This window comes from Amblyraja radiata, chromosome 26 (assembly GCF_010909765.2).
Source record: "Amblyraja radiata isolate CabotCenter1 chromosome 26, sAmbRad1.1.pri, whole genome shotgun sequence".
In the NCBI taxonomy this organism is placed as follows: Eukaryota; Metazoa; Chordata; class Chondrichthyes; order Rajiformes; family Rajidae; genus Amblyraja; species Amblyraja radiata.
Window position 1 is genome coordinate 9,615,464 of NC_045981.1, and position 54,065 is coordinate 9,669,528.

The window sequence follows — 54,065 nt, forward strand, 5'->3', positions numbered from 1 at the left end:
TTTTCACACAGAGAGTGGTGAATCTCTGGAATTCTCTGCCACAGAAGGTAGTTGAGGCCAGTTCATTGGCTATATTTAAGAGGGAGTTAGTTGTGGCCAAAGGGATCAGGGGGTATGGAGAGAAGGCAGGTATAGGATACTGAGTTGGATGATCAGCCATGAGCATATTGAATGGCGGTGCAGGCTCGAAGGGCCGAATGGCCTACTGCTGCACCTATTTTCTATGTTTCTACTCCTGTAGTCTGGAGCGGGCCACCGTGTGCAGGCGGCTGGACTGTTGGTCGTGCAAGTCCTGGGTATCTATGGAAGAGTTGTACAGCAAGTGGAGAGATCACATTCCCACTCCTGTGCAAAGATGCCAACTGCCGTACTGCAAGTGGCATCCCTTTTGTTTTTTATAACTGGTCTGAAAACCAAATAGCAGTTACTCTGAGGATATGATCGGTAGAGTATTAAACACAGAAGCAAGGGCTGAAGATTCTTGGCGAATTCTGACTGAATTCAGGGTTTACCGAGCCTCCATTACAAAATCAGCAGCTCTGGGTGCAATTGTCAGGACTACCTGCAGGTGGTGGTGTTGGGAGAATATTGAGAGGATAACCAGTGGAGTCGGCAGAGTGGCACTGCTTCCATTGGGAGTGGGTCAATCACACGGGAAGAGCCTTGAAATGCAGCAAGCAAGATGTTCATTGTACCTGTACCTCACCACACGTACATGTGACAATCAACTTGACATGACATACACACTCAAGTGCTGGAGTAATAACTCAGTGGGTCAGGCAGTATCTCTGGAGAAAGAGGAATAGATGCGGTTTGGGTTGGAACCCTTCTTCAAACTGAGGAAGGGTTCAGAATTGACAGTCTGAAGAAGGGTTCTGACCCAGTAGTTCACATATTCCTTTTCTCCAGAGATGCTGCCTGACCCGCACTTTTTGTCTATCTTTGGTATAAACCAGTATCTGCAGTTCCTACAAATTTTGACTAGACGTTACCTGCGCGGACTGATAATCCATAAATTAGGTGGTCAAACCTGCCCGGTAATCTGTCTGAAGAAGGGTCTCGACCCGAAAAGTCACCCATTCCTTCTCTCCAGAGATGCTGCCTGTCCCGCTGCTCCAGCTTTTTGTGTCTATCTCTACAAATATCCCAACACAACATTCAGGCTGGTCATAAGAGGTGAGTTTTAAAGGGTCAGAGAGTCATCTCCTGAACACAGATGTCTGCTAGTGGATACACAAGAAGCCAGGGTGCAGAAGGAACTACAGGTGTTTCCCCCTGTGGCTATCAAACTGTACAACTCCTCCCCCTTCTGTCGTGGGGTAGACTGACTCCCCTGCCCAATCTTTGCACATCCCCAATCCTGGACTTTCCACTTGTCACTTTAATTTCATGTATGAAATGTTTCAAAGGTCTTTTATTGTCACATGTACCAATTAGGGTACAGTGTTATGCGACTTGCCATACAGCCATACGAAGAGGAAAAAAAGCAACCAGACACACAACTACATAAAAGTCAACATAAATATCCACCACAGCAGATTCCCCACATTCCTCACTGTGATGGAAGGCAAAAAAGTCCAAACTTCTTCCTCTTTATCTTGTGTTTTATGACTGTTGGCAGACCAATTTCCCTCCTGGGATAAATAAAGTTCTGTCGTATCAAAACCTTGAGTAGAAAAACACAAATTAACCAGAGTGAGTCAAGCTGCAACTGGAGGACATGGATAGGTGATGTTTTGGGTCGGGACACTTCTCTTCAGACCGATTAGTAGGGTTGAGAAAACTGAGAGTTGAAGGAGAGACAAAACCAGCCAAGTGATTGATGGACACAAAAAGCTGGAGTAACTCAGCGGGACAGGCGGCATCTCTGGAGAGAAGGAATGGGTGACGTTTTGGGCTGAGACATTGGTACAGGTGTGTGTGGATCAGCAGATGCGTCGACAAAGGCCTGAGATGAACAGGAGGACCTGGCCAAGCTGGCCATCCGCGAGTTATGGTGCCAGGCGGAAGAGGGCTCTGCCCGAGGCAGCTGCCTGCCCCTTTTCGAGGTTACGTCTGCGCCCGGGTGATAATAGAGAGGGACTACGCCCTTTCCATGGGCACCCTGGGGATTTCCAGGACCGCGGGGGGGTGGAATGCATCCATGACAAGGATTATAATATAGTTACTAGACCAAGTGCAGACCTGTTGGGTCTGTTCCCCCAACGTGCGGTTGTGGGGGGGGGGAGGCGGCATGCAGCGTCACACACTAACTATTCCCCCCCGCACTCACGCTAATTATCCCCCTTGATATTATATTAATATTGTTAATTTGCTCCTTTTACCCCATAACCACCCTATCTACTGACGCATAGCCCCCAACTTGCAGTCACATCTAGAGAGGGGGGGGGGGGGGGGGGGCGGGGGTAGAGAGTGAGGGCAGAGAGAGAAGGGGCAGAGACAGACACAGAGAGAGGGGCAAGAGGGATAGGGGGGTGGAGAGGAGAAGAGGGAGGGTGGGTGAGGGGGGGAGCAGGGAGGGTGGAGGGTAGGGTGTGTGGGGGGAGGGGAGAGAGAGGGAGGAGAGAGAGGGTGTGCTGAGAGGAGGGTGAGGTGGGGAGGGTGGAGGGAAGGGGGTAGGGGTGTGGAGGGGAGGGGGTTTAGGGGAGGGACGGTGGGGGAGGGGATGGAGGGGAGAAAAAGAGGGGGGAGGGGGGAGAGGAGAGGGGGGGAGAGGAGGAGGGGGAGGAGGGGAGAGGAGAGGGAGGGGGGGAGAGGAAAGGGAGGGGGGAGAGAGGAGAGGGGGGGGGGGGGGAGAAGGGGGGAGTGGAGAGGGGGGGGGGGAGGAGAGAGAGAAATAGAGTGCCTTTTTACTTCAACCCAAAACCCAAACAACCATTTGCAGGCAGTGCTTTTTTACCTCTAACCATATTTTCATTTTCAAACCAAATTAAGGGTACTCACAGTGCTGTAGACATTTTTTCAATGTCATTCAGAGTGACAGAGACTAATTGACAGAGCTCCATCTTGCAGAGATTAATTGAGGCACACCACTTCCTGGTTTTATAGTCCCTCTCTCCCCCATGCCGCCAGCAGAGAGAATGGGGAATGTTGTAAAAACATTAATATCTCTGTCATTTTTCATCGACGGGAAAAATCCTCGGCACACATGCGGCGGAGGGGGGCTCTGAGCGAGGTGGCCAAAAATGACGGCCGTAGGTGGCGGCGTTCTCTCGGAAATCGCAGCACAGAAGGCCAAAAGCGGTCAAGAACAGAGATTTAGTAATATAGATATTGTAGTTTATTTAGTCTATTTGTTTGTCTTGTATTATGGTGGTGGGCTCTGGTTTGCTTTATTGTGTTGGAAATATTATTTTTAACAATTGAATAAATCTTTTGATTTAAAAAAAGAGATGAACAGGAGACAATAGCCTGTGAGATAAGGAGAGGGTACTTTCCCTTGCAACCGCAGGAAATGCTACACTTGTCGCCTTGACTCCATCCAAGGACCTAAGCAGTCATTCCAGGTGTGGCAGAGGTTCACCTGCACCTCCTCCAACCTCATCTACTGCATCTGCTGCTCTAGGTGTCAGCTGCTCAGCACTTCAACTCCCCCTCCCATGCCGAATCCGACCTTTCTGTCCTCGGTCTCCTCCATGGCCAGAGTGAGTCCAACTGTAAATTGGAGGAACAGCACCTCATATTTCACTTGGGCAGTTTACACCCCAGCGGTATGAACATTGACTTCTCCAATTTCAGGTAGTCCTTGATTTCTCCCTCTTTCTCCTCTCCTTCCCAGCTCTCCCACAGCCCACTGTCTCTGCCTCTTCCTTTCTTCTTCCCGCCCCCCTCCCCCCCCCACTCCCACATCAGTCTGAAAAAGGGTCTCGACCCAAAACGTCACCTATTTCCTTCGCTCCATAGATGCTGCCTCACCCGCTGAGTTTCTCCAGCATTTTTGTCTACCTGAGATGAGGAGTGCTTTGTGATGCGAAAGGGCAAGGGGAGTGCATCCAGCTGGGGGGGGGGGGGGGGGGTACAGGGTAGAGATAAGAGGGGGGAGGGGGTTTATAGGTTAGTCACACAATTGGAAGCCAGGGTGTGTTGAATTGTAAAGGGCAGGATGTTGGTACCTGTGGTGTTCAGCAAGGTCCAAGGGAGGGGGAGACAAGTTCTTGGCTTGGGTCCATCTTGCATGCATCATTGCCTCCATCATCTGCCAAACCCGTCTGCCCCTCAAGTGTTCATCAGCTGGTCACCTCACTGCGGGATGGCCCGTTTCCTTTATCATCGTCACTTTATTGCATACCTTTCATTCAATCTTCTTTCTCTCTCCACGTCACCATCTACAGTACATCTCTCGTTTCCCTTTCCCGTGACTTTCAGTCTGAAGAAGGGTCTCGACCCGAAACGTCACCCATTCCTTCCCTCCAGAGATGCTGCCCGTCCCGCTGAGCTACTCCAGCTTTTTGTGCCTATCTTTGGTCACTGCTGGTGGCGTCTCCCAGTCCCCACACTCAGTCCCCCCGCTTGCATGTTGAGGCCACATCACCTCTCTGGCCAGAGACAGGCACGTCTCCACGCCTCACCGCAGTCTGACTGCCTGTGGTGTCCTGCAGAACGCTGCAGTCATTTGGGATACTATTTACTCTGCACAGTACTTTTCTAGTGCTTATTAGCAGCAAATGGACTTTGTATAATAGGACTGTTTCATTATTCCTTGTGCTTATCAGTGCCCACGTGTTTACACTTTGGACTGACTACTCTGCGAATGCCAGGGTGATCACGTTTTGAGTAATGATTCACAACCGTCGCAACATTTTTCCCCAGTCACTCGCTCGTCCTGCCTCCCTCATCCCCACCTCTCCCACCCCTCTCCGTTCCTCTTCAATCCCTGATTGTTCCCTCATCTTCCGCTCACCCCCCTTCTACGGTTGCTCAACACTTTAACTCCCCCCCCCCCTCCCATTCCCACACTGACCTTTCTGCCCTTGGCCTCCTCCATTGTCAGTGAGGCCCTGCTCAAATTGGAGGAACAGCACCTTGTATTTCGCTTGGGCAGCTTACACCCCAACGGAATGAACATTGACTTCTCTAACTTCAAGCAACCCTTGCTTTCCCTCTCCATCCCTCCCCCTTCCCAGTTCTCTGACCAGTCTGAATGTCTCCCAGCTTCATTCTTTCTTTGTTTTTTCTTTGTTGTTACCTTCTCCCAGCCAACTATGATCTATTCTACATTGCCCTTGATCCCTGTCCCCTTCACACCTTACGCTTCCTTATCTCTGTATCTCCCTCTCCCCTGACATCAGTCTGAGGAAGGGTCTCAACCTGAAACTTCACCCATTCCTTCTCTCCAGAGATGCTGCCTGTCCCGCTGAGTTACTCCAGCATTTTGTGTCCATCTTCCATTCTACACTCTCCACCCTCCCCGCACTATCCCAAAGACAGTGGTGAATCTGTCCCAAGTCAGTCCCAAAGGTGGTGAATCTGTGGAATTCTTTGCCACACAAGGCTGTGGAGGCCAAGTCAGTGGATATTTTTAAGACAGAGATAGATAGATTCTTGATCAGTACGGGTGTCAGAGGTTATGGAGAGAAGGCAGGAGAATGGGGTTAGGAGGGAGAGATAGATCGGCCATGATTGAATGGCAGAGCAGACTTGATGGGCCGAATGGCCTAATTCTACTCCTATCACTTATGACCTTATGACATGGGTTATTTGGTTGCTGTAAATTGCCCCTTGTGTCAGGGTGAGGGTAGAATCTGGGGGAGTTGGTGGGAAATGTTGGGTTTGACAGTTCTATGGTGCTTTATTGTAAATGCACAGTGAAAATCTTTCCTTGTTTACAGTTCAGTAAAGTATTGCGATACCTAAGCACAATCGCCGATTAGCAAAGTGTACAGTAATAGTCAATAGACAATAGGTGCAGGAGTAGGCCATTTGACCATTCGAGCCAGCACCGCCATTCAATGTGATCATGGCTGATCATCCCCAATCAGTACCTCGTTCCTGCCTTTTCCCCCTATCCCCTGACTCCGCTATCTTTAAGAGTCCAGTCTCTCTTGAAAGCATCCAGAGAACCTGCCTCCACCGCCCTCTGAGGCAGAGAATTCCACACACTCACAACTCTCTGTGAGAAAATGTGTTTCCTCGTCTCCGTTCTAAATGGCTTACCCCTTATTCTTAAACTGTGGCCCCTGGTTCTGGACTCCCCCAACATCGGGAACATGTTTTCTGCCTCCAGCGTGTCCAAACCCTAAACAATCTTATATGTTTCAATAAGATCCCCTCTCATCCTTCTAAACTCCAGAGTGTACAAGCCCATTCTCTCAGCATATGACAGTCCTGACATCCCAGGAATTAACCTTGTAAACCTATGCTGCACTCCCTCAATAGCAAGAATGTCCTTCCTCAAATTAGGGGACCAAAACTGCGTACAATACTCCAGGTGTGGTCTCACTAGGGCTCTGTACAACTGCAGAAGGCACCTCTTTGCTCCTATATTTGATTCCTCTTGTTATAAAGGCCAACATGCCATTCGCTTTCTTCACTGCCTGCAGTACCTGCATGCTTACTTTCATAGACTGAAGAACAAGGACCCCAGATCCCACTGCACTTCCCCTTTTCCCAACTTGACGCCATTTAGATAGTAATCTGCCTTCCTGTTTTTGCTACCAAAGTGGATAACCTCACATTTCTCCACATTAAACGTCATCTGCCCACTCCCCCAACCTGCCCAAGTCACCCTGCATTCTCATAGCATCTTCCTCACAGTTCACACTGCCACCCAGCTTTGTGTAATCTGCAAACTTGCTTATGTTACTTTGAATCCCTTCATCCAAATCATTGATGTATATTGTAAATAGCTGCGGTCCCAGCACCGAGCCTTGTGTTGCCCCACTAGTCACTGCCTGCCATTCTGAAAGGGACCCGTTAATCGCCACTCTGTTTCCAGTCCACGCTCTAGGTATTGTGGAGTGGTGGCCGATCCCGGTGAGCTCCAGGATGCTGCAGGGCCTCCAGCTGTCACCGCTGCCTCTGGACATGTGGGTCAATCAGTGAACTCACATCCCTCTCCTCACCCATCCATCTTTGTGTCTCCAGAAGCCAACGTTGAGGGCACGGTCGGCCAGACCCTCTCCCACCGGACTTGAATGGAAAAAAAGGCAACCGTGCAAATGGGCAGCACAGAGCCGTCGGGCCGAAGGGCTTGTTTCAGTGCTGTACGTGTCATCTGGAAGGCAGCCGTGGAGCGATGAAGGTGCTGACGTGCTCAGTGAGAGCGGTCAGGTGTGTCCGAGCGACACGGACGAGCCAACTACTGTTGAAAAATTGTGTTTACTTTAGTTGCTGGAGAGATCTCATGATAAAGCTGCCAATGGACCGAGCTCTGTCACTGCCAAGTTGTACGGCCCTTCCAATCAGTTTTCACCAGCTCAGCGTTCCACGTGGAGTCCTAGCAGATGAGACATCCTGGTTCATCCCTGCCAACCAAGATCCCCCATCCCAGCTAGTCCCTCTCACTCGTATTCAGCCCATATTCCTCTCAACGTTTCCCGTTCAATGGCTCAATGCCACTTTATTTGTCTCACATGCAGGCGCCGACAGTTTTCAAAGACCAAAATCAATAGGCAATAGGTGCAGGAGTAGGCCATTCGGCCCTTCGAGCCAGCACCGCCATTCACTGTGATCATGGCTGATCCTCCACAATCAGTACCCCGTTCTTGCCTTCTATATCCCCATATCCCCTGACTCCGCTATTTTTAAGAGCTCTATCTAGCTCTCTCTTGAAAGCATCCAGAGAACCCGCCTCCACCGCCCCCTGAGACAGAGAATTACACAGGAATCCGGTCGGCCCGCGAGCTCCATGTACTGGATCAATTCCCACGAACCGACGTCTCTCTCCTCTCCTCGCCTGACCTGCAGCCGACCTTAAAGATGCTGGAGGCATTACCCCAGTTCACCCTCTAACCGTTACATCTCCAGCTCTCCATGACATCTCCAGCTCCCACCCACTGAAGCCATCCGATGAGCCTTTGGGCGGGTTCCTGATCCCTCCGACCGATGATACCTGTCCAAGTATCTTTTAAATGCCTCAACTCCCTTGTCTGGCAGCTCGTTCTGTATTCCCACCTTCCTCGAAGTTGAAAACGTTGCCCCTTGGGTTCCTATTAAATCGTTCCTCTCTCACCTTAAACCTATGCCTGGTGGACAAAATTGCTGGAGAAACTCAGCAGCTGCGGCAGCATCTATGGAGCGAAGGAAATAGGCAATGTTTCGGCCCAAAACCTTGCCTATTTCCTTCGCTCCATAGATGTTGCCGCACCCGCTGACTTTCTCCAGCAATTTTGTCTACCTTCGATTTTCCAGCATCTGCAGTTCCTTCTTGAACATTAAACCTATGCCTTCTAGTTCTTGCTCAAAGATCAACTCTCTGTGATCTTTGTTCTTGATTCTCTTATTCTGGGTAAAAGACTCCATGCATTCACCGTATCTATCACACTCAGGAATTTATCCAGTTTAAATACCACCCCCTCAGCCTCCTGTGCTCCTGGTTCCAGTTCCACGTGGATGTGTGGAATGCAGTTACCAGATGGTCAGGAATGCTGTAAACGTGTGGCTTGTTGCAGCTTCAGCCTTTGCTCAGTTGCCAGACGAGATTGCAGAACCCACAGCGCTGCCTCGCCAGTGCCTCTGGTAGTCCATCAGCCAAACCAGGGCCTACCCACGTTCTCTCCTCGACAGGGAAGCTACGGCGTTATGCAGGCGTGTCCCCTCCTCCCCCTCCGGCGCGGATTCGGAGGGCCGAATGCTTCTGCGCTGTATCTCTGAACTAAACTAAACTAGACGGAGATGAGGAAACACTTTTTCTCACAGAGAGTGGTGAGTCTGTGGAATTCTCTGCCTCAGAGGGCGGTGGAGGCAGGTTCTCTGGATGCCTTCAGGAGAGAGCTGGATAGGGCTCTTAAAAATAGCGGAGTCAGGGGATATGGGGAGAAGGCAGGAACGGGGTACTGATTGGAGATGATCAGCCATGATCACATTGAATGGTGATGATGGCTTGAAGGGCCGAATGGCCTGCTCCTGCACCTATTGTCTATTGTCTAAACTAAATGTGTTGAGCTGAGAGTTTGACCATGGCCACCTAGATGGGCGATCAGCCTGCTCTCCTTGGGAAGAAAGAAGATTAAGAGGAGATTTGATCGAGGCGTTAATGCATAAATAATGTAGACAGAGTAAACAGAGATAATGGGTTGGTAATCAAAGGGAAGAATTTTAAGGTGAACTGGGAAAGGAATACACAGTATTCTGAAGAAGGGTTTCGGCCCGAAACGTTACCTATTTCCTTCGCTCCATAGATGCTGCTGCACCTGCTGAGTTTCTCCAGCATTTTTGTGTACCCACACGGTATTTAGAATTTGATTTCACTCCTTAAATTGATTGGACTGATCCAGGATGGGGAGGAATCTGCCTACAGACAGGAATTGACACAGTTGGCATCCTAGTGCCATCACAACAACCTGGAGCCCGATGCTCTGAGAATGACCCCCTGATGGGCTACTTTGGCATGTTCAAATACGGGACAAGGGCGGTCCCGTACGGGACAAACCAATTTAGCCCAAAATATGGGATGCCCCGGCTAATACGGGACAGTTGGCAAACCTAAGTACGTCCTCTGTTGGGCCTTTTTGACTGTGGAGTCGATGGTGCCCCCCCCCATTTAAGGTCCCTGGAGATGATGGGTTTCAAGGAACTTAAATGACTCCACAGATGTGACTGTGGTGTTGTTGATGGTGAGTGGGGGGAGGGGAGGGGGAGCTCTCCTAAAGTCTACAATCAATTTCACCGTCTTAAGCAAAGATCCTGCTCTGCTATAAGATCTTTGGTCTTAAGAGCATTGAGCTCCAGGTCGTTACCACGGCACCAGGACACCAGCTGTGTCACTTCCTTGACAAAGTGACTTGACAAAGGCCTTCTGTACTTTATGTCCGTCGGGAATTTGTTCCTTATTTGGGAGAGATAAAGTTGGACACCCTAGATGTACTTCCTGCGGCAGCTGAGAAAACACAATCCGCCACAGGCAATGATGGTCCAGCCAAACGCTCATCAAATGTCAACACCATTGTGCCAGAGCTACTACACTCCAAACTCTCCCAGTTGACTGTGCCTGAACCCCTCTGTTAGTGGGATCACCAACTTCCTGACAGATAGGAAGCAGCATGTGAGGCTGGGAAAGCACATCTCGGATCCGCAGACCCTCAGCATAGGCGCACCGCAAGGCTGCGTACTCTCCCCTCTCCTCTAATCTCTCTAAACCAATGACTGCACCTCCACTGACTCCTCTATCGAGCTTCTCAAGTTTGTGGACGACACAACCCTGGTTGGACTGATCCAGGATGGGGAGAAATCTACCTACAGACAGGAAGTGACCCAGCTGGCGTCCTGGCGCCTTCGTAACAACCTGGAGCTCAATGCCCTTCAGACAGTGGAATTGATTGTAGACTTTAGGAGAGCTCCCCCCTCCCCTCTCCCAACTCACCGTCAATAACACCACAGTCACATCTGTGGAGTCTTTTAAGTTCCTTGGAACCATCATCTCCAAGGACCTTAAATGGGGGGCCACCATCGACTCCACAGTCAAAAAGGCACAACAGAGGATGTACTTCCTGCGGCAGCTGAGGAAGCACAATCTGCCACAGGCAATGATGGTCCAATTCTATGCTGTCATCGCAGAGTTTGTCCGCACCTTCCCCATCATGGTCTGGTATGGCTCAGCCACCAAGCACGACATCCGGATGCCTCCTCCATTGTCAGAGTGAGGCCCAGCACAAATTGGAGGAACAGCACCTCATATTTCGCTTGGGTAGTTTACACCCCAGCGGTATGAACATTGACGTCTCTAACTTCAGGTAGCCCTTGCTTTCTCTCTCCAACCCGTCCCCCTTCCCAGTTTTCCCACTAGTCTTACTGTCTCTGCCTAAATTCTTTCTTTGTCCTGCCCCCTCCCCTGACATCAGCCTGAAGGGTCTTGCGCCGAAACGTCTCCAATTCCTTCTCTCCAGAGATGCTACATCACCCGCTGAGTTACTCCTTTTGTGTCTACCTTCGATTTTACCAGCATCTGCAGTTCTTTCTTAAACATGGAAACATAGTACTCTGTAAAACCCATAATAACCAATAGAACCCAGAACCGGAATGGACGGTGGTCATTTGCTTGAATTAAGGTTGGCAGCATAGTGACACGATGGTAGAGTCGCTGCCTCTCAGCGCCAGAGACCTGGGTTCAACCCTGACTACGGGTGCTGTCTGTACGGAGTTTGTACGTTCTCCCCGTGACTGCCTGGGTTTTCTCCAGGGTGCTCCGGTTTCCTCCCGCACTCCAAAGACGTGCAGGTTTGTAAGTTAATTGGCTTTGGTAAAAAATGAAAATTGTTCCTAGTCTACTTATCGAGTCCACACACAAGATTAGAATTCTTTCAGCCAGAGCTGAACACACTTCTCGGCATCTGCGTACAATGGTGCAGGTCTTGTCGCTTCTTGTGCTTTTTGTGCGTGGTGGTGGAAAGATTGGTGGAAACAGGGCCGCGACGTGAACGCTCTTTCCTGTGTTTAGATATAATCAAAGGTTCAAAGGTTCAAAGGTTGTATTTATTGTCACATACACCTAGGTGTAGTGAAATTCTTTTTGCCAATGCAGCACATAAAAAAGAATACAAACATAGCAATAATAAATAGCTTCAACATAAAAACATAAAAACATCCCCCCACAATGGTTCCCATTATGGGGGAAGGCACAAAGTCCAGTCCCATCCCCAATGTTCACCCATAGTCGGGCCCACTGAGGCCTCCACAGTTGCCTTCACGGAGGCCCGATGTTTCAGGCCGTCCTCGCCGGGTGATGGTGTTCCGGCGTCGGGAGAGCCCTCTCAGCGGCTTGGGAACCCATATATAGACTATACGAGAGCTTTATAGACAATAGGTGCATGAGTAGGCCATTTGGCCCCTTGAGCCAGCACTGCCATTCAATGTGATCATGGCTGATCATCCCCAATCAGTACCCCGTTCCTGCCTTCTCCCCATATCCCCTGACTCCGCTATCTTTAAGAGCCCTATTAAAAGTATCCAGAGAACTGGCCTCCACCACCCTCTGAGGCAGAGAATTCCAGACTCACAACTCTCTGTGTGAAAAAGTGCTTCCTCGTCTCTGTTCTAAATGGCTTACCCCTTATTCTTAAACTGTGGCCCCTGGTTCTGGACTCCCCCAACACCGGGAACATGTTTCCTGCCTCTGGCGTGTCCAAACCCTTAATAATCTTATATGTTTCAATAAGATCCCCACTCATCCTTCTAAACTCCAGAGTCTACAAGCTCAGCCACTCCATTCTCTCATCATATGACAGTCCCGCCATCCTGGGAATTAACCTTGAAAACCTACGCTGCACTCCCTCAATAGCAAGAATGTCCTTCCTCAAATTAGGGGACCAAAACTGCACACAATACTCCAGGTGTGGTCTCACTAGGGCCCTGCACAACTGCAGAAGGACCTCTTTGCTCCTCTACTTTGGGATGGGGCCTAGATAAACAGGGATGGTGTGTACGTTAGTCAGAGATACAACAAACTGCAGATGCTGGAATCTTGAGTGAAACACAAAGTGCTGGAGTAACTCAGCAGGTTAGGCAGCATCTGTGGAGGGAGTGGGGACTTTTTGTCGGGACCCTTCTTCCGACTGATTGGAGGAGGGGGTTGGGGATGGGGTGGAGAAAGCCGGAGGAGAGGTAGGGGCAGGACAAAGCCTGGCAGGTGATGGGTGGATAGAGGGGAGGGGAGGGAAGGGGAGGAGGATTTTGCTTGGCAGATGAGTGAGCAAAGGCCGGAGATGAAAATTAGACAAAAGTGTGTCAGAGATGGAGAGTGAAGTGTAAAGGCTCACTGCACAACCCTACCTCAGCACTGACCTATCTGGCCTATGTCCTACTAATGGTACACGGTGTACCCTTGCTCGCACCAGCCTGGTTTATCTAGAACAGCGGATAAATTATTTACATTTGGTTAATATGCCTGTAAAGCTGCAGCAAGTAAGAATTTCATCATTCTGTTCACCTGACACTTTCACAATATTTTCAAAGAACATATCAGGAAGAGGATGCTGCCTGTGCGGAGTTTTCACGTTCTCCCTGTGACCGCGTGGGTTTCCTCCAGGTGCTCTGGTTTCCTCCCATTTTCCAAAAAGGTACAGATCCGTAGGTTATTGGGGTTTAAGAAGGAACTGCAGATGCTGGAAAATCGAAGGTAGACAAAAGTGCTGGAGAAGCACAGCGGGTGCAGCAGCATCTATGGAGCGAAGGAACTAGGCAACGTTTCGGGCCATCGCTCCATAAATGCTGCTGCACCCGCTGAGTTTCTCCAGATCTGTAGGTTAATTGGCTTCTATAAAGGCTTCAAACACACACACAAACACACACACACACTCTCTGTCTCTCACTCTTTGGACTTTAGAGATACAGCGTGGAAATAGGGCCTTCAGACACCGAGTCTGCTCTGACCAGCGATCGCCTTGTACACTAGCACCATCCTATATATCAGGGACAATTGTACAACTCACCGTAGCCAATTAACCTACAAACCTGCACGTCTTTGGAGTGTGAGAGGAAACCAGAGCACCCGGAGAAAACCCACGCGGTCACAGGGAGAGCGTACAGATTTCCTACAGACAGCACCCAGTCATAATCGAAGTTCATACTAAAGTTTCTTTCTCCCTTTTAACTCCTGAAACTTTACTGGGTTAAAAAATCTCTTTGCCCTCCACTGGTTGATTGTGTTGCACCCCAGGCACCATACGTCATTGGAGTCTCTTTCTTAACCCTTTCACAGCACACTTGTCCCCTCTTTCCTCCAAATTCCTTCAGGATTCCCGCTCTGCATGCCCGTGTGGCGAGTGTGGGTAAACTGAGTCTCCACCTCAAGCTCAGAACATCCAGCACAGAGTGTTTCAGAGGGAAGGGGCTGAGGATGCTGGAGGACACGGCTGAGTCTCTCTCTGCAGCACCTTCAGTGACAGATTAAACAGGTGAAGCCACCTGCTTCATCATTGCCTTGAGATTGATTGAACCAAAGTTTGCCTCCCCAGTCAAACCGAGCTCCCACTTGGGACCAAAGACATCTCAGCGATGCTGGGTCACCTCAGTTTAGGGATGCACAGTGGCACAGCTGCTAGAGCCGCTGCCTCACAGCGCCTGAGATCCAGGTTCAATCCTGACCTCGTTTGCAGCCTGTGTGGAGTTTGCATGACCGGGTGGGTTTCCTCCGGGTGCTCCGGTTTCCTCCCACATCCCAAAGACGTGGGGGTTTGTAGGTTAACCGGCGTCGAGAGCGGATGAGAAAGTGAGATGACAAAGAAATAGTGTGAATGGATGATCGATGGCTGCCGTGGACTCGATGGGTCGAAGGGCCTGTTTTCATGCTGTATCTTTCAATCAAATCCAACTCAATGGATAAAAGGACACAACATGCTGGAGTAACTCACAGGGTCAGGCAGCATCGCTGGGGAACGTGGGATAGGTGACATTTTGGGTCAGGACCCTTTTTCAAATCAAAAGGTCAGAGGCTTCTTTCTGACTTGAAATGTCACCCGTCCATGTTCCCCAGAGATGCTGCCTGATCTGCTCAGTTACACTTTGTGTCCTTTTGTGTAAATCAGCAGTTCATTGTTTCTACATACCAACTAAGTGGCTCATTGCTGTGGTTGTATATTCTTCCCCCTCCACATTTTTAGTTTAGTTTAGAGATACAACGCAGAAACAGGCCCTTCGGCCCACCAGGTCCCCGCATATTAACACTATCCTACACATACTAGGGAAGATTTTTACATTGGCCAAGCCAATTTACCTACATACCTCTTTGGAGTGTGGGAGGAAACCGAAGAAAATCTCGGAAAAAACCCACGCAGATCACGGGGAGAACGTCCAAACTCCGTACAGACAGCACCCGGAGTCAGGATCGAACCGGGTCTCCAGCATTGCAAGCGCTGTAAGGCAGCAACTCTACCGCTGCGCCACCGTGACCGCCCACATACACACTTAGCTTTACTTGCCATTGTGGAGAAGCAGATCGATGAGATTGATAAGTTCATAAACAATGGAAATCTTTAGCAAGGCAGGCAACGTCTGATGAAAGAGAAGTGAAGTTAACATATGAGTGTATAGGATCAGAAGAGGAATAGATAGAGTGAATGCACAGAGTCTTTTATGCAGATATGGGGAATCAAGAACCAGAGGACTTAGGCTTAAGGTGAGGGTGGGAAAGATTTAATAGGAACCTGAGGGGCAGCTTTTTTACACTATGGTGGTTGGTATATGGAACGAGCTGCCGGAGGAGGAAGTTGAGGCAGGTACTATCACAATGTTTAAGAAACATTTGGACAGGTACATGGATAGGATAGGTTAGGAATCAGTAGTCGTGGCTGAGTGGTTAAGGCGATGGACTAAAAACCCATTGGGCTCTCCCCGCGCAGGTTCGAATCTCGCCGACTGGGCGTTGGTTCGAATCCTGCCGACTCGGCTCGGTGGCGCAGCGGTAGAGTTGCTGCCTCACAGCCCCAGAGACCTGTGTTCGATCCTGACTAAGGGTGCTTTCTACACAGAGTACATTCTCCCTGTGACCATGTGGGTTTTCTCCGGGTGCTCCGGTTTCCTCCTACAATTACGCACAGGCTTGTAGGGCAATTGACTTTGGTAAATTGGTAATTGGTAAAAATTGTAAATTGTCCCTAGTGTGTAGGATAGTGCTAGTGTGCGGGGATCGCTGGTTGGCACGGAGTCGGTACGCCGAAGGGCCTGTTTCTGCGCTGTATTTCTAAACTAAAGAGGAATATGGGCCAAGCACAGGCAGGTGGGACCAGTGTAGATGAGGCATGTTGGTCGGTATGGGCAGGTTGGGCAGGTTGAGCCTGTTTCCGTGCTGTATGACTCTATGACAGGCCAATACACTATTAACAGAATGTATTGAACTGGAGCATGAAGAATGACAGTGTTAGTTGGGGGTGTTGGTCTGCAGATGACAAATGCGATGGTTAGGGTTAGGCAAGCTCAACCTGTAGCAATGGATGAGGTGAGTTGGACATCGCAGAAGAGGTTAGCAAAGGAAATGATAGTTGATCAGAAGCGAATCTCAGTTCAAAATAGGGAAGCTGGGCTGAGAACAGTTAAGGCCACGTCAATTATCAGCAAAAAGAAATAATGCAATGTACGGACTGTGACTCAGGATATCTAATCCACGTATACTTATGCTTACAGATAAGGGGAGATAAGCAATTAATCCGTTAATTTGTGGAGAAAGAGAGCGTTGAAGGAAGTTTTGTTCAAATATCTTGGATGGGTCTCCTGACCCAAATGTAGAAACAAAGAACTGCAGGCGCTGGTTTATACCAAAGGTAGTCACAAAGTGCTGGAGTAACTCAGCGGGTCAGGCAGTGTCTCTGTAGAAAAAAGGATGGGTGACGTTTTGGGTCAGGACCCTTCTTCACACCCTTCCTGACCCGAAACAGAGATGTAATGCTGAGGCTCCATAAGGGGCTGGTCAGGCGGCATTTGGAGTACTGTGAGCACAATTGGGTCCCATATCTGAGGAAGGATGTGCTGGATCTGGAGAGGGGCCAGAGGAGGTTTACAAGAATAATCCCAGGAACGAGTGGGTTAGCATATGATGCGCGCCTCTACTCGCTGGAGTTTAGAAGGTTAAGGGGGGGGGGGGGGGGAGAGGGGAGGGAACCTCATTGAAACTTACAGAATAGTGAAAGGCATGGATAGAATGGATGTGGCAAGGATGTTTCCACTGGTGGGAGAGTCGAGGAGCAGAGGTCATAGCTTCAGAATTAAAGGGCGCTTTTTTAGAAAGGAGGTGAGGAAGAACTTCTTTAGTCAGAGGGTAGTTAATCTGTGGAACTCATTGCCACAGGGGGCTGTGGAGGCCAAGTCAGTGGATATTTTTAAGGCAGAGATAGACAAATTCTTGATTAAAACGGGGTGCAAAGGGTTATGGGGAGAAGGCAGGAAAATGGGACAAGGAGGCAGAGACCTGCCATGAGTGAATGGCGGAGTAGACTCGATGGGCCGAATGGCCTAATTCTCCTCCTATACCTTGTGAAAGGTCATCCACCCTTTTTTTCCCCCAGAGACGCTGAGCTGAGTTACTTCAGCACTATCTTTTGACCTAAATCTCAGTACACGTGACAATAATAAACTAAACAGATGGGAAATGTGACTGCACTTAGGGACAGCTGTGTAGCGAGTTATTTTTGTGAGCTGATGATTACTTTCAATACTCTTTTGATGATTTCACCACCTCTTCCTGCGACTGTCGCTTGTGTTTGTTTTGATGAAACCCTGAATGGGGCTTCCCCGATGAATCCTCACCTCAAACCAAAACCCATCTTTCTCTTTCAATTTTATGTGCATTGAGGACACGTTCAATTCCCTTTCTCTTCTGTATCGCAGTGGACAAAAGTGCTGGAGAAACTCAGCGGGTGCAGCAGCATCTATGGAGTGAAGGAAATAGGCAACGTTTCGGTTTTGTCTACCTTCGATTTTCCAGCATCTGCAGTTCCTTCTTATTCTGTGTTCGCAGTGGCAGCTGAACCCGAGATAGTGTGTGTTTGATGGTCTCAATGGGGGTAATTATTCAAAGAAAGGCTCTCTCTGAAGTGGTGACGTTCTAGGGACATATTTGTACGCTGTCGTGCGGGCGCAGGGAGAGAATCGCTCTCTCTTGCTGGGCTGGATGAATCTGCTCCCACACTCTGAATCAGGGCTGGATGAGTTCACTCTCTCTTTCTCTCTCTCAACAGGGCCTGAACGAGTCCTCTCCCACACCCCTTTTCAGAGATGGGTGAAAATTATTTTTCTCTACGAAGGAAGAACAGTGCCAAGGATTGATCTCTTTGCCAGTCTAGTGTCACTGGTCTAGTGGAAGTGGCTCTTTCTCACATCTTACAGTGCAATGGAGTTGACGCACTGGAGGCTTCTCTCTGATAAATCTCTCTCTCTCACTGCTGTGCCTTAGTGGATGGTTTCCCCTTTCTGTCTACGAGGTTGAAGGGGACACCCTCTCTCAATGGAATGGACCAGGTCTGGAGCAGGTCACTTTTTCTCTTTATGAATGTTGGGGAAGTTTCTCTCTCTCTCTATGGCATCTTACCCTCTCTGAACTGGGGCTGGGGGAAGGGAAAGAAGAGTAATGGAATAGGGAGGAGGTCAAAGTGATTTTTTAAAGAATTCGATCCTTTATTTGTCATTCAGACCTTTCGGTCTGAACGAAATGTCAAAGTGAACAGCCTTATCCTTTCTCTGTGAATAGTGGTGCGGGACTGGATCAAGGGGTAGGGAGAGAAGGGTCATGGTGAAGATAGACACCAAATGCTGGAGTAACTCGTCGGGACGGGCAGCATCTCTGGAGAGAAGGAATGGATGACGTTTTAGAGTCAAGACCTTTCTTCAGACTGATGGAGGTGGTCAAGGAGACGCCCTTATCCTTTCTCTTTAAAGAATGGGGAGAGAGTGGTAATGGAAAAGGGTGGTCAAACCAATTTTATACCCTCTCTCTCTCTCTCTATAAATGATGGAATGGGACAAGGGGAAGGGAGAGTGGGGTCATAGTGCAGGGGTGGTCAAGGTCCATTCTCTGGATGCTTTCAAGAGAAATCTAGATCGGGCTCTTAAAAATAGCGGAGTCAGGGAATATGGGGTGAAGGCAGGAACGGGGTACTGATTGGGGATGATGCGCCATGATCACATTGAATGGCGGTGCTGGCTCGACGGGCCGAATGGCCTACTCCTGCACCTATTGTCCATTATTGTCTATTCCTGTCTCCTCACGAGTGGGGGCATGAGTCAGGCCAGGGGGGGGGGGGGGGAGAGCTGCAGTCTCGCTCTAATGAGGGGGGGGGGGCAGACAGGCATACACGACCTACCCACACCTACCACGTACCGACACACACTCTGTGGCAATAGACTCCCCGGCCGCCATGTTTGATGCTGGCAGGCGGCCAGCCCGACCCTTGGCCCCCGACTTTCACTTCCGGCGGCGGTTGCTCGGCCAATCGCGTCGCTCCACGAGCCGCTCGGCGCTCATTTAAGCGCCTGCGCAGTGGAAGCCTCTCTTCTGCCCGCTCCGTTCACGCCGCCGCTGCCACGTTCCCGGCCCGGTCCTCCCGGTCCTCCAAGCCCCAGCCCGGTCCTCCAAGCCCCCGGCCCGGTCCTCCAAGCCCCCCCGGCCCGGTCCTCCAAGCCCCCAGCCCGGTCCGTTCCTCCAAGCCCCTGCCTGGCCCGGTCCTCCAGCCCGGCCCGCCCTCCGCCGCAGACCACTCACCCACCGCACCTCAGCCCGGTCCGAGCCGCCCGCTCTCTCTCTCTCTCTCCCGCCCGCCGCCGCCGCGATGTGGGCCCCTCGCCTGCTCTGCCTGACCCTGGCCACCCTGGCCCTGGCCACCGACATCCCCGAGGAGGACGACGTGCTGGTGCTGAAGAAGGACACCTTCGAGGAGGCGCTGCGGCTGCACCGGCACCTGCTGGTGGAGTTCTGTGAGTGCGGAGCAGCGGGTGGTGGGGGAGAGTGTGGGACTGGGGGTGGGGAGAGAGTGTGGGCCTGGGGGTGGGGAGAGAGTGTGGGCCTGGGGGTGGGGAGAGAGTGTGGGCCTGGGGCCTGGGGGTGGGGGAGAGTGTGGGCCTGGGGGTGAGGAGAGAGTGTGGGCCTGGGGGTGGGGAGAAAGTGTGGGCCTGGGGGTGAGGAGAGAGTGTGGGCCTAGGGGTGGGGAGTGTGGGCCTGGGCCTGGGGGTGGGGAGAGAGTGTGGGCATGGGCCTGGGGGTGGGGAGAGAGTGTGGGCATGGGGGGGGGGAGAGAGTGTGGGCCTGGGGCCTGTGGGTGGGTGAGAGCGTGGGCCTGGGGGTGTGGAGTGTGGGCCTGGGGGTGGGGAGAGAGTGTGGGGGTCTGGGGGGGGGGGGGGGGGGGGGTGAGCTGCAGTCTCGCTCTAATGGGGGAGGGGGGGGGTCTGGGGAGAGTGTGGGCCAGGTGGTGGGGAGAGAGTGTGTGGGGGGGGGGGGGGGGTAACAGTGTGGTGGGGGGAGGGGAAGAGTGTGGTGGGGGTGGGGGGAGAGTGGTGGGGGTGGTGGAGGGGAGTGTGGTGGGGGTGGGGGGGGGAGGGGAGAGTGTGGTGGGGGTGGTGGGGGGAAGAGTGATGGGGGGTGGTGGGGGGAAGAGTGATGGGGGTGGTGGGGGAAGAGTGATGGGGTGGGGGTGTGTGGGGGGGGGGGAGTGTGGGCCTGGGGATGGGGACAGTATGTGGGTCTTGGGGTGGGGGCCTGGGAGAAGAGTGTGGGCTTGGGACCTGGGGGATGGGGAGCTGAGGGGGGGGGGGGGGGGGGAGGGTAAATAGAATAGTTTCCCAGGGTCTGGGCCTGTGGGGCAGGGAGTGTGTGTGTGTGGGGGGGAGCTGGTTCCCTCGCTTTTTATCAATGTTACCATTAAAAAATCCGCCTTACTTTTAATCCGGCGACGAGGGTTAGGGATGGAGGCTGCAGTTATGGCCATGAAGTCTGGAGGAGTGGTCGTCCATGGGGTGTCCATTCAGTCTGTCTGGTTTTCACTGTTTAGGACAATCTGCTGGCGGGTCGATGGAAAGGAATTCTCAGATTATTAAAGAAGTATTTTATTCTGTTCCGATATTTGTTTACTTATTCTGTTGTGCTGCTGCAAGTAAGAATTCCGTGTTTTATCTGGGACACATGACAATAAAACACTATTGACTATTTGCATTGTGTACAGGTCTAGGGACAATGAGCTTTAGTTTTGGGAAGTGAAATAGTGTTGGCACTTTTATAACGAGGCGTACGCAATATCACTGATAAGACAATACTGAATATCGTTTGTGCAGGCATTTTATAATAAACCATAACTAATGCCACTAGGGTGTACTACCTATGGCGTTGAGAGTTAATTATATCTGGGATTTGCGTTTCTTAGTCAAGTTTTGTATTCCCTCAAACTTGGAATCTCAGCGCTTCGTGCATTTGCGCTAAATTGCACGTACTCGAGGCAGGACAAGCTGTCGGGTCGGTGCAGACTGGGGGATCGGGCTAATTGATGGCTCGAGTTGTCCACTCGCAGTCGGAGAAAGTGGAGGAGGCGGTCGTTCTGCGGTAACTTTAAGTTGACGTGTGCGAAAACCAGTGGTGCGCTTCCTTGTCCTGAGCTTCCACGGTGGGAGAGGGCGTGTCGCGATCGGCACCAACGTGTTCTTTAAGTCTAGTTATGCCAAACACTCACTCCCAGAAAACCACAAGAATGACGCATTATTTGAATGATTGCAGTGAGAGTCATTGTCGATTAGGTCGAAATTGATTGCCCTAAACTATCCCGTTGGACGAGGGGGAGGGGGAGGGATAGGGGGGGGAGGGGGAGGGATAGGGGGGGGGAGGGATTGATAGCATTACTCGGTAGAGGGGTCCTGGCATGACCCGGAATGTCGCCTGTCCATTCCCTCCACAGATGCTGCCTGATCGGCTGAATTTCTCCAACACTGTTTTGCCAAGATTCCTGCAATTGCAATTCCTTGTGCCTGTACTCAGAAACTAACAATTGAACTATTTCCTTTGTGATAGAGACGTGAGAGTGTTGTGCAGGATTACTAACTTTAACACAATATATTTGGTTTGTAATTGAACTGGCTGATTATACTTGAAGGTCATCTTCTTGCAAAAGCTGGATTCAAAGGGTGTGTTGAGCTCCTTGTCGGCTCTCTGTGTCTGTAAACATGCATAAACTAAACATTTGCTTTGTATTCATTTGGCAAGAATTCCATGGGCTGCTTTGTGAGGTTAAATGCAGATACTGGGACATATGGTTACCACCTGGTCTCAGTTGGATGTTTCAGGAGTGGCGAGGTTTAGAGAGGTAATTTGAGAGCGAGATCATGGCCGCAGAAGCAAGTTGCCATTTGTGGAGAGATTTTAAAATTCGATGGCTAAGAGGTGAGATGTGGAGTGATTCTAGATGGGCCTGATATTTGCATGAAACTTGTTTATCTGCAATTGGGTACTGGACAAGCATTGACAAACATGAGACATTGGAAGGGTCCAGAGATGGTGGAAATAGTGACACCTTTGTTGTATTGATGAGCTGTGGTTATGTTTTTATAAACTGGAATAAAACCAAGTCAGCAATGCTCTCATCTTGGCCTGCTGTGTTGCAGAGACGGGGTTGGTTAACGATTAGAAGTTAGGGATGATTCATCTGTTATTTGACCTTTCCTGGGTTAGAAAAGGCCTTGATTGCTACACATTATGGAGAAAGATGGTGCCAGGAACACAGACTTTGACTTGGAAGATTGTGGCTATATGAAAAGAGCAGCTAGTTAATGAAAAATTTGATTAAAATTCTGATGGATCTGGGGCAGGTGGGAGAGGCATGGTTTGACACTGACCTGTTGGGTTGTATACGTAGAAAATAAGTTGGTCTCTAAAGATTTTAACAGAATTCAAAGTAAATAGTTTACCCAGTGTAGTTGGAATGAGGAACTTGCAACTGCTAATTGAAGTGAAAATAGATTAATTTAAGGGAACTGGAGACAAGCATCGTAGGTTAAGGCAAGGAGGTCTTCATTGAAAGCCACGATTAGCCTGTCTACATTCCATTCTGCTTTGCAGCTTTGATTCTTTTGGAAGTCACAAAATATGGGAATGATTAGAGGGAAATGCTGCTGGGGTGGGATAGAGTTTGTACGAGAGCTGACATTGGTGAAGTAATTGTTCTCCTTCAGTGCCGATAGACCCTCCAAGGTGCCACGAGTGTGGGTCGAGTCTGGGTCCTGTCCCTGGGTCACTGTTTGGGAGACTGGTGTGGAGCTGCAGGCATCTTCTGGGTGACAATGGGGCATTTCTGCATGCCCCCTCTCCCAGTCCCACCTCAGCGGTGGGGTCATGCAGAGCTGGAAGTGTTGAGCAGACTTGCTTGCTTGGATGCCAATGGCAGCTGTTCTTCCTGTGCTTTGCTGTCTGCCTGTCTGTCTCCGCCTTTTCCGTGATCCACTGCCACATCGACGCACTTCATTTCCAACCGAGTTGGGGTGATGGACGGGCTGACGTTACTTGGAGACTTTGTGTCATTTAAATCAAAGTTTGGGTCTGATAATGGGGGGGCCATTAAATGTCAGGAAAGTGTGTTATTTTTTGAAAAATGGTAATTGACCAGTTCTCTTGCAAGACCTTTATGTGGGAGAGAAAAGTTTGTTCCTGGGCTGTGTTTGGATGGAATAGTGGCACCTAGGTTGATATTAGATTCTCCGTTTGTGTGGTAATTGAACAAGTTGAACACAACGGCCGTCTCTCACGATCATTCTGTTTATCTTGGTTCCCGTGCATCAGGTGGCAGTGTGCTGTTACTGTGGGGGGCTACAACACCTTGGTGTGAATTTGAAGGGACACCTCGAGTCAGAAAGGTCCTGAGAATTAGTTTGTCCTGAAATTTTGACCTACTGAATGCCCAAAGGATATGAAATGTTGGTAATTTGGTGCTTATTATTCCTTGGAGAGGGTCATATTTCTCAATCGGTAGGAAAGTGAATCTAGTGGATGAGGACTTGTGCAGCATGTGGTTGGAATGCAGGGCTGTTCATGGGTTGGCTGAAGACGGCAAGGACCTGCAGTACATTTGAAGATGCTGTAGATTTATGGCTGCATTCAGCAGCATTGGCACATGAAACACAGGTGTGTGTGGTTCGGAATAATCGGCATAATTCTGCCATCCTTACTGCCGTTTTATGAATGCTTTTGTGATTAATCGTGATTTCACTGCAGCTTTTTGCTCACAGGTTTTCAGTTGAGTTTTTCGATGCCTTGCCCAGGGCGTGTCCCCGCCCAAATGCTGGGACCCCTTGCTTCATTCACTCTTCCCACAAATTGAAATCTTGCCCAAGATAGTCAGTCATACAGCATCTTGTAGGCCCTTTGACCCACCAAGTCCACGCCAACCATTCATCACTCATTCATACTAGTTCTATGTTATCCCCCTTTTGCTTCGACTCTCCTCCACATTAGGGGCAATTTAGAGGCCTATTAATCTACGAACGTGCACACCTTTTGGGATGGGGAAGAAACGAGAGCACCCGGAGATATAACATGGAAACATGCCCTTTTGGCCCATCGCGTCCCAACTGACCATGGGTTACTTGTTCACATTACTTCACACTCCCTGCAACAATTTAGAGGCCGATTAGCCCACAATCCCGTGTGTCTTTGGGATGTGGGGGGGAAACCGGAGCACCTGGAGGAAACTGGCGTGGTCCCAGGGAGAATGTGCACACTCCACACGGACAGCACCAGAGGTCAGGATCAAACTGGGTCTCTGGCACTGTGGGGCAGCACCTCTACCAGCTGTGCCGCAGTGCTGCCCAAATAATTTGCCATTTGCTGCAAAGATGATTATGTTGTATGCTGCATTCATAAACAATCTGTCTTTAAAGTTGTGTGGTTATATTCCTTGTGGACATGGTATTTTATGATCATAATAAAGCTGCCAGTTGCTTGGAACCTACTGATTGTTACTTGGTTGCAACCACTTCCTAATTTATCAAGTACAGCGCACTACTTGTTTTGTATTGGCCAATGCATTTGTCTGGCCAGCTGCCTAATTACACTCTTCATTGACTGTTCTGTGCAGCGGGCTGGTGAAATGTTCTTGGCAACGGTATCTACCCAGCACAAGCCTGTTTGCGAGGAATTATTTTGTGTCAAAATGATGCTGCGGGTCCCGGTAAGAAGATGTGCAATTTAGGATGAAGGGATGCAGATGACTTGGCTTCTGGTTAGCTAACATTTTTAGACTGCACTGCAGCTGCCTGGAATGTGCAGAATTTGGCAATGGTTCGGAAAGGCATTTCATGGTGTTATTGGGACGAATCAGTGCAGATTTTTGCAGGTGTTTAGTTTAGAGATCCTGTGCATAATCACCACATCGACCAGCGGTCACTGCACATTAAACACAATCCTACACAAATTCAGGACATTTTTACATTTTATACCAAGCCAATTAACCTACGAACCTGTAGGTCTTTGGAGTGTGGGGGGAAACTGAAGATCTTTGAGAAAGCCCACACGGTCACGGGGAGAACGTACAGACAGCGCCCGTAGTCAGGATGGAACCTGGGTTTCTGGCATGTAAACGCTGCAAGGCAGTAACTCTACCGCTGTGCCCAGATGCTGCAATGTAAATCTGTAAATTTGGAATAAAAAATGGAAAATGTTCACAGAGTTGTGAGTCTGTGGAATTCTTTGCCGTATCCAGAGAACCTTGGAGGCCGGTTCTCTGGATACTTTCAAGAGAGCTATATAAGGCTCTTAAAGATAAGGGATATGGGGAGAAGGCAGGAATTGGGTACTGATTGTGGATGATCAGCCATGATCACATTGAATAGCGATGCTGGCTCGAAGGGCCGATTGGCCACCTCCTGCACCTGTTGTCTATTGGAACACTGGAAATATTTTGCTTGTCATGGTGTATCTGTGGGAAGAGGAATAAGATTTAATGATTTGGGTTGTTTGCTTCTGTTCCTGTGCACTACGGTAACTTGCTGGCACCAGAGTATTGGTTGCGGTGGCTGTTTATTCAGTCCTTTGATTGAAAGTCCTGTTCAGCCTGTTCTGCCATTTTCACTTTTGTCTTGTTGGAATGTTCCCCATTTCCAATTCACCAGCCCTGCATTTGGCAGCGATGGTAAACCGTCTAAATAATGCAATAGAGATGATTTCCCCCATAATCATTGGTGTCACGGGGCACGTTGTGTGGCCGCATCCTTTGATTATTCAAGGCGTTGACCAGTAAGCTGGAGACATAATTTTGCCAAGGAACTGGGTCGAGGAATTGGAGCTTCAGCTTCTTGTACCAGATTTCTTCAAATCCACAATACGGCAAACTTGCCTCTATGACCAAAGGACTGCTGTGCAGTAAAATCATAGTCAGACAGCACACAAACAGGCCCTTCAGCCCAACTCTACCATGCTGACCAAGATGTCCCATCTAAGCTAGTCTCATTTGCTCATGTTTGGGCCATATCCCTCTACCTTTCCTATCCATTAACCCATCGAATTGTCTAGGACTACCCTAGCAGCTCGTTCCATATACCCACACACTTGGAGTTTAAATAGTTGCCCCTCGGGTTCCTATTAAATTCTTCCCCAATCGCCTTAAACCTGTGCCCTCCGGTTCTTGATTTCCTGGCCTTGGACAAAAGACGCCGTGCATTCACCCTATTCATTCCCCCTCCCCCATGTTTTTATACACCCCTATAAGATCACTCCTACCGCCTGTGCTAGTCTGCCCAACCTTTCCCTTTATCTCAGGTCGTCTAGTCCTGGCACCATCCTTCGTGTAGCTGAGTGACCAAAACTGAGCACAATATTCTAAAAGCAGCCTCCCCGACACAGTGTATGTCAGCTGTGAAAAGTGCTTAGTCGGTCTGGGCCCAAATTTTCTGCTGTTCCATATTGCTGCACGATGCCACAGTCCGGTTTCCCCCAAAAGATAACTTTTTACCTCAAGCTGTCTATGTTTAGCAGTGTCACTGTTCCAGTGAAATCTTTCTTGAAATTTGGATTTAATTTGCGAATCAATGTTTAATTTGGTTACATATTTGCCTCTGCCTTGCTCTGGAATGAGGATTAGGCAAATTAAAAATTCTGTGGCTTTTGACATGTTTACAGAATATCTGTATGGTTCCCCAAGTTGAATATTTAGATTTTGTCGTTCCGTATGTATGTATTCTATCGTGTATTGTCTTTCCACTGGCTGGTTAGCTCGCAACAAACGCTTTCCATTGTGCCTCTGTACACATGACAATAAACTAAACTTTGATTAGTTATCTTGGACTGGGGTGTGGGGGTGTTTTTTAAGGTGGGTGTAAATCTAGCCTGGATGACCTTAAATTCTCACTGCATTTGCTGCTTCTCCCCACAGATGCCCCCTGGTGTGGACACTGCAAGGCTCTTGCTCCAGAATACAGCAAAGCCGCTGCAAAGTTGAAGGAAGAGGGCTCGGAGATCAGGCTGGCTAAAGTAGACGCCACTGAGGAGTCTGACCTGGCACAGATGTTTGCAGTCCGGGGATACCCAACCATTAAGTTTTTTAAAAATGGAGACAAGGACAACCCTAAGGACTATGCAGGTATGGGTGATTTCTATTGTAATATTTGTCTGAATGCAGAATTAAAGTGGCTTTAGTAGAAAATTGCACCATTAATGTATTTAAATACATGACAGAGGAGCTTATTTGTCACACTCAGAGCAGCCCTGCTTCCCTGTTCTTGGTCTGTCTCGCCCCCTTGGTTTGCAGCCTGTCCAATGCTCATCGGCAATTTATTTTAAATGGTAACATGTCTTCTTCCATTGCTCTTTCAGCTCCTGGTATGGAAAACTTGATTTTTCTATAGAAAGCAACGTTTCCATAACTTACCTGATTGCAGTTATTGCCATCTCTAGATTAATCTTCTGCTGGGGGAGTTGGGCCCTGGACGCCCTCTCTAGGTTTCTTGTGACTCTATGCTGCCTTGGAACCTCCTCCCAAACTCCATGTGTTTCTGTTTCCAATCTATTGTCCTTGATAAGGTCCTTATCAAGTACCTTGGATGAAATGAGCTGCCCTCATCGCTTCTTTACCACAACATTCAGCCGTCAGTTCCACTTGACTCGTGTTGAATGTTGTTCTTTGTTCTATTTTCAATAATTTGTTGTCTGATCAGCTGATTATTGATAGGTAATTGGGTTTACTTTTCAGTTATGCAAACTATTGCTGAGAGGAAAGATATGGCCTTCATTCTACCTGTGTGGTTTAATGTCTTATTGATAAATTGTGTACCAAAATGATCACATTTCCCCTGAAATGCATTTACTTTGGGATGTCGGAGACATCCCCTGGAACTTGCCGCCATGGGTGGCCCTACCAGGAGCATTGCTCTCAGGATCTCGGGTCCACACAAGCTTCTCCACCACGACAAGGTGACAATCTACGGAGAAGCGTTTTGCTATCTTTGGATGGAATATCTAGTGTCCATGTATATTTCTGCAGATAGCTATGATACAGCAGGAATGATGAGGTTAATTCAAAAAGCTGATTATTGATAGAGTTAATTCAACTCACCAGGTCGGACAGCATCTCTGGAGAAAAGGAATAGGTAACGTTTTGGGTTGGGACCTATCTTCAGATAGTCGGGGGGGGAAAGGGAAACGATAGAGATTGACGGTGATGTAGAGAGATATAGAGCAAATAACTCAAAGATATGCAAAAAAGTAACTGGTGAAGGAAACTGGCCAATGTTAGCTCTGGCCTAGTTGAAAACGAGTATATAGAATGAGACAACAAGATGACTTTGAAGCTGGTACGACTAGGGTGGGGGGGTGGGGGAGGAGTGCAATGATTGCTTGAAGTTAGAGAAGTTTTATTCATACCACTGGGTTGTAAGCTGTCCAAGGGAAATATGAAATGCGCTGTTCCTCCAATTTGCATTTGGTGCCTCTATGACAATGGAGGAGGCCTAGGACCGGAAGGTCTGTGTGGGAAGTGTTTGTCAACTGGGAGATCAGGTGGACTAAGTACAGGTGTTCAGGGAAACTATCTCCTAATCTACGTTTGGTCTTGCCGATCGATGTTGATAGTTTAGACTGAGACGTTGCCCCCAGTATTATTCACTGTGGGTCTCATTATCTCCCAAGTCAACATCTTCCATCGCCTTGCCTAATTTTTGATATGCGTTTGGTGCTTCCTTTTGATAAAGCCCACCAGTCCTCTTTGCTTTTGCATCACACTCGTGGGCGTGGACTTTTTCTAACGCTCCACTGTTATCGGTTTCCTCAATCTGATAGCTTGGTCAGGTTTTAGATTTTAGCACGGAAACGAGCCTCTCAGCCCACCGCGTCCTACGCACACTAGGGACAATTTTTACATTTACCAAGCCAATTAACCTACAAACCTGTATGTCTTGTGTGGGAGGAAACCAAAGTTGTCGGAGAAAACCCACGCAGGTCACGGGGAGAACATACAAACTCTACAGCCAGCACCCGTAGTCGGGATAGAACGCGGGTCTTCGGCGCTGTGAGGCAGCAACTCTACCAACATGCTGCCAAGTTGATTAATTTTGAATTTGGACTTCTTGAGGCATTTAACGCACGACACTAAGTTGTATGTCAGTGCAATGTAATAAAAGCTTGAGTTTTGTGTTTGATTGGTCCTGGGTGGGAAACGAAACTTATTCATGCGGATTTCCTGTGGTTTGCATTGTATCTGAAACTGAAATTAACCCTTTGTGTAGAAAATAAATACCAAAACTTTCTTTATCATGTGGAATTTTTGGGTGAAAGCTTCTTTTGTGGGATGCGAGTGTAGTTAACCCACAGTAGCCTAGCAGTAGAGCTGCTGCCTTACAGTGCCAGGGGCCTGTTTTCGATCCTGACTATGGGTGCTGTCACGGGGAGAAAATGCAAACTGTGTAGACAGCACCCATAGTCAGGATCAAAAACAGGTCTCTGGCGCTGTAAGGCAGCAGCTGCACTGCTGGGCTACTGTGCCGCCCATTTTTGCAATAGCGAGATCAGAATTATCTTGTGCTTCTTTTCAAACACACAACCCTAGAATTAAATGCGAGGTGCCAGAAACTCATTTCATAAATCTGGTCCTGGGATCTTCTCTGGCTCGGCTAACGTGTTCCACATGTTCTAGTTTCCGGTACAGGTTTGTAGGTTAATTGGCTTTGGTAAAATTTGTAAATTGTTCTTAGTGGGTAGGATGGTGCTAGTGTATGGGGATCGTGGACTCAGTGGGTCGAATGGCCCGTTTCCATCCGGTCTCTCTGAAACCTGTCTAAATACCAGCATGTAAATCAAGCTTTGGTATTACCGGGACAAGTGCGTTATTTCAAAAATAAATCAAACCTGCATAGAAAACTCATAAATAAAACCTGCATAGAAAACGAGGAGCTCTGTGACCCATCTTGCAACTTCAATGCTTTTACTGAGATGTGCATTAGATGGTTGTTCTGTAAGGCCATTTGAAGTTGAAGGTTCTTGGCAAGGTGGTTCCTGAAGTCCACGACATCCCCCAAAGTGCAAGCTGTCTTATTCTCAAACCTGCAATTATAAATAAGGTGTGCCATTTTTAAACCGGTCTTTAAAGCGCGTAGTTGGGCTTAACCAGCTAACTCCAGGGTAAGGAGCCACAAGAGCAGGACTGCAACTTCAGGAGACCAACTCCACTGCATTAATTTTATGTATTGGTCACTGAGAACGGTTTGCTGATTGTAGAGATGTATCACGGTGGCGCAGCAGTAGAGTTGCCAGAGACCCGGGTTCGATCCTGACTACAGGTGATGTCTGTACAGGGTTTGTACGTTGTTCCCGTGACCTGCGTGGGTTTTCTCCGAGCTCTTCGGTTTTCTCCAAAGACATGCAGGTTTGTAGGTTAATCGACCGTTCTTCCCAGGTGATTCGGGCTGCTGTTTCTGCTCCTTGCGGGTCTTCCTTTAGCTGCCCTGGCAGCTCACACAAGTTGCTAAACTCTATTTTGAATTCCAATTGAGCTCCAAAGCAGCAGGAAAGTCAGGCCAAAAGATACTTTGTTGTGTTCTGGATGCTGCCATGGATCTCGTCATCTGTTCGCCCTGTACCAGTGGTTAGTGCTAGTGCAGCTTTTTGTGTGATACACAGTGCTGGAGTAACTCGGTGGGTCAGGCAGCATCTCTGGACAACATGGACAGGCGATCAAAGAAGGATCCTGACCTGAAGTGTTGCTTATCCACTTCCTCCAGCGCTTTGTTCTACACAAGGTTCCAGCATCTACAGTTCTTTGTGTCTCCATAGTGCTGCTGATTTCCTCGTTTGGAGGTAGTAATAATAATGAGATTAGCAATTCCTGTGAAGGACACAATGAGTTATTTGCTTGCTGCAGCAACGGCACCCCTTTGCTTTACCAGCAAGAATTCAGAACAAAACAGACAAAGAGGCAGGCATATTCAACTTGCTCATGTCTGCTGCCTATTAAAATCATGGCTCAGTTCCTCAGCTCCATTTTTCTGCACCATCTGCTTAGACAATAGGTGCAGGAGTAGGCTATTCAGCCCTTCGAGCCAGCACCACCATTCCATGTGATCATGGCTGATCATCCCCAATCAGTACCCTGTTCCTGCCTTCTCCCCATATCCCCATGACTCCGCTATCTTTAACAGTACTATCTAGCTAACTTCAGGGTAAAGAGCCAATCTTCCTTTGATTCTCTTCATATCTGTAAAACTATTTAGTTTCGAGATGCAGTGTGGACACAGGCTCTTTGGCCCACCAAGTCCATGCCGACCATTGATCTGTTCACACTAGTTCTACACGCAAGGAACAAATAACAGAGCCAAATTAACCTACAAACCCGCAAGTCTTTGGTACGTGGGAGGAAACTGGTCCAGGGCGAACGTGCTAAATCCACGCAGGCATCTGAGGTCAGGTCTATGGCACTGAGGCAGCAGCTCTACCAGGTGCGCCACTGTGCTGGCCCCAACCTACAAATCTGTTTTTAAAGGAGCACCATCTCTGTACTCTTTTGACTTTCAGCTGGAAGACAGCATGAAGATTTCGTGAATTGGCTGAAGAAACGGACAGGGCCAGCGGCAGACACCATCACTGAGGCAGATGTTGCTGATAAGCTGGTGGAATCCTCTGACGTGGTTGTCATTGGGTTTTTCAAGGTACTGATTATAGCTTTATCTTGCCCTAAACGTTATCATGTATCTGTACAATGTGGACGGTTTGATTTGAGTTAAGTTGGTGTGTGATGGTCGGTGTAGACACGGGCTGAGCGACCTGCATTTGTGCAACGGCGGTACAGACTCGATGGACCGAATAGCTCTCCTATATCTTTTGGTCTTCTGTCTTTAGCTTGTCAAGGTGGGAGTCCAAGTGGGAAATGGACTTGGTGGTGCTATCTGTAAGAGTTTCTCCCATTGTGTATCCTGGTGCTTGAGCTCTTGGCTACCCGAGTGAAGTGTCGACTTTAGTTCCAATCTGGGAGGTCTTTGGGTGAAGTGAAATATTGTTTATTTTATGTCGTTCTCTGGGACTGGTCCCAACTGCACCCCAACCTTTAGCATTTGTCCGTACCATACAAACTAATTCAAACAAGATGGGGAAAATAACGTAATCTTGCGAGATGTTTAAAGTAAAGGTGGGTCTGGCATTTGGTTGTAATTCGCTCTAGTCCCCGAGGTTGTGTGAACACTTGTACCCGTGTGAATGTGCACATCTCTCTTGCCTAGATGCTGTCTGCAGTAGTTGAGGTACTGGGATTAGGACATTGATTTTGTTCAAGCCAACTGTAGCTAAATCTGCTTTACTGGAGACTGATTACTGCCGCAACACCTTCACCTCTTAAATTGGAACAACTAATACTTGCCTGGGTTGTCTGTGTGGTGCAATTGTCTGATGAAACCTTCTGTATTGCAGGATCTGGAAGGGAATGATGCCAAGACGTTCTTTCAGGCTGCAGAGGCCGTTGACGAGGTGCCATTTGGAATCACTTCTGATGCTGACATCTTTGCCAAGTACGATATGCAGCAGGATGGAGTTGTCCTTTTCAAGAAGGTAAAAGGCACTGATCTGAGTTCGATTGGGCTGTAGCTTAACTTTAGAGGCATTCTGTATCTAAACTGCATCCTGCGGGCAATTTGGGATCTTGAATCTAGCACGGAATGCTATTGCATCCATGACGGCCATTAGTTGGCAGAAAGCTTTGCGATCTTCTGCCAATGCACAGCTGTATAAAGTTTCACAATTCGGGTTTACAAAAGCATTCGGCTATAATTGAATGTCACACGGGATATATAACCAATGGTTAGTTTGCTAAAATGTGGGCATGCTCATCAGCCCAAACTTCTCAACTGCTGCTCAAAGTTAAGTGATCCTGTCTACAAAATAGGCATTTCCTTACTTCTGCAACAAATACCTGCTGTAAATCCTGGTAGCTGAAGCACATCTGGAATTTGACTCAATTGATTTTTTTTCTACAAGAATGTGAGGAGAGGATTGGACGTGGCTTTGAAAATTGGACGAGTCAAACATTTCACAAATATTCCGGGAATCCAGGGCACTCTCTTTCAGAATTGAAATGTCGCAGAATTTGGCGCTAAAGTGTGTGTAGGTAATGATTACAATGATTCGGGGAAGAAGGGGCTGTGACACCTCCCTCCTTCCCCTCGACTAAATCTAGATGCAGGTTTCCTTCCTTTTCCAAGTATTCACACTAATTCTGATTTGGGTCCATGACTTCAGTGATGGGTGGCAGAGTCAATAATCCATTCTGGGTGTTGAATTTCCCTGTGAAGCACCACTGGCCTGAATCGCTCTCATATATTTGAGGCGTGTTGTCTCAGTCCTGGACATGAGTAAACATGTTTGGAATGTGGCTGAAAAGCCACGATAATGGCCTGTGACAGTGTTGTCATTCCCTCTCCCTGCAACAGTTATTCAATCTAATGCGGAGCTGTTAATGCAGGGTTACATTTGGCTGAGCACTGCAACCAGCAGATGGTGGTATTTGAATATCAGAGGTGCTGGTCTGCACTGCCTGCTGTAGTTTAGGAATTGTTACAGGCAAATGTGCAAAGTTTTGATTGCAGGACCCTCCCCCCACTCCCTGGATTGTTCTCTGCTTGGTGGAGAAATTCAGTGGGTGAGGCAGCATCTGTGGAGAGAAGGAATAGGCAACGTTTCGGGTTGAGACTGAAGAAGGGTCTCGACCCGAAACGTCGCCAATTCCTTCTCTCCATAGACCTTGCCTCACCCGCTGAATTTCTCCAGCATTTTGTGTCTACCTTCGGTTTTACCCGTTGCAGTTCTGCAGTTCTTTCTTAAATAAATTGTTCTCTGCTTGGTTGGAAATGAGTCCAGAAGCTTGTCACGTTTGCACACTAATTTTGTACAATCTTTCTCGCCTGGTCTCGGCTTTTTCCACCCTCGACCTCGCCACTTCTCCCTGAAGTTGGCACGGCGACGACTCTTTCAAACGCTGTACATTTTGCAGACCTTGCTCGGACAGTGGATAATTTTTTGATAACAGTTTGTGATCCTAGTGTCTGGAATTTACTCCAGAAGGAGTGTAGCATGTGGCTCGCAGCAGCCGACCTATCCCCGCTGCTGCACAACATTGCCACTCTTTATGGCCTCTTATCAATGCAAGGAGCAGCTTGTGAGAACCTCTGTTCCAGATACTAGGAAGCCTGGGGCTAATTCTCTAGTGCAGCTTCACTTATTGGGTAAGAGCATCCCTCCTGTGCTCTAGTACTATCTGGGTGACGCAGTGATTAGTGCGGCTGCCAAACAAGTGCCTGTATCCCTGGATTCAATTCTGCCCGTGGTTGCTCTGTGTGGAGTTTGTACATTTTCTCTAACTGGGAGTACTGCCATAGTACTCTGGTTTCTTTATACTTTAGAGATACAGCGCCGACACTAGGCCCTTCAACCCCGCCAAGCTCGCGCCAACCAGCGATCACCGTCCTACACACTAGGGACGATTTGAAATTGTACTGAAGCCGATTAACCTACAAATCTGCACGTCTCTGGAGTGGGCAGAAGCTGGAGCACGGGGGGGGGGGGGGTGACCTACACAGTCACAAGGAGAACGTACAAACTCCGTACAGGCAACACCCATAGTCAAGATCGAACCTGGGTCTCTGGCGTGGTAAGGCAGCAACTCTACCGCTGCGCCACTGTGCTGTCTTCTCCACATGACCATTTATGTGTTCTGGCTGGTGTAGCTAATTAGCTGAGCGTTCATGTTTACTGCAGTTGCTGCGTGCTAACTGCAGCTTGCCATGGGGCAATTAGTAGCGAGTTATTTACTCCCACAGTGTCTTCTTTTGGCAGCAGTTGCAACAGATGCCGCATGACAAGTGGGACCCGTTCCCTTGCCTGACCTCTGGTCTCTCTGTTCCTTACCGAGCTGGACACTGGCCCGCTGGGTCTCAGTAGTATTTTCAACCCTGCAATTGCATCATCATAGTTTAATGTTTCCCAGTAAGGTCTGAGCGATGGAAGGGGGAGAGGAAAGGGACAGTGAAGTCAGTACCCGTTTGCAGAACTTTCATTTGGTTTGACCCACTTGCTGATTTTATCTCTTGGTGCACAGATTTAGAGATGTGGACCACAGACTGCCTTGAGTCACAGGGCGGGCTGGTGTCATGAAGTGCACAGCCACAGTAGAAAGGAAACCAGACCTTTTTTTTTAAATTCCTGCAGCCAATATTACTTGAGGTGTCCTGTCTCTGTTAACCACAGTTCTCACTTACTCAAACTTGTTAAATTAATTTTTAAAAAAAAATAATAATCGGGACCTGCATTTGCTTCAGTTCCAAGATTAAGGTGATTGTTGGAATTAAAATATTTCTCCCTTCGTCCCATTCTCCTGCCTTCTCCACATAGCCCCTGACACCCTTAACATTTGTGGCATAATGTGAAAGCGAGCAGTGTATCTACTAAAGCCGCTGTAGTAACATCCCTTGACCCGCACTGAAGATTACAGGCTTGTGTGCAAATCCGGCGCTCTGAATACCTGTGGTGTTTTGCCCTCGAACCATGCCTGGGAAAGTGGCCGAAGTTCTTCAAACGTGCTAAATGCAGAACGCGTGAAGAGCCGATATCATGAGCGTTTATTTTTGGAGCTTCAATGAATCGTGTGCCATCTTGATCGCTGGTGCTAAATCTGGTGGTGACTGTCATGTCAAGCCTCCTTATGGATTTGCACCTTTAAAGCAGCCTGCTATGCTGCAAGGATGTGTTGATCTGCTTCATATCCCTTACAAACTGGGTAACCGGAGCCCACTTGAGTACTATAGATAGAATGCTGTTTGTTTTTAATGGGCATGCTGTTTGGGGTGCTACTTAGAGGTGGTAGGTGATTTATGTTGGGCTAGGATGTTTTTTCCCCTTCACACTGCTGCACAAGCATGGGAAAGTCTATAAATCATATTGTGGAGCGGAGCATGGTTCCAAGGTTTTTCACCGTACCTCTGTACACGTGGCAATAAACTTCACCAGCAGATCCTGTAGTGACTCCTTTAGCGGAATCTATTAGGGCTGCACAGGGGTGGAGCTACTGCCTCAGGACCAGAGACATAGGTTCGATCCTGACTATAGGCACTCTGTGTGGAGTTTGCACGTTCTCCCTCTGACCACATGGGTTTCCTCCGGGTGCTCCGGTTTCCTCGCACATTCCAAAGATGTGCAGGTTTGTAGGTAATTTGCCCCAAATATGTGGGATGACATAGAGCTAATGTGCTGAAGGACCTTTGTCCACACTGCATCACTAAACTAGTAGTTGGTCTGAAGTTAAACTAAGTTGTAGTCATTGTAAGCGAATGTCCTGCAGACTTGCACCTGGTTCAGGCTTGAAGAAGTCCTTGGTGTTCAGGGTGTAGTACCGTGGGTTGCTTTAAAGGTGCATGGTATAATCTGCAGCGTGCGGCGGTCAGCCGTGCTTCCCCACCCACCCACCCACACAGCTTGTCACCACACCCACCCAACCTGAAGTGACATTGGAACGCTGCCTAAAGTGATCCCCTGGGAAGTATGGCACCTTGTACTTGTCAACAGCTGCAGGTTGTATTGTAATGAAGGCAATTAATAGACTCTTGCCTTTACACAGCCCGTGTCCTTGTGTGCTCTCTTTAATATAATCCCGCCCACAACAACCGCTGCCTTCACCTCCTGACAATAACTCTCAGCTTGAGATTCTCCATAATTCACTAGAATTTATTCATGGGCAACTCGTATCTGACCTAGCTTTGACTCCGGACATTAGAGAGAGAGAGAGCAGCGTGCAGACGGCCCCTTCGACCCACCGACTCCGTGTTGGCCAGCGATCACCCTGTAACATTGGCCGCAAGAATTCAGGTTACCAGCCTCTGTCAAATGGCCGCCTGTGAATCCCTATCACAAGACCTAGTGCGGGAGTAACTCGGCAGGTTCGGCAGCATCCGTGGAGCACGTGGATAGGTGACATTTTGGGGTGGGACCCTCCTTCAGACAGCTTGTGGGGAGGGGGTGAGAGAAAGCTGGTAAAGAGTAGGGGCAGGACGGAGCTGGCAAGCAGTTGGTGGATACAGGTGAGGGCTGATGGTGGATACAGGTGAGGGCTGATGGTGGATACAGGTGAGGGCTGATGGTGGATACAGGTGAGGGCTGATGGTTGGACAAAGGCCTAAGATGAAAAGACAGGAGGTGGTGGGAGGCAAAAGGATTGGAGAGTTATGAATTTATCATAATTTCCTTTAAGAGGCCACTGAAGAGGTTGGAGAGGGGTGGGTGTCTGATTACGGGTGTCTGATTACTGTTGTCACGTGCCGAGGTGTTTTTGGATCGTGATGGCTGTGTGCGTACAGTGATCAGAGACTGGGAGAAGTTGTATCCTAGTTACTTGTGACTTCGTCCTGATGGTGCAATAGGTTACGGGTGGAATTAAAACCAATGGGGGGGGGGGGGGGGGGAGTGGTCCTGGATGGTGTACAAACTGCAGTATTAGTTGATCAAAGAATAAGTAACATTTGGCTTTTGGGGCAGTGGTAATTTGGGTCAATTGAACTGAAACTCTAGGAGGAGGGCTGGTGATTTGTTTCCCTGGTGTCCACGTCAGTTTGTGTTATTTGAAGGGTGTGCGATAAAGTCTCTGATCATTCCGTTATTCCTTTATCCTGTGCTCTGCAAACGGCTTGATTGTCATCGTGTGTAGTCTTTCCGCTGGCTGGTTAGCACACGACAAAGGCTTTTCACTATACCTCTGTACACATGTCAAACTTAAACTGAGTCGGTCTGGTGCAATATCTGTCCTCTGGCCCATCAATTTTAAACTTTCCTCTTACATTAAGTTTGGGATCCGAAGCGTTGAATTATTCATCCTCTCTTTTCCCATTACTTGACTTTAAATCCATTGTTTGTTTAAGAAGGAACTGCAGATGCTGGAAAAATCGAAGGTAGACAAAAATGCTGGGAAAACTCAGCGGGTGAGGCAGCATCTATGGAGTGAAGGAATGGGTGACATTTCGGGTCGAGACCCGGAGGCACCTATGGAGCGAAGGAATAGGTGACGTTTCGGGTCGAGATCCCGAATGTCACCTATCCCTTAGCTCCATAGATGCTGCCTCACCCGCTGAGTTTCTCCAGCATTTTTGTCTACCTTAAATCCATTGTTGATCCCTGAACGACCTGCTGTTGGGATCCTCCCTATGTTCTGTCTGAGCGCTCTCTAATCTCTACTGCAAAGAGGTAACCAGTCTCCACAGTGCAATCTTGTAACTGAAGCCCCCCCCCCCCCTTCCCCCAGTCCTGAAGTGAACATGACTGTTGACTCTTCAGTGGGGTTTGTATTGTAACGTTTTTTGCTTCTCTTCCAGTTCGATGAGGGTCGTAACATCTATACTGGAGAGATGACTAAAGACAATCTGGTGGAATTTATCAAGAACAACCAGCTGCCTCTGGTTATTGAGTTCACTGAGCAGGTAGGCAAGCACATATTCCTGATGCACTGACTCCTGTGGCCCTGACGACATTGTAACAATGACTGCAACTTTCTGCTTTGTTCTTCTCTTGCAGACTGCTCCAAAGATCTTTGGTGGTGAGATCAAAACGCACATGCTCCTGTTCGTCCCCAAGGAGTCATCCAGCTTTGAGGAAAAGCTGAACAACTTCAAGGCTGCAGCGGAGAGCTTCAAAGGGAATGTAAGTGGGCGCTGTGCTACAATCTCACCCCGCTGGCAAGATTTATCCCTGACTCAAAATGTCATCCTCAATGGAGGTTTTCATCACATGGCTGCATATTTTGTATAGAATCCAGCCAGATTAATCTAGACGAGATATGGCGTAGAAACAGGCCCTACAGCCCACCTAGTCCGTGCTAGCCAGCGCCCATGGTTGGGATCGAACACGGGTCCATGGAGCTGTAATGCAGCAACTCTACCACTGCACCACCCGTGCTACCCTAATTCTCTGTAGTTGAGAGCTTGTCAGAGAGCCTGTCCTAAGAAGGATCTCTGCGAAACATCAACCATTCCTTCTAACCAGTCCTGTCCTGCTGAGTTGCCCCTGCATTTTGTATCTTCTCTTCGATTTAAACCAGCATCTGCAGTTCTTTCCGACGCCTATTGTACGTGTTGGAGCATCTGGATACATGTGGTAGAGTCATACAACACGGGAACAAGCCCTTCAGCACAACTTGCCCATGCCCACCAAGATGCCCCATGTACACCAGCCCCACCCGCCTGCATTGGCCCATATCTTCCAAAACCTACTTATCTATGTACTTGACCGAATGTCTTTTAATTGTTATATCACCAGCCACAAATACCTTCTCTGGCAGTTAGTTCCATTTAAACGCATGGAATTACCTTTTTCATAGATCACTGACTATTTCTTAGGTTATATCGTCGCTGGGGAAAAAATATATTGATCCTGTCTCAACATTGAAGGCCGTTTGGCCCAATGTACCTCTGCTGACCCGTATGATAGTCCAACCTCCCTCCTCCACAGTTCACTTCTGAATCTAGTTAGAGCTGCTTAACTGGTCACTTAAATGTCATTATTATTATAATGCCCCATGACACTTTCAATGCCTTGTAACTATCTTTTGACTGGTGGCAGAGTAATTTCCCTCTGGGATGAATAAAGTTGTATTGTATTGTTCGGAGTCCTGCGGCATTGACTGATTCGAGTCTCGGCGTACAATTCTAGTCTTGAATTAACAAAAGCAGATTGCTTTTCACTAACTTTGTTTTGTCCGCCTTTATCTCTCCCGGCAGGTTCTGTTCATCTACATTGACAGTGAGGTTACAGACAACCAGAGAGTTCTGGAGTTCTTTGGTTTGAAGAAAGAGGAGTGTCCAGCTATTCGCCTCATCACCCTGGAGGAGGAAATGACCAAGTACAAGCCTGAGGTGGAAGACATCACTGTGGAGAATGTCAAAGGCTTCTGCAACCAGTTCTTAGAAGGGAAGCTGAAGGTGAGGCATTTACTCAATTGATCAGTTGCAAAATGCTCTCACTGTGGCCTGAATTGCAAAAACATCTCTATATATGTAATGAAGTTGAGGCTGTTGGTGCATTTAAAGGCAAGCAGACAAGTACTCGAAGGAATCTAATGCCAGGGGTAGCAAGTGTGGGCTGGAACTGCTAAAGCTACAAACAAGAATGGTTCTCTCCACGAGAGCCCCCTATCCTCCCCCTCAATGCAGGGGTGTGCTTTATGGCAGCACTGTGGCGCATCTCGGATGCTGTCTGTGGAGTTTGCACGTTCTCCCAGTGACTGCGGGCTTCCTCCGACGTCCCAAAACATGCGGGTTTGTAGGTTAGTTGGCTTCTATAAATTGCCCCCCTGGTGTATGAGGAGTGGATCCAGAGTGCCGCAGAAGGCTGTGGAGGCCAAGTCAGTGGATACTTTTAAGGCAGAGATAGATAGATTCTTGATTAGTACAGGTGTCAGGAGTTATGGGGAGAAGGCAGGGAGAGATAGATCAGCCAGGATTGAAAGGCAGAGTAGACATAATGGGCCGAATGGCCTAATTCTACTCCTATCACTTATGACACAAAAGTACAAAACATGGAACTAGTGTAAATGGGTGTAGACACAAAGCTGGCGTGGCTCAGCAGGGCAGGCAGCCTCTCTGGAGAGAAGGAATGGCTGACGTTTCGGGTCGAGACCCTTCTGTAAATGGGTGATGATAGGCGTGGGCCGAAGGGCCCCCTATTTCCGTGCTGTATATCTAGAACTGTGCTTCAGTGGTGTGCTGTTTCATAACGTTGACTCTCCAACCACAAACCAGGGCTAGAGGACAGTTTCTTGTGGCTAAAAACCTGAGGTCACCACTCAATATCAGTCACAGAAAATGCTGCTGAGTGCATCGATTTTTTGTAAATAGATTTCAATATATATCTGTGTCAATAGGGCTTAAGTCATGGATGTAGTATAAAATGAAAGATTATTAAAAGAAACGAGTGGCGATTTAAATTTTTTTTTTTAAATTTGCACATTGACTGGTTAGCTTGGAATGGGTCCTAATGGAAGCAGATTCAATAGATAATAGGTGCAGGAGTAGGCCATTCGGCCCTTCGAGCCAGCACTGCCATTCACTGTGATCATGGCTGATCGTCCACAATCAGTTCCTGCCTTCTCCCCATATCCCTTGATTCCGTTAGCCCTAAAGGCCAAATTTAACTCTCTCTTGAAAACATCCAGTGAATTGGCATCCACTGCCTTCTGAAGCAGAGAATTCCACAGATTTGCAACTCTCTGGGTGAAAAGGTTTTTCCTCATCTCCGTTCTAAATGGCCTCTCCCTTATTCACTTGATTTTTATTTTTTTCTTTGCTGTGAACCTTACTGAATATCTGGGGTGGGAGATTGCAACCTTTCCGCCCTGTTTCGACGAATGCAATCAACCCGGCGTGCACAATCAAATATGATCAAATAGAACAAGTTGTCCTACAACTTTAGGCTGTGCACGCCATACTCAAGAAGAAGAGGAACTGAATATCTCTTGTCGAGCTGTTGTAGACTAGATACGCCAAATGTGTTATAACCTTATTTTGTAACTTCTGTTGTATGTAAAATCTGAAATTTGAGAAATATTTCACCATTATTAATGATAAATGTTCTGATATTTAGCCTCACCTCATGAGCCAAGACATTCCTGAAGATTGGGAGAAAACTCCCGTCAAAACCCTTGTCGGCAGAAACTTTGAGGAAGTTGCCTTTGATGAAACGAAGGATGTTTTTATTGAATTCTGTAAGTCTGTTTGGAATTTCAATTTAATATCAATTTAATTTTCTAATCCTTGATCCTTGTGTTCAGTTTGCCCTTGGTAACCTCATGGCCCCCAAATGTGCTAATTAACTTTCCTGCCTACACCTTGTGGGTCTCTTAAAGTGAAGAAAGCTAATGGCAGGTAGATAAAAATGCTGGAGAAACTCAGCGGGTGAGGCAGCATTTATGGAGTGAAGGAATAGGTGACATTTCGGGTCGAGACCCTTTAAGCTAATGGCATGTCATAACAAGAGGCATGTCATAACAATTGGCCTTCATAACAAGAGGAGTTGAGTACAAGAGCAAAGAGGTCCTTCTGCAGTTGTACAGAGCCCTAGTGAGACCACATCTGGAGTATTGTTTGCAGTTTTGGTCTCCAAATCTGAGGAAGGACATTCTTACTATTGAAGGAATGCAGCGTAGATTCATAAGGTTAATTCCTGGGATGGCGGGACTGATATGTTGAAAGAATGGAGCGACTGGGCTTATATACACTGGAGTTTAGAAGGATGAGAGGGAATCTTATTGAAACATATAAAATTGTTAAGGAATTGGACACGCTAGAGGCAAGAAACATATTCCTGATGTTGGGGGAGTCCAGAACCAGGGGCCAGAGTTTCAGAATAAGGGGTAGGCCATTTAGAACGGAGATGAGGAAGAACTATTTCATCCAGAGAGTTGTGAATCTGGAATTCTCTGCCTCAGAAGGCAATGGAGGCCAATTCTCTGGATGCTTTCAAGAGAGAGTTAGATGGAGCACTTAAAGATAGCAGAGTCGAGGGGAATGGGGAGAAGGCTGGAACAGGGTACTGATTGTGGATGTAAGGCAGCAACTCTACCGCTGCGCCACCGTGACTGCCCCTACTGATCTATGTTCTAAGTTGCATGAGCATCATTCTGAAGGTGGTGCCGTTTTAACGTGGGGTTGTGCACTGTGTAACGTGTGTGCCTCTTGCTCCGCAGATGCCCCGTGGTGCGGTCACTGCAAACAGCTGGCTCCGATCTGGGAGTCGCTGGGAGAAAAGTACCTGGATAACGAGAAGATAGTCATCGCGAAGATGGACTCCACCGCCAACGAAATTGAGTCTGTGAAGGTTCACAGTTTCCCAACGCTGAAGTATTTCCCTGCTGGCTCCGAGCGGAAGGTGAGCAGAGCCACATGGTCCACCGCCCGCTGGCTCCTCTACCAACACAAGAGTTGACTTTGGATTCCGAGCAGTTTCTGCACGGATCTATTTAAATCGTCATTCCAGCTGAGAATAGCCGAGTTCAATACTGGATGTGACTGGCTGGCTTTACTGGAATGAATACTTTTTTTAGATTCACAAATTACTGCCCACCGATTCCGCTGCTGAATATTTTAAATAGAGACGGGAAATATAAATTGGCATGCTGCAAATGATGTGGTGAGCGGCACAGTAGAGAGGCTGGGTTTCTTCCTAAACTCGGCTGGTGTCTGTGTGGAGTTCAAACCTTCTCCCTGAGACTGTAAGCTCCGGTCTCTTCCTAACGCCCCAAAGATGTACGGGTTAATCTAGTATGTAGGGAGTGCGAACAGGTAGGGTGATCGGTGGTCAGTGTGCATTTGATGGGCCGAAGGGCCTGTATCCATGCCGCCTTTTAATCACGAGTTAAACATGCTTTGCAGGTAGATGAAAGGCAGAATAATTCTGATATTTTGTACTATGATCAAATCTAGCTCAACGTTGGTGAAACTAAAGAGCACCCACCATCTGTTCAAACCTGCCCACTATTCATCAAGATCATGGCTGATCCACGACCGTGGTGCCATTTTCTGCAGTGTCTTCCACATCCCTTCATTTGATCGCGTCCTGGAGTCCATTGATCTCTTCTGAACGCATTCGTGGACCGTGAATAGGCTTGGTCTATTAGGATGGAGATGCTGCATGGAAAAGGGCACTTGGGCCGGTCGAGTCCGCACCGACCATCGATCCCCGCACATTAGCACCATCCTACACACTAGGGACAATTTACATTTATACCAAACCAATTAACCTATAAACCTGAAGGTAGATAAAAATGCTGGAGATACACAGCGGGTGAGGCATCATCTATGGAGCGAAGGAATAGTTGACGGTCCGGGTCTCTACCCAGAAACGTCACCTATTCCTTCGCTCCATAGATGCTGCCTCACCCACTGAGTTTCTTCAGCATTTTTGTCTACCTTCGATTTTGCCGGCATCTGCAGTTCTTTCTTAAACCTATAAACCTGTACGTCTTTGGAGTGTGGGAGGAAACCGAAGATCTCAGAGAAAACCCATGCGGTCATGGGGAGAACGTACAAATTCTGTACAGACAGCGCCCGTAATCAGGGTCTAACCCAGGCCTCCGGTGCTGTGAGTGCTGTAAGGTAGCATCTAACCACTGCGCCACCCTGAAAGTAAAGCATTTTCGCGTGTGTTTTAATGGCCTCATTTGGCTCTAGACTTTTCAGACAGAATACAGTTGGCCTACAAACAACCTAGTGTCTCAATTTCTCCCATTGCCCCCTTTTCTCTCCCTCCATCCCCTTCCATCTATATCTCCCCATCCGCCTGGTTTTACTGTTCCTTCTTATCAGGTGACCTTTTGACTCCTTTTTCTCTCTGGCCTTTGTCCACCTATCTGCAAATCAAAATTCCCCTCACCTGTCGCTTGCCAGTCTTTGTTCCATTCCCCTCTCCCTTCTAGCTTTCTCCCCACCTTACTACAGAGTAGGTCTTTGCACTTCCCCCATGAGCTATGCCCCAAGTAAGGGAAATGAGTGTCTACATTTTAGTTGTTGTCTCACCAAGTGCCTATGTAGTTGCAGTGAGACATCTTCCTTGCTCTAAAACCTCACAATAAAGGCTTTACTACTTTGTCTTCCCATTTGCATGTTTCACCTTGGGCAGCACGGTGGTGCAGATGTAGAGCTGTCTTACAGCCAGAGTAGACAAATGCTGGAACAACTCAGCGATGAGGCAGCATCTATGGAGAGAAGGAATTGGCAACGTTTTGTGTCAACACTTTTTTTACAGTGCGGAGATCCAGGTTTGATCCTGACCAGGGGTGCTTGTCCGTACGGAGTTTGTATGTTCCCCCATGACCTGCATGGGTTTTCTCCCACACTCCCAGCGATGTAGGTTAATTGGCTTAGTATGATGTAAAATAGTCCCTGATGTGTGTGTGTAGGGTCGTGTTAATGTGCAGGGATTGCTGGTCAACGAGGATTCGGTGGGCCGAAGGGCCTGTTTCCACGCTGCATCTCTAAGCTAATCCTTCTTCTTTCATGTGGCGTGCACAGCCTAAAGTTGTAGGACAACTTGTTCTATTTGATCTTCTGTTTGTGCACGTCGAGTTGGTTGCATTAGTCGAAACAGAGCGGACCACGTGAAGGTTGCAATCTTCCACCCCTAAACTAATCATGTTGGCTTTCACCGACTTAGTCGTTTGAAGGCGGTTTTTTCCTACTCTACATGATTCCTCCAATCATCATATGAAGTGCGGCAATGTCTGAAAATTCACAGACGTAAAGCTCTTTCTGATTTTATTTCTAGGTTGTAGATTTCAATGGTGAGAGAACACTCGAATCATTCATCAAATTCTTGGAAAGTGGAGGGAAAGAGGGCGGTGGTGCTCCTGAAGAGGTGAGTAGAACGAGGGATTATCGTGCTTTGCTGCCCAACGGTCATCATGTCACTGGCACTGGTGGTAGAGATGCTGCCTGCGTGCCGGGGACCCGGGTTCCATCCCAACCCACCTGTTTGTGCAAAGTAAAATGATGCACTCAACGTTGTGGAACAGCGATAGAGCTACTGCCTTGCAGCGCCAGAAACCCAGGTTTGATCCTGGCTTTGGGTGCTGTCTGTGTGGAGTTTGTACATTCTCCCTGTGACTGTGGGATTCCACTGCGGGTGCTCTGGTTTCATCCTACATCCCAAAGGTGTGTGGGTTTGTAAATTTGTCATTTACCCCTAGTCTGTAAATCTGTACATTTCCCCCTAGTGTGTAGGGAGTGGATGAGAAAGCTGGAGAAGATAGAACCAGAGTCAGCAGGTGATCAGTGGCCAGCATGGAATCGATGGGCCAAATGTTTTATTTTTCAATCAATTTGTCTGGCTGGACACAGCCTTTGTTGAGGTTTAGGTGTGTGGGCAAGGAGTAAACAAAAAAAAGTATATGTATCCTTTATTGTCATTCAGACATTTCAGTCTGAACTAAATTGTATACCTTGCAATCATGACATAGAATAAAATAACAGAACACACACTTAACACAGTTTAACATCCACAGCAGTGAATCTGCCAGGCACCTCCTCACTGTGATGGAAGGCAAAAGTCTTAAAATCAGTAGACAATAGGTGCAGGAGTAGGTCATTTGGCCCTTCGAGCCATTCAATGTGATCATGGCTGATCATCCCCAATCAGTACCCCATTCCTGCCTTCTCCCCATATCCCCTGACTCCGCTATTTTTAAGAGCCCTATCTAGCTCTCTCTTGAAAGCATCCAGAGAACCTGCCTCCTCCGCCCTCTGAGGCAGTGAATTCCACAGACTCACCACTCTCTGTGAGAAAAAGTTTCCTCGTCTCCGTTCTAAATGGCTTACTCCTTATTCTTAAACTGTGGCCCCTGGCTCTGGACTCCCCCAACATCGGGAACATGTTTCCGGCCTCTAGTGTGTCCAAGCCCCTAACAATCTTATGTGTTTCAATGAGATCCCCTCTTGTCTCTTCCGTCCTTGTTCCTAGTAGAGGTGTTCCTGTGGTTACCCAGGGCTGACACGTGAGGCTCCAGGGTGGAGGTGTCTCGTGTTACTGATAATCTGTGGGAAGCAACTTGAAAGGCTGCGGCTGTCTATTGTCCAAGTTGGGCGTGCTGACTCCCCTCCCCCTTTGTTTTGGAGTTCCAGCTGATGCCCCAAAACCCCTGCTGACACATTTGGAACGTGACCGTCTTGCTAGTGAAAATGAAAAAAATTATTAGCGCTCCACTGAGGTTCTGGCAAGAGCAGAAAAGCCTGACATGTCCCACAAGTAAAAAAAGGCAGGTTCTGGAGTAACAGATGGGACATGTTGGTCGGTGTGGGCAACTTGTCATACAGTTTCCACGCTCTATGACTAATTCTATAACTCTGCAGATAAGGCAGCATCTCTGGAGAACATGGATAGGTGATGTTTTGAGTTGGGACCCTTCAATCTGAGGAAGGGTCCTGGCCTAAAACGTCACTTGTCCATGAGTTACTCCAGCACTTTGTTTTTGTTTTTGTAAGCCAGCATCTGGAGCTCCTTGTGCTACAAGCAGATTAATTGCTTTCTGGTAGCTGCTTGGTTTAAAATCCTGTTGCAATGTGAAAACAATCCTTCTGTGCTGTGTGTACACACTGGTAGTCATTGGTAACACTTGTATAAATAGTAGCCTTCCCTTAGGCCTCATCTCTATGTGAACTATGGACAGTCCCAGTTATTGTTCAGGCTACGAGGTGCAGTCATTGAGCTGTCTGGTGACCCACAGTGCTGGTCTTTAGTATTATTGGTAAGTACAGTGCCCTCCATAATGTTTGGGACAAAGACCCATCATTTATTTATTTGCCTCTGTACTCCACAATTTGAGATTTATAATAGAAAACAATCACATGTGGTTAAAGTGCACATTGTCAGATTTTAATAAAGGCCATTTTTATACATTTTGGTTTCACCATGTAAAAATTACAGCTGTGTTTATACATAGTCCCCCCATTTCAGGGCACCATAATGTTTGGGACACACCAATGTCATGTGAATGAAAGTTCAGTATTTTGTCGCATATCCTTTGCATGCAAAGACTGCTTGAAGTATGTGATTCGTGGACATCACCAGTTGCTGGGTGTCTTCTCTGGTGATGCTCTGCCAGGCCTGTATTGCAGCCATCTTTAGCTTATGCTTGTTTTGGGAGCTAGTCCCCTTCAGTTTTCTCTTCAGCATATAAAAGGCTTGCTCAATTGGGTTCAGATCAGGTGATTGACTTGGCCACTCAAGAATTGACCATTTTTAGTTTTGAAAAACTCCTTTGTTGCTTTAGCAGTATGTTTGGGATCATTGTCTTGCTGTAGAATGAACCGCGGGCCAATGAGTTTTGAGGTATTTGTTTGAACTTGAGCAGATAGGATGTGTCTATACACTTCAGAATTCATTATGCTACTACCATCAGCAGTTGTATCATCAATGAAGATAAGTGAGCCAGTACCTTCAGCAGCCATACATGCCCAGGCCACCACCGTGTTTCACAGATGTTGGGGTATGCTTTGGATCTTGGGCAGTTCCTTCTCTCCTCCATAGTTTGCTCTTGCTTGCCATCACTCTGATATAAGTTAATCTTAGACTCATCTGTCCACAAAACCTTTTTCCAGAACTGTGGTTACTCTTTTATGTACTTCTTGGCAAACTGTAACCCGGCCATACTATTTTTACGACTAACTAGTGGTTTGCATCTTGCAGTGTAGCCTCTGTATTTCTGTTCATGAAGTCTTCTGCGACAGTGGTCATTGACAAATCCACACCTGACTGCCTGAAGAGTGTTTCTGATCTGTTGGACAGGTGTTTGGGGGTTTTTCTTTATTGGAGAGAGAATTCTTCTGTCATCAGCTGTGGAGGTTTTCCTTGGCCTGCCAGTCCCTTTGCATTTAGTAAGCTCACCAGTGCTCTCTTTCTTAATGATGTTCCAAACAGTTGATTACAGTAAGCCTAAAGTTTGGCTGATGTCTAACAGTTTTATTCTTGCATCTCAGTCTCATAATGGCTTCTTTGACTTTCATTAGCACAACTTTGGTCCTCATGTTGATAAACGGTTATAAATGTTTCCAAGGTGTTGGAAAGACTGGAGGAAAGGCAAGGTGCTGAGAGCTCTCTTATACCTGCATTAAGGAGGCAATTAATCACACCTGAGCAATTACAAACACCCGTGGAGCCATATGTCCCAAACATTATGGAGCCCTGAAATGGGGGGACTATGTATAAACACAGCTGTAATTTGTATAAAATGTATTAAAATGGCCTTTATTAAAATCTGACGATGTGCACTTTAATCACATGTGAATTTTTCTACTACAAATCTCAAATTGTGGAGTACAGAGGCAAATAAATAAATGACAGGTCTTTGTCCCAAATATTATGAAGGGCACTGTAGACAGGAAAGGTGAGAGTTATAGTGTGTATTTTCAGTAAGCTTGGTTGCTAAAATTGCTACTTGTCAGTTGGCATGGTCCTAATTTAGCAAGTGATGTCCACAGATGCCTTTCCCATTCCAGAAGGCTGTTGATGTATTGCATGTATGGATGGGTGTGTGACTTTCCTGGAAGTGTGTTACGGGGAGGCGGGTGGGGGGGGAAGGGGGGGGAGGGGGGGGAGAGGAGGGAGAGGAGAGAGGAGAGAGGAGGCTGGTGTGATGCCATATGCAGCTTTGTGATCAGATTTGGGAGGCGCAGCGGGTAGAGCTGCTGCCTTGCAGCGCCAGAGACCCAGGTTTGATCCTGACTACGGGTGCTGTCTGTGCATTGTTTGCACGTTCTCCCTGTAACCGTGTGGGTTTTCTCCAGGTGCTTCAGTTTCCTCCCACACTCCAAAAGGTTTGTAGGTTGGTTGGCTTCTGTAAATGGTAAATTGTCCCTGGCGTGCGTTGGACACTGCTAGTAGATGAGAAGGAGTTTCTTTCCAGAGGCCATTAGGACCGTAAACTCCTATCTCACCAGGGGCTAACTTTACTGGACCATTTTGCTGTTTTTTTTCTTTTTTCCTCCCACAAATATGTAATATGTGAATATGTGATTTTGTTTTGTAGTTTTTCTTTCTTTTGCACAATCCGCAAGCATTGCCACTTTTCATTTCACTGCACATCTCGTATGTGTATGTGACGAATAAACTTGATTTGACTTGCACGGGGTGATCGCTGGTCGACGCGGTCTCGGTGGGCCGAAGGGGCCTGTTTCCGCGCTGGTTCTCTTCAATCTAAAGCCAACGTTATATTTTGACAGGACGTGGATGACACGGAGGAGGAGGGAGAGGACGATGAGACAGACGGGGAGTCCGACGATGATGACGATGCCGACCATCGTAAAGACGAGTTGTAAAGAATCGCAACCAAAAACACTACAGCTTTTTGTACAATTCAAAATGCAGTAAAACATGAAATATTTGACATTACGTTTGAGTTGATAAAAAAAAAAAAAGCAGGGAATATCCAATTTTCAGTGCACGCTGTGCATTTGTCATCAATTTGTTAATTTATTAGGGATCATTATCCTTAATTGTTAAAGCCACAACCTGATATCTACACTTGGGAGGTTTTTTTTTTTTTGTTTCCTGATACTGATTCATGTAATGTACTTTTGTACAGATTTTTAACTTGTTTGTATTAACATTGTGTCTTTGCCTGGTGACGGACGGTTTTCGTGCACTTGTCCGAGTGCCTCACTGGAGTTGACGGAACAAGATGCCGCTCTGTTTTTGGCCGGGGGGGTGGGGGGGGGGAGGAGAGACAAAAATAGTGAGGAGGGGCCCTTTGCAATTGTTGCTGTGTTGCTTTAAGAAAAAAAGAAGAGGCGTCTAGTTTTAAAACTCAGGGACTCTTCTGTATCAGTTGTTTTTTAAAAAATCTGGACCCAAGATTTTTTTGATTTTTTTTTTTTGGTTCATGTGGGCGAGGAGGAGGGGGTACACCACGCGACGGACAGCGCGTGGGGTGATGGCTTCATCGGTGACTTGTGAAATTCTTCGAGCATTCCAACGTGCTTAAACTGAGGCAAAGACTTGGTGGCCAAGATGAAATTAAAGAAAGATTAAACTTTTTTTCCATTCGGAGACTTCTGTCTGCATTTTGTCACGCAGGTTTTTTATTTTTTTTGTTGTTCCCAGTGCTTCAGGTCATGGGTTCCCAGTCTGAAGAAGGGTCTTGACACGAAACGTCACCCACAGATGCGGTCTGTCCCGCCGAGTTACTCCAGCATTTTGTGTGTGCGACTGGTCATTTGTTCAATTTACCTTTTATATCTCTCAGTTCCCTCTCACCTGACACTCAGTTTGAAGAAGGGTCTCGACCTGATACGTCGCCTATTCCTTTTCTCCAGAGATGCTGCCTGACCCACTGAGTTACTCCTGTTTTTTTTGTGTCTTATCTTTGGTGTAAACCAGCATCTGCAGTTTCATGAAGGTAGACACAAAATGCTGGAGTAACTCAGCAGGTGAGGCAACATCTCAGGAAAGAAGGAATGGGCGACGTTTCGGGTCAAGACCCTTCTTCAGACTCTGCCATTAAATTATTTCTTCCACTTCCTACACGCTGATCAAAACCTGGTCCACTCCTGATCAGGGGCTGCTTCTTAGTTTTGTCTCTCTCTGGTCAATCCGTTTGAATGGACCCGTGTCAATTTGAAGATCGAAGTTGCATAGAAATTGCACAGTGAGAGTGTTGGCGATGCAGTGCAGAAACAGGACCTTCAGCTCGATGTCCCTGCCAACCAGAAATCACCCATACACTCTGCCCCACACTAGGGACAATATTGCCAGTGCTAGCTAACCTACAGACCTGTACATCTTTGGTATGTGGGAGGAGGAAACCACGGTTACAGGGCCAATGTAAACTCTGTATAGACAACACATGTAGTCCCGATCAAAGGTACACAAAATTGCTGGAGGAACTCAGCGGGTGCAGCAGCATCTATGGAGCGAAGGAAATAGGCGACGTTTCGGGCCGAAACCCTTCTTCAGACTGATGGGGGTCTGTCCCGATCAAACCCGGGTCTCTGGCGCTGTGAGGCAGCAATTCTACTGCTGCACCACTCCTAAGGTCATCTCTATTTCACCTATTCCCAATTTTAACCTGCATTATGATCTTGGGGTTTGAAATACCAAAAGCAGGTAGTGCACATTCCATAAATGTAAAGGCCATTTGGCCCATTGAGTTTCTACTAGCTCTTGCAACAGTCCTATTCCCCCTCTGCATATTCTTAAAAGCCTATCAGCTCTTCCGAGGGTAATTTCCACATCATTGGTCGATGCTAAAATGTGTGGGGAAGAGTCCTCACAGCGAGAAGATGCCAACAGCGTCCTTGCTGGGATTATACAAGACCAGACTTCTCACTAAATCATTGACACTGCACCCCTTATGCATATAATATGTGTATGTATATATGGATGGATGTATAAATGGATATATATAGATATATATATATATAGGCTTTTATCGCTATATAATGTGTATATATACACAGGAGGGTATATATGTATGTGTGTACATGTATGTATATATATGTGTATATGTATATATACAGTGATAACCTATATATGTAGACCCCTCCCCCCTTATTCTATAAGGTCACTCCTCTGCTTCGTGTGCTTCAAGGAACAAAGTCCTAGCCTGCCCAGCCTCTCCTTGCCGCTATGTTGAGCATGTAGTTGATCTGAGTTGTATAACGTGGTTGGCTGTGAGCTACTGCGAGTGGAGTTCACGTGGGTCACAACAGTTGTATGTTGAGCATGCACTGGGTTCTCAAAGCGTTTGTAAAGTGATGTCAGGCGGTGGACAGCTGGGGTAAGCGAGTGAGTACTTCACTGCGAGTACGTGATGTCTCTATTTCACTGCTCCCTGACAGACCGATCTGTGGAATGTGGGAGGAAACCGGAGCTCCCGAAGAAGCCCTGCACTGTCGGAGGGAGAAACATGCACTGTCTGGCCATAGAAATTGTCCTCTAGCCCCTGGTTTGTGCTTTGAAAGTCATGTGGTCATAGTCATCGAGTGATATAATGCCTGCGCTTGGTCCATATCCCTCCAAACCTGTCCTATCCAAGTCACTGTTATGAATTGAACCCTGTTTCCCTTGTCCCTAACCAGTCTGAAGAAGGGGCTTGACCCGAAACGTCACCCATTCCATCTCTCCAGCCCTGCAAGAGTTACTCTAGAATTTCGGGTCTATTTTTGGTTTAAACCAGCATCTGCAGTTCCTTCCCACATATATCGAAGGGCCTGTTCATCAATGCGCTTAGACCCAAACTTTTCCTTTTTGTTTAAAGCTCTGACTCTCAGCCTGAAGAAGGGTCTCGACCCGAAACGTCACCCATTCCTTCTCTCCACAGATGTTGCCTGTCCCGCTGAGTTACCCCGGCACTTTATGTATACCTTTTGTTAACCAGTTTGTTTTTTTTAGAAATAGGGAAGAGGGATGGGCAAGGCATGAGGAGTCGATTATAGGAGTAAATCTGCAGTTGTACAGGGCCACAGTGAGACCACACCTGGAGTATTGTGTGCAGTTTTGGTCTCCAAATCTGAGGAAGGACATCCTTGCTATTGAGGGAGTGCAGGTTCACGAGGATAATTCCCGGGATGGCGGGACTGTCATATGCTGAGAGAATGGAACGGCTGGGCTTGTATACTCTGGAATTTAGAAGGATGAGAGAGGATCTTATTGAAACATATAAGATTGTTAAGGGATTGGACAGGATAGAGGCAGGAAACATGTTCCCAATGTTGGGGGAGTCCAGAACAAGGGGCCTGTACTCGCTGGAGTTTAGAAGATTGAAGGAGGGACCTCATTGAAACGTACATAATAGTGAAAGGCTTGGATAGAGTGGGTGTGGAGAGGATGTTTCCACTAGTGGGAGAGTCTAGGACTAGAGGTCATAGCCTCAGAATTAAAGGACTTTCTTTTAGGAAGGAGACGAGGAGAAATGTATTTAGTCAGCGGGTGGTGATCTGTGGAGTTCTTTGCTACAGAAGGCTGTGGAGACCAAGTCAGTAGATATTTTTAAGGCAGAGATAGACAGATTTTTGACTAGTACGGGTGTCGGGGGTTATGGGCAGGAGAATTGGGTTAGGAGGGCAAGAAGATCAGCCATGATTGAATGGCGGAGTAGACTCGATGGGCCGAACGGCCAAATTTTACTCCTATTTCTTCTGACCTTATTCGCTCTCGCCGCAACGGGATGGAGTTGCATCGAGGTAGAAACACAGAAAATAGGTGCAGGAGGAGGCCATTCGGCCCTTCGAACCAGCACCACCTTTCATTGTGATCATGGCTGATCGTACCCATATCCCTTGATACCACTAGCCCCTAGAACTCTATCCAACTCTCTTAAATCCATCCAGTGACTTGGCCTCCACTGTCATCAGTGGCAGGGAATTCCACAAATTCACAACTCGGGATGAAAACGTTTTTTCTCACCTCAGTCTTAAATGCCCCCCCCCCCCCCCTCTTATTCTAAGACTGTGGCCCCTGGTTCTGG

General features: G+C 47.8%; 1 protein-coding gene and 1 long non-coding RNA gene across 2 annotated transcripts; both read left to right on the forward strand.

Annotated features, from left to right (window-relative positions):
* The first annotated feature begins 19,105 nt into the window (after positions 1-19,105).
* On the forward strand, positions 19,106-50,649 carry p4hb (prolyl 4-hydroxylase subunit beta). Its single transcript, XM_033044194.1, has 12 exons — positions 19,106-19,197; positions 19,241-19,554; positions 26,979-27,185; positions 31,607-31,740; positions 32,495-32,632; positions 38,434-38,538; positions 38,633-38,758; positions 39,835-40,035; positions 41,696-41,816; positions 42,798-42,979; positions 45,374-45,463; positions 49,822-50,649. The coding sequence occupies exons 2-12, from the start codon at positions 19,410-19,412 to the stop codon at positions 49,915-49,917; spliced, it is 1,545 nt and encodes a 514-aa protein (XP_032900085.1). The 5' UTR covers positions 19,106-19,197; positions 19,241-19,409; the 3' UTR covers positions 49,918-50,649.
* LOC116987891 lies at positions 34,540-37,989 on the forward strand. Its single transcript, XR_004415821.1, has 3 exons — positions 34,540-36,358; positions 36,390-37,149; positions 37,219-37,989. It is a non-coding gene; the product is annotated as an uncharacterized LOC116987891 (long non-coding RNA).
* Positions 50,650-54,065: the final 3,416 nt, after the last annotated feature.

Bases quoted from the DNA above. Each gene is read 5' to 3' on its own strand.
- p4hb (XM_033044194.1), top strand. From the start codon at position 19,410: ATGTGGGCCCCTCGCCTGCTCTGCCTGACCCTGGCCACCCTGGCCCTG. The intron at 38,759-39,834 runs GTAAGTGGGCGC...CTCTCCCGGCAG, and splicing joins CGGAGAGCTTCAAAGGGAAT to GTTCTGTTCATCTACATTGA. The intron at 42,980-45,373 runs GTGAGCAGAGCC...TTTTATTTCTAG, and splicing joins CTGCTGGCTCCGAGCGGAAG to GTTGTAGATTTCAATGGTGA.